Genomic DNA, 72,089 nt, shown 5'->3' on the forward strand with positions numbered 1-72,089 from the left:
CTAGAGTGCCCCACCTGTGCTTGTTTTTCTAATATCTATCTATCTATCTATCTATCTATCTATCTATCTATCTATCTATCTATCTATCTATCTAATCAATTTGACAGTATTATTCCGATACCCATTAGCCAAAATAAGTCCATTCTGACAGAGAATATACTGTAGCTCATGTAGCATACAGTACTGTTTGTCAGAGCCACATATTTAAATAAAAAAGGACAGTTTGCAAACTAATTAATACATGGACTCTAGATATTTAATCGGCTAAGCAATTTTTGTTCTGAGAGCAACTACTCAACAAAGACAAGACCGATTTGGATGGTTCAGGTGTCATTTGGTAGGTTGTGTGATGTAGATGTGCAATAAGGTCACAAAAGTTACATAAGTGGTCTGGTTGTTGAGGAATACCACATCAAAATTGTGATTTTTTTTCCCGAAGAAAAAGCTTATAGGTGGTCATTCCGAGTTGATCGCTCACTAGCTACTTTTAGCAGCCATGCAAATGCATAGTCGCCGCCCACGGGAGAGTGTATTTTCGCTTTGCAATTGTGCGAACGCCTTTGCAGCCAAGTGCAGCAAAGACATTTTGTGCAGTTTCAGAGTAGCTCTGGACTTAGAGTTTGAGAGGGATGGAAACAGAAAGAATCTGTAGTGTTGACGCACTAACTAAGAATAGAATTATGCTAAAATATAACCTTTATTAAATATACATTCATTTTTAATGTATATTTAATAAAGGTTATATTTTAGCATAATTCTATTCTTAGTTAGTGCGTCAGCACTACAGATTCTTTCTGTTTCCTTCCCTCTCAAACTCTATTATATGCATACTGTAGTTGACAGCACCCCCTGAATGTATTGAATATTACTCATTATTTGGAAAGAGGGGTCCTTTTTGAATGGATGTGTGGTAATGAACCTCACACATCCATAAAATTTCTATATTACATTGAGTGTGCAGATACCAAACCTGTGTAGCTCTGGACTTACTCAGCCCTTGCGATCACTTCAGTCTTTTTGGTGCCGGAATTGACGTCCGACACCCGCCCTGCAAACACCTGGACACACCTGCATTTTCCCAAACTCTCCCAGAAAACAGTCAGTTGACACCCATAAATGCCCTGTTTCTGTCAATCACCTTGCGTTCGGCTGTGCGAATGGAATCTTCGCTAAATCCATCACCCAGCAACGATCCTCTTTGTACCCGTACGACGCGCCTGCGCATTGTGGTGCATACGCATGCACAGTTTTGCTATTTTTTTACCTGATCGCTGCACTGCAAAAATCGTCTGCGAGTGATCAACTCAGAATGACCCCCATAGTGAGGGACTTTTTCCCTTTGGGTTATAAATTGCATTGAAGCTCTTGCCAATTTTTTCTTCACTAAATTCAGTTGATATAACGAGTTCTTTCCAAAACTTTCGGTATATGGAAAAGTTTGGGATAGAGTAAATTGGCAAGATACAGTAAACTGTCAGTATTAGATGAAAACATTGTAGAACTGTTACGAATGAGGAATCGTCTTTCCGAGGAGGCTATGATATTTGGATATTTTCTGGGCAGTAACTCTTGTACATTCTGGGTTAAGACTCGCATTTCATCTTGCCTATAATAGCCACTTTTCCCATAAGGTGTAATGTGCCTACTGGTACTGGAATGCCACCAGGACTTACACCACTGGTGGTAGTATGAGCTTAACCCTGAATGACCCAAATCAATGCTAATAGAAAGAAAGACCTGAAGAAGAGAGGAGTAATACTAAGATAAAAGACAATAGTAAGAGAAGGACTGGGACAATGCCTGCCATTGCTCAGGATGCATACAGTGCAGCACAGAGCAGCTCCCAAGTCCCATCATGTGATTTGTCATGTTCCACTGATGAGGGAACTCGGGAGTTACTCTGCTCTGCGCTGCAAGCAGCATGCAGCCTGAGCAGCGGCAGACATTGTCCCAGTTACCGGGTCAGAATATCTTGCTGTGTGGGGCCCCCCTGTATGTAGGGGCCCCAAAAATGACCACGCCTGTTGCCCCTCTCTTAATCTGGCTCTGAACTAGGGCGTTGTAGTGACTTTATTTAATAAACTTTTTAAACAGTCGATCTGGGCTTTAGTAAATCTAAAGAATGCAAATCCATCAGAAAACCACAGCATTATGCAAAACTGACGCTTAGTAAATCTACCCATGTGTCATAAATGCCCTGCACATATTGCATAATCATTACATTTGTGAGCTGCAAAATCATAGATTGTCAAAAATGTACAGTGCATAATTATACAATAACAGTAATGTCAGCGCCATCAGCTGTGCGCTGCCGAACATCTAGTCGCCACCGAAGTGCACAACACTTGAATAAAAGACACAACAAAGTGTTTTTTTATTGAAGTACTATAGGTCCAAATTTGTACATTCAGTGTTTTAAGACAAAATATATGTGACGTACATTACAGGGAAGACTACAAAATCTTGAAATTTGTTTGAAAAAAAAAAACAGCTTCTGGAGAAATCAGAAAAAAAATCTGTGTATTTTATCACATGTACAAGTCTAGACTTGTTTTCTCAAAAGGCAAGTAAAAAAAAAAAATCACTGTTTTATTTTTCTAATTTCATTTGCAGCTCAATTCTTTTCATAACAACAGACCTAAAGAATTAATATAAAGTGTTTGAATATGATTTCAAAAAATGTCTAGTTTAGACCAGCTAAAAATGCATTCTGAATTGACCCTTAAATCCTTTGGTCAGCGAAACATTTCCTAACCTTATATATTCAGTAAAAAACTTACCTGCTTGACTTCTAATGATACTGACATACAGTTCAGTATGTGTTATCTCTACTAAGCCATCTCTTCAAGCTCTGTAGCAACTCAGCTGCCTTATATACATAAAGAAGTGGCTAGTAACCCCAAGAGAAATGTACGAGAAACACAATTGTAATCAGTATTTTATATATTCATTATAAATAGTTGAACAACAGTGTGAATGTGGGAAACCTGTTGCTCCTGAGGCCTGCTGATTCTTAATTCCCAGTTCTATTTCGGTCACCAGAATATTTGGGTGAATACAGATACTGACTGACCTGAATGATTAATATACCCGCCATCCTGTGTAATCATTTACCTGTTTAATAGAGGAACCCCATCACCAAAATTGCTTTTAATACACTCGTATTTTTTTCCAGATCACCCTGTTCACACTGGGATTTTCTATTAAGGTGCTATACAGTGCTCGATAAGGCCCACTATCCACTAAACTCTTTGGACCGGATCCAAATCATATCGCACCCACTATCTCTCGTTTAAAGTGACGGGCGAAAGAGGGGCAATATTCAAATGTGCCCGGTTATCGCGCTGATCGCACTCATTACAGTCTGGTTTAGGTGCGTCAGTGCCTAAACCTGACTAAAGTAATGGGCGCGATCGTAAAGAGACCCATTTGGATGCCCAAAGGGTCTCTTTACACGCATATCAGCTACTACCTCAGGGGGTAGCGAGCTAAAATTAAGTTCTTGTGCCCGTCGGCAGTAACATTATAATCAGGAAAATCTTATCAGGCACAAACAACCTTCAAGACCAGTGTAGACAGACCATCTTAACTATGAGGAATCAGTGCATATCATAAGGTGCTTCTCACATATTATAAAAATAAAGTTAGGACCCACAAAGTTATTTTGGGACAATGAGCCTTACAAGGGGAATTGGTCTAGAGTGCACACCCTAGTGATTGTAATGAGAGGAGCTATCTGCTGAGATTTATGGTACTACATGAAAAGGAATGAGTGCAGATGCACTATGCAATCATTACTGTAAATTACAGTATATATACAGTAATAAGAGGTTGTTAGCATATAATAGGCCAATAATATGGGCTTGCCCACTGCATCGAGGTCACCTCTATCGAGCAAGTCCGTAACACTTTGATGTTCACATCGGGGTGCAGGGCACCCCCAAACCAGTCCAGCCAAGAACCCCCACAGGGCATCACCCTAGTAGAAAATAGTGAAGTGTAATAAAGTATAGGATAAGCAGAGGTAGTGTCTATTATTTTCATATAGTGTCAGTTTTTTGGGAGGTAAACATTGGGGTGTGGGGTCCCCTGAACTGTTCTGTCTGGGCCACTCCAGGGCATCACACCCTAACACTTATATTCACCATTTTTTTTATCACTACCTCTATCTTGTTTTTTATCTATGAATATTTTTTCACATACTTTATATCTATTTTTATAACACTTACTACACTCAGTATCTACCTCTGCTTATCCTATACTTTATTACTCCTCACTATTTACTACTAGTGTGATGCCTAGGGGAGTTCTTAGCTGGGCTGGTTTGGGGGTGCCCTGCACCCAGATGTGAACCCCACAGTGTTAGGGACTTGCTCGATATAGGTGACCTCGATGTGGTGTGAAACCCATATTATTGGCTAATTATATGCAAACAACCTCTTATTATATATTGTAATTTACAGTAATGATTGCATAGTGCATTTGCACCCATTCCTTCTTGGACAATGGGCCTTATTCAGTCCTGGCCACTGCTTTGTCCCACAGCGCAGTTTGCCTACAACGGCAACATACTGTAGGTCACTTTTGAGATCTGAGGGAATCCGAGATGGGGCTCAGATCTGCCAGCCTGCCCGGATCCCAATTCGAGGCAAAATGTCATCCTCTCACAGGTTTTGGATTCAGACTCCAATCCCATTAACATCAGTGGGTTGACCATCAATCACGGCTCTCAGCCAATAAGAGCTTTCCCACTGACTTCAATGGGCAGGGCAGACAGAACAGACACAAGATATTAGCCACCCCACACTGCTGGTACCCCTTCATTGCCAGCACCACTGCAATGGGGACACCACCGGCACACCACCCACACTGAGGACACAGCTGAACCCTCTGTCACAGTAAGTGCACTATTGTTGTATCCGACCTGCAATGTTCCAATGTCAGAGATTGTACATGTGAAGGATTACCTGGTAACATGTATTTGTTCATAACAAGCTGATAGCTGCATGCAGAGGTCAACAGATACCATACTACTAGATTTTAGATGATACGGCTATGTGGAGCACACTTACTATATGACACTATAGGTATTCTGCTACTTAGCAACAAACAGTATGAAAAGAAAGTACTGCCAGTGTGCTTTGTGGTGTTGTTCTGCGGGCATGCCTATAGGGTGTAAATACAAAATCTTTAGGCGCCAGATGGCCAACTAAGATATTATCCAATTTAAAAAAATCAATGTAATCATCTTTTCGAATGGTTTTACAATTTTTTTCAACCCCCATAATCGATGCGTAAAAAAATTCCTTTTTGACCCACTTTTCAACACATCCTAATTAGGGATGAGCAGGCTCGGTACCGTGAGAACCGAACTCTACCGAACATCACGTCCTAAGCCCGGAGACGAGTCCACCTCGGGGTTTCCCTCCAGACTTGGAAACCAGAATGAGGCAAATCGTCATCATCCCGCTGTTGGATTCACGCGGCTTTGGAACCCATATAAACAGCCGTGCGTCGTCGTAATTTTCACTCCAGACTTGGAAAGTGAGGGAGACAGACCTCTATCTCTCTGTGGGTGGTGGCATCGGGTTAGTGTGTGCTCTGTAGGGGTGCTGCTGCAGTCACTGTGGTGTATCTGTGCTGTGTTAGGGGTGCTGTCCTTGCTGTCCCTGCTGTCCTGGCTGTCACTGGTGTTACTGCCAGTTGCTGCAGTTGTACATGTGTGTTGCTGCCCTGGCTGTCACTGTGTTGTACAGGGGGCAGGGACACTGTGAAATATAGGGGTGTTGATTTCTTAATAACATTACACTGGCCCTTATGCTATAAAAGTTTGGGTGCAGTTAAAAATTAAAAGCACACTGTTCATGTATGCTGTTAAATATAGGGGTGCTGATGTCTTAATAACACTACACTGGTCCTGTATGCTGTTAAATATAGGGGTGCTGATGTCTTAATAACACTACACTGGTCCTGTATGTTGTATATATTCAAGAGTGTTGCTGCTGTTACAATAACATTACACTGGTCCTGTATGCTGTAAGAATACAGGGGCGCTGTGAAAATAAAGGGGCACTGTTCTGTGTGCTGTAATAATAAAGGGGTGCTGTCCTGTAAAATGGAGAACAAATGGAGATCAGGAACCACTTCCAATTCCTAGTACTAGTGCTGAAGCTGCTGCTTCCACCAGTCATGACATTGATGATGTAATTCCATCAATGTCGTTTGCTAAGGCCGATGCCCAATGTTATAATGTTATAAAAAATGTTAATTTTTGCTTCTTGGAGTATACACTCCCTGTGTATAATCCAAGAAGCAAAAATTAATAATCAGAAAAAAATATATATATCTGATGAGAAATGTAAAGTTGGCAATATGCCATTCATGACACGAAGTAGCAAAGGAAAAGCTAAGGCCTTGGCCTATGTTCATGACTGGTGGCTCAGCTTCTCAAGCTTAGCTTAGCCATCCAGCAACCTCAGTGCATCTCTTTTTTTCTTTGCATCATGTGCAGTTTGGGGCCTATTTTTTAAAACTGCCATCCTGTCTGACACTGTAGTTCAACTCCTAGATGGGCCTAGTGTTTGTGGCGCACACTTGTGTCGCTAAGCAAAGTCATCCAGCTACCTCATTGCACCTCTTTTTATTCTTTGCATGATGAGCTGTTTGGGGCCTATTTTTTAAATCTGCCATCCTGTCTGACACTGCAGTGCCACTCCTAGATGGGCCAAGTGTTTGTTTGTACCGCACACTTGTGTCACTTAGCAAAGTCATTCATCTACCTCATTGCACCTCTTTTTCTTCTTTGCATGATGAGCTGTTTGGGGACTATTTTTTAAATCTGCCATCCTGTCTGCCACTGCAGTGCCACTCCTAGATGGGCCAGGTGTTTGTGGTGCACACTTGTGTCGCTTAGCAAAGTCATCCAGCTTCCTCATTGCATCTCTTTTTCTTCTTTGCATGATGAGCTGTTTGGGGCCTGTTTTTAAAAGTGCCATCCTGTCTGACACTGCAGTGCCACTCCTAGATGGGCCTGGTGTTTGTGGCGCACACTTGTGGTGCTTAGCAAAGTCATCCATCTACCTCATTGCACCTCTTTTTCTTCTTTGCATGATGAGCTGTTTGGGGACTATTTTTTAAATCTGCCATCCTGTCTGCCACTGCAGTGCCACTCCTAGATGGGCCAGGTGTTTGTGGTGCACACTTGTGTCGCTTAGCAAAGTCATCCAGCTTCCTCATTGCATCTCTTTTTCTTCTTTGCATGATGAGCTGTTTGGGGCCTGTTTTTAAAAGTGCCATCCTGTCTGACACTGCAGTGCCACTCCTAGATGGGCCTGGTGTTTGTGGCGCACACTTGTGGTGCTTAGCAAAGTCATCTAGCTACCTCGGTGCCTAAAAACAAAGTTGGCCTAAAAACAAAGTTGTGAGATGTTCAGAACTGACTGGAAATGAGTGGAAATGAATGTTATTGAGGTTAATAATACCATAGGATCAAAATGACCACCAAATTCTGTGATTTTAGCTGTTTTTATGTTTGTTTTTTTTAAATCATCCAGATCCAAAACCAAAATCTGAAAGGATGGTTTTGGTAAAACCAATTTGGATCCAAAACACAAGCGGGGATCCAGATCCAAAACCATAACACGAAAAAGTGCCCACCGCACATTTCTAATCCTAATGTACATAGGGCTTAATTCAGAGCTCATCGCAGTAGCAAATTTGTTAGCTAATGGGCAAAACCATGGGGGTCATTCCGAGTTGTTCGCTCGCAAGATGCTTTTAGCAGCTTTGCACACGCTAAGCCGCCGCCTACTGGGAGTGAATCTTAGCTTATCAAAATTGCGAACGAAAGATTCGCAATATTGCGAAAAGACTACTCTGTGCAGTTTCTGAGTAGCTCGAGACTTACTCTGCCAGTGCGATCAGTTCAGTGCTTGTCGTTCCTGGTTTGACGTCACAAACACACCCAGCGTTCGCCCAGACACTCCTCCGTTTCACCAGCCACTCCCGCGTTTTTCCCAGAAACGGTAGCGTTTTTTCACACACTCCCATAAACGGCCAGTTTCCGCCCAGAAACACCCACTTCCTGTCAATCATATTACGATCACCAGAACGAAGAAAAAACCTCGTAATGGTGTGAGTAAAATAGCTACCTGCATAGCAAATTTACTTGGTGCAGTCGCACTGCGGACATTGCGCATGCGCATTAGCGACTAATCGCTCCGTTGCGAGAAAAAAATAACGAGCGAACAACTCGGAATGACCCCCCATGTGCACTGCAGGGAGGACAGATATCACATGTGCAGAGAGAGTTAGATTTGGGTGAGTTATTTTGTTTCTGTGCAGGGTAAATACTGGCTGCTTTATTTTTACACTGCATTTTAGAGTTCATTTTGAAACACCACGCCCAAATCTAACTCTCTCTGCACCTGTTATATCTGTCCCCTCTGCAGTGCACATGGGGGGTCATTCCGACTTGATCGATCGCAGGCTATTTTTAGCACTGCTGTGATCAGGTAGTCGCCGCCTACTGGGGAGGGGGGATTCGATGTGCAGGGCTGCAAACGCTTGTGCAGAAGCTGCACAAACAAAAGTTTGTGCAGTCTCTGCACAGCTCAGGACTTACTCAGCCGCTGCGATGAACCAGGATGGAGCTGACGTCAAGATCCCTCCCTGGAAACGGCCGGGCATGCCTGCGTTCAGACGGACACTCCCTGAAAACGGTCAGTTGACGCCTATGAAAGGCCTCTTCCTGACAATCTTCTTGCGATCGCCAGTGCGATCGCGTTCTTCATTAGATTTGTCACTCCCTGGTGATGGGCGTCGCCAGGGAGCGACGCGCCTGTGCATTGCGACCCATGCGCAGGCGCACTTCAGACCTGATTGTACCGCTACAAAAAACAGCAGCGTGTGATCAGGTCTGAATGAGGGCCATGGTTTTGCCCATTAGCTAACAAATTCGCTGCTGCGATCAGATCTGAATTAGGCCCATAGTCAATACTTCAAAACTTCTGGGATGTCTAAAGGGCCCCATACACTTATACGACATGACGGTCCGTCATGTCGTATAAGATTTTGTCCAACCTCCCGGCAGCCTCCCAGTTGGTAAGATACATAGTAACATAGTAGTAACATAGTATCTGAGGTTGAAAAAAGACAATTGTCCATCGAGTTCAACCTATTTGTGGTCTCCTATGCTATGTGACTGATGCTGCTGTCAGCCGTTGCATTTTATCCCTATTTATAGTAACTATAATGCATGACTATGCACCATACCCCTGGATATCCTTATCCATTAGGAATTTATCTAACCCATTCTTAAAGGTGTTGACAGATTCCACCATGACAACTCCCTCAGGCAGGGAATTCCAAACACGTATTGTCCTTACCGTGAAAAAGCCTTTACGCCGTATTGTGCGGAATCTCCTCTCCTCTAACCTGAGCGAGTGTCCACGAGTCCTCTGTGTTGATCTAACCAAAAACAGGTCCCGCGCAAGCTCTGTGTATTGTCCCCTTATATATTTGTAGATATTGATTATATCCCCTCTTAGTCTCCGCTTTTCCAATGTAAACATGCCTAGTCTTTCAAGCCTTTCCTTGTATTCCATCGTCTCCATGCCCTTAATTAGTTTGGTCGCCCTCCTCTGAACCTTTTCTAGCTCCAGGATATCCTTTTTGTAGTATGGTGCCCAGAATTGTACACAGTATTCAAGGTGTGGCCTCACAAGTGATTTATATAACGGGAGTATAATACTCTCTTCCCTAGCATCAATACCCCGTTTTATGCATGCTAATATCTTATTAGCCTTCTTTGCTGCAGTCCTACTTTGGGTACTACTGCTTAGTTTGCTATCTATGAGGACACCTAAGTCCTTTTCCAGTACAGAATCCCCTAATTTTACCCCATTTAGTAGGTAGGTGTAATTTTTGTTCTTGTTACCACAGTGCATTACCTTACACTTGTCTGTGTTAAAGCGCATTCTCCATTTGGTTGCCCATGCTTCTAATTTAACTAATTCGTTCTGAAGAGACTCTGCATCCTCCTCTGTATTTATAGCCTTACACAATTTGGTATCATCTGCAAAAATTGACACCATGCTCTCTAGACCTTCTGTTAGGTCGTTAATGAAAATATTGAACAATAGCGGTCCTAACACTGAGCCTTGCGGCACACCACTTAGCACTTCAGTCCAAGTTGAAAAAGATCCATTAACCACAACGCGCTGCTCCCTATTATCTAACCAGTTTTTGATCCAAGTGCATATTGTGCTTCCCAGCCCTGATTCTTGTAGGTTGTAGGTAAGTCTCATGTGTGGTACAGTATCTTACGATTTGGCAAAGTCTAAAAAGATTACATCCATGTCTTTACCCTGATCTAGGTTTGCGCTTACTGTTTCATAAAAGCCAAGTAAGTTGGTTTGACATGATCTGTCCTTCATAAACCCATGTTGATTCTTTTTAATGATCTTATTGACTTCAAGGAACTTTTGAATACTATCTCTTAGAATACCTTCCAATACTTTCCCCACTATAGATGTAAGACTAACTGGTCTATAATTACCTGGTTCAGCTTTACTTACCTTTTTGAATATAGGCACTACTTCCGCTATACGCCAGTCTTTGGGAACCATACCTGATATAACTGAATCCTTAAAGATCAAAGATAGCGGTTTTGCCAGTTCAGAGTGAAGCTCCATTAGAACCCTTGGGTGAATACCATCGGGCCCTGGTGATTTATTAATCTTTAAATGTTTTAATCGGTCACAGACTACTTCCTCGCTTAAATAAGTACCTATCAGTGGGATATTCTCATTATTGAGATTGTGTGTCAGTCCCTGAATTGGGTCCTCTCTAGTGAATACTGTTGAAAAACACTCATTTAGTGTGTCCGCTATGTCATTATCATTTTTGCTTAAGACTCCCAACTTGTCTTTTAAAGGGCCTATACTCTCCTTCTTTAATCTCTTGCTATTAATGTATTTAAATAATTTTTTGGGATTCGCTTTGCTTTCCTTTGCTACTAGTTTTTCAGTTTCTACTTTAGCCACTCTTATTTCCTTTTTGCTAATTTTGTTACATTCCTTATAGTGCTGAAATGACTCTGCTTCCCCATCAGATTTGTATTTTTTAAATGCTCGCCTTTTCTTGCCCATAAGTTCCTTAATCTTTTTGTTAAGCCACATCGGTTTCTGATTTTTATTCCTTTTTTTGCTGCTCATAGGAATAAATTTGAGTGTATTTTTAGCTAGCAGGAATTTTAGTACCTTCAATTTATCCGTAGTATTTTTTCCTAAAAACAAACCTTCCCATTCAATATCCCTGAAAAATACCCTCATCTTTTCAAAATTTGCTTTGCTAAAGTTTAGAGTCCTAGTTGAGCCAGTATAGGGCTGTTTATGGAAACTGATATTGAATGTGACCATATTGTGGTCGCTGTTTCCTATGGGTTCCCCTACTATAATACCTGAAACCAAATCCCCATTGTTTGTTAATACCAGGTCTAAGATTGCATTGTACCTAGTTGGTTCCTCAATTAGTTGGACTAAGTAGTTATCATTAAGTGTGTTTAAAAACATATTGCCCCTAGCAGTATCACATGAATCGTTTTTCCAGTTTATCTCTGGATAGTTAAAATCTCCCATCACTACTATGTCTCCTACTCCTTCTGCTCTTTCAATTTGCTTTAGTAACAATTCCTCATCAGATGCGTTGATACCAGGCGGCCTATAGCATACACCCAATACTAACTTTTTTATTCCTTTTTCACCGCATGCAATTTCTACCCATAATGTCTCGACAGTGTCTACAGTCCCCTCCTGAATATCTTCCCGTATATCAGGTTTTAAAAACGGCTTTACATAAAGACACACCCCTCCACCCTTTTTATTTAGTCTGTCTCTCCTAAACAGTGTATAGCCCTCTAGATTGACTGTCCAATCATGAGATTCATCCCACCAAGTTTCAGTAATGCCTATAATATCATACTGTTTGCTTGCTGCAAGTATTTCTAGTTCACCCTTTTTACCAGTAATGCTTCTGGCCTTTACATACATACAACTAAGATAAGTATTTTCCCTTGCGTTAGGGACATCTTTCACCTTATGTAGCAATGATGACCTGTAATCGTCATTGGTTAGTGCTTTGGTAAAATCTCTTTTAGTACCCATGTTAGTAACCTTACCGCCTGCTCTTACCCTCCCCCCAACTTCTCCCCCATTTCGTTTACTACCGCCATCCCCACTATTCTTACTGCATGACCCGTAGTTTCTAGATAAACCCTCCCCCCAGGCTCCTAGTTTAAAATCTCCTCCAACCTTCTAATCATCCTTCCCCCCAGCACCGCTGCCCCCTCCTCAGTCAGGTGCAATCCGTCACGACAAAAGAGATGGCGCCTGACTGAGAAGTCCGCCCAGTGTTCCAGGAACAAAAACCCCTCTTTCCTGCACCAATCCCTAAGCCACACATTTACCTCCCTAATCTCCCTCTGCCTCCCTGGACTAGCGCGTGGCATGGGTAACAATTCCGAGAATATTACCTTAGATGTCCTTGCCTTCAGTTTCTTTCCTAAGTCCCTATAGTCTTTCTTAAGGACATCCCACCTTCCGCTAACTTTGTCATTGGTGCCAACGTGCACCAAGACCGCCAGGTCTTTCCCAGCCCCTCCCAACAATCTATCTACCCGGTCCGCGGTGTGCCGTACCAGAGCACCCGGGAGACAACAGACTGTACGGCGATCATGGTCCCGGTAGCAGATTGCCCTATCTGCCTTCCTGATGATAGAATCCCCTACCACCACCATCTGACTAGGTACCTCACTATCTTTTATCCCAACCGCGCCAGAGGGACCGCTCCTCTGGATGCTAGAGGGAGCAGTCTCCTCCGGCACCGTCATTTCTTCACTATCATCCTCCGATTCCTCGTCCAATCGGGCAAATTTGTTCGGGTTTGATAGTTCGGAGATGTCGAGCCTCCCCCTCTTTTTCTTCCTTCTAACTGTGACCCAACTGGCTACCTGATCATCATCCTCTTCTACCAGTGACCACTCCCGCAACTCCTCCACCGTTCTGTCTAAACTACGCTCGAGATTGTGAACCTCCCTCAATCGCGTAACGGTTTGCTCTAGATCAGTTACCTGGGCTTCCAGGGCAACCGTTCGCACACACCTCGTGCAGATGTAATCACACTGGGCCGGTAGCTCCAGGTGTGCATACATCTTGCACGACATGCACTGAGTGAGGTCCCCAATCACAGCCCCTCCCATATTGTTTGTAAGGTCTAACTCCCTGTTACTCTCACAGAAAAAGAAGCAAAAATAAAAAGTAGAAGACAAGCAATCTCACTTATACAATAATTAAGCTGGCTTATACTTATCTATCTTTGTGCGGTTCTTGGTCCTTCACTTTTATGCAGCCGTAGTACTCTCTCCTGCAGCACTTATACTCCACTTAGCAGTTGCAGTTGTTCCAGCTCACTGCACCTCCTTTTCACTCGGCTTCCAGCTCCTGCTAAAATAAAAAAAATGCCCCTCACACACACACACACACACACACACACACACACACACACACACACACACACACACACACAATCACAGCCCCTCTGCTACTCCAAGTAAGAGACCCTCTCACTCACTCACAAGGTCAGCCCTTTGCAGCCTCACCAGAAGATTAATGGCACTGCAAATGTGTGTTCTTGATTGTGTATTATAAAACTCACCTTTTTCTGTATTCTAACTCACCTTTTTGCTGTTTACAACTCACACTTACAAATCCAAGCAGCACTTAAAAAATCCAAGCCCTTACACAGAGCAAGCTCCGAAGAGTCTAATCACTGTTTATATAGGCTCAGCCAGCTGCTTTAGTCATCCCCTCCTCCTCCTGATTACTCACACCTGATTTAACCCCATCTGGCTTTTCACCTCACACTTTTTTTTTTCCCCTCCAAAAAAAACCCATTACAGATATATTAAATCAAAAAAGAAACAGTATAGATACAAACAATCAGATTCAGATTAACTTTCTCTCACAATATTACTATCCCTATATGGATAGACAGAGAATAATCAGAACTCACCTTTTTGCTAGTATTAGATATATTGTATGCAGTTTTTTTTGCATACGATGCATCTTTTACTATCGTATCTATTTATTGCGGGATCCGACATATCACGAGTGCAGCACTCGTAATACGTCAGATCTAGGGGGATCCGATCCGATGCTCACGGGAACGTGCATCAGATCGGGGGGGAAATGCCCGATTTCACCCAATATATCGGGCCGAATGCACGAATTGGGCTGAAATCGGGCGCAATCGGCCTAGTGTATGGGGCCCTTTACACTTGGTTTTCTCTTTGACCATGCTTCAATAGGTATTATGTCCTTTAGGGCAACTGTAGAAGAATGATTCTTGAGCTAAACTGCTGTGGATATGGCTTCAGACCAAAACTGCTAGTGTAGGCTTGCATCCTTTAGCATGAATCTTGCTCTATCCTCTAGTGCAGGAACCGGCAACTGCGGACCGCGGTCCATCTCCGGACCGCAAAGGACAGAACAGCGGACCGGTATACTAATCTAAAATAAACTCTAATTATAAATACTGGCAGGATACTGGCAGGGTAAGGAAGATGGCAGTCACACTGTAATGACGCAGAGAGGCAAGAGCGTCCATCTTCCTTCCCCTGCAGAGCGTGCTGACGCGGCATCCCACATGAGCGGGCTGATGCGGCGTCCCTTGTGAGCGGGCTGACGCGGCGTCCCTTGTGAGCGGGCTGATGCGGCGTCACAGGACTGATGGAGGCTGAGGCGCTGAGTGGATCCCGCGCACCACACCACAGCGTGGAGGAGCCCCGACTGGATCCAGCCCCCGCACCCAGGGGACTCGCCCTCTCAAGAGGAAACCAAGCTACCAGGCGGCGGAGCCGGGAGGCACTTTTTAGTGCGTCTGCGGGTTGCGGCCTGCCCATCCCCACGTACGCGGGCTTTGCACATAAGGGTGAGCAGTCATATTTTGAAACATATTTTGTGTCCGTATTGCACAAGAAAAGAAACTGCGCTCCACTGTAGGGGTTTGGGATGCAATTAATTCTTACACCCTGGGAGTAAAGAAGTCATCGTATACATAAGATTACAATTAGATATTTGATTTTGTGTTTTTTTTGGACCTCGGTCAAAATAATTAGATAACATCCGGACTCCATTAAAAATTACTTGCCTACCCCTGCTCTAGTGTATGGTTTGCCCATTCACTAACACCATTCTGCTCAGGAGTATAGGCAATGGTCAATTGAGGCTCTAGTCCATATTTTCTTAAGAATTGTTCAACATCTCTGTTGAGATACAGTATTTTCCAACATTATCAGACCTCAGAGTTTTGAGTCCTTAACCTGTTTAATTATCTACAAATCTGTTGCAATCGTAATCATTTATGCCACTTTAGATTTCTTTCTGATGAAATACATATGTGTCATCCTTGTGAAGTTATTTACTGTATAAATGTTAAGAAGTATCTGTATCCACTAACTGACTTTGCTTCCATTGGACTACACACGTCTCTATGTACTATCTCAAGTGGTGCTGTTGGTCTGCTTGCTGACTTGGGAAATGTCTGACAACTACATTTCCCTAATATACAGGTCTTAAATATGATTTTCTCATTTGTCACTTACTGACTATAACCATCCCATTTTGTAACTTCTGAACATTGTCACATCCAATGTGACCAAATCTTCTATGGTAGTTCTATTTACTGCGGCTCACTTGTCATCATTGTATAACTGCTGTGTATCAAGGACATATAATTGCTGACACCTTTGTGCCTGTAGCTATGACCGTCCCTCTTCTATTTTGCATAATACACTTTCCATTAGAGAAGTGACCTCTGCGGTCTCTGTGTTCTAGAATACTGATGGCATTTTTCAATCAGAGGAGTCTCCCTCCAGCATCTCAGCTGTTCAATAACAGCAGCTGCCGAGGATACTATATCAGTCTTGCGGGATAGTGAAGAGAAATCCTTTGAAATGGGGACTATGTATTCCGGGGTACCGTCCCTGCTGCTGCTCATGAAATCCCTGCTCCGTGTGTGTGTGTGTGTGTGTGTGTGTGTGTGTGTGTATGTGTGTATGTATGTGTCTTGCCGGGAAGCTATTGGGGGTCCTAGCAATTTTCAGTAGTGGGGACTTCCACAAGCTCCATTGCCCTGGGCCCCCACCAGCCTTAATCCGACCCTGCCTAAACTGCTCAAGATCCAATGGCAGGCTTAGTATATTTTTTGTTTAATAGACCAAGGAAACACCAATGGACTAGTCTCCAGATAGTAGTGTTAAAATATGCTAGCAATGACGTTGGAAGATGACCATTGAGTACCATTAGAAAAAACCCTCTCTGTATAGGTGATACATGAGATGTGGTCAGGATACCAGCGGCATCCTGACAGTCACAATCCTGATGGATCCCAATGGTAAGTACTGGTGTTGTGGTTAGGGTTAGGCATTTCAGGGAGGGTTACGGTTAGGCTGCAAGAGGGGTGGGTTAGTGCTAGGATTAGGTTTAGGGTTAAAATACTCACCGGGACCCATCAGGATTTTGAATATTAGCTGTTTCCATTGTGACCATAGGGATTTCAATCGCTAGATAACGATACTATTCTGTGGCACACTGCTAGAAACTAGTATACTATGATGACCTATATGATGTAGAATACTTTTTTAGATAACACAGTCTGCCATTTTGAAATTTGGAACTTTGTAACTAAACATACAAGATATTCTCGGATATCTGAAGTCTATAAAGTATGTGTGTTATGATGAGCAATAACCTGAAAGATTATAACATACAGTATATCATACATATTATTGCACTGTGTTAAAATAAAAATATATTTAAAAACATACTTTCTTATACTGGGAGGATACACACCGTGTCTGAACTAACCCAAAGGGTAAAAGGTGACTGGTCATTCAATGTAGCCTCTATTTCCAATGATGACTGAGTAGATGTATCAAAGGTAATCCACTAGTCAAAAAGACAATTTGAAGTATAATCCAGTCTAAGCAATAGGAGCAAAGCGGCTCTCGAATGGTTGGGCGAAGGTACTATGCAAAACTATTTAAATTCCAGGTGCTTAATAATGATCACAAATACAATGACCTTGTTTTCTGGGAAATATTCACAATATAGCTGCAGGGTGTAATTATGCCTGTGTCTTCATAAAAATCCTTATATACATAAGAAACCTTTTACACATTGCGCTGATAATTAAGTGATACGCTGGTGTGGGTGAAGACACAAAAAACAAGAATATGTAGTATCAACGATTTATTTTATCACAAAATCAGTACATATAAAATAATTAGCAAATGGTCTTCAATAAAAATATGTAAAATTATATAACAATGTCCTGACGAAAATGTTTAATCAATATCATTGAAACGTTGACTACATCTGCGACTTGGTCTCGTTTATTTCCCGCTGAGGGAGCCGTGAGTGCCGCCGACAGCTTGCTTTGCTTTAAACCATATAACAATGTATACAACCTTGGCAACTTGTAATAGAGTATTTTACCAATGTATATTACCCCCCTGAAGGTGGATCAATTAGATTGTAACTGTGCACAGTAAAAAAAAATTGTTATAAAATATATAGAGAGTGTTCTGGATATATAAAGAATGTCCTGATCTTCAACCAATAAATGTATAAAAAAAATCAATAAAGATAATACCGTTCCTTAGTCAGTAGAAAATTTCCCACTATGCACTTGAGGCACGTGCCTAGGGGCAGCACATGTTTGGGCGTGGCACTTGGATGCTTGTATTGCTACTGTCAGCCTAAAAAGTACCAGTAACTGCAACATATTTCCACTATACTGTACCATATGCCATCTTGAATGGAATGTAAATGGGTAGAACATGTACATACTGCTCCTGTAAGCTGTCCTACTTAGTAAATATGTATACATAATTAAAAAGTTATAGTAAGTGTTGTTTTTAATTTATTAAATTGGCTATCATCAATTGAGGGCCTATTACCAATCAATAAAAATACTAAAATTAGGCAGGCGGGGGGGGGGGGGGCTGTCTTTACTGTTGTGCCTAGGGGAGCCCTCACCCCAAAATCCGCCCCTGTTCTTAGTACAGTGCAATGGTTTAAAGGGATGTTTCCCAGATGTATTTCCACTTGTGCGTACCTCGGGCTAAAACAAATCAGTTCCTGGGTATGGGTATCGGCTCCCTCACTCCTCCGTCTTGTGCTACGGGAATGTGGGCACTAACAGTGAAGCACGCTGGGCGGCTGGATCCCTGTGCAGTTCCCCTTGCTTCTCATGCTGTATGGTAGTGGAATGAGCCGGCTAGGTAATACCGGATGCCTCTGTTTAACCAGGAATAGAGTACCACTCACACTTCCAATTAGGATATATTGCTCTGCATTGGGTCCGGCTTCAAAGTGCAACTGGGCAGGTGTCCTCTGAAGGTTGCCTCTAAGTGTATTTCAAAGGTACTATGCAGCCAGTAAAATCTCTAATATCCCCTCACACTTTAGAAGTGCTCAGAGAAATTTGAGATTTAATAGTACTCAGCCACTACATGTGCGGCGAGTCTTCACTGATAATTAACACTGACACTAAACTAGTTGGTCAGTCACTAGATAGGTGAACAGTGTACAAACAGTGATGGGCCGACAACCTGCAATAAAAGTACAGCAAGTGATACTGCAAATCCTGTGCATGAGTCATCTCACTTCCACTCCTTTGTGATACTATATAAATAGAACACACAGTCAATATTAGTAATTACATTAGAGTTAAGGTGTGTACACACGGTGATATTTTTTCTTTTGATTTTGACTATATAGTCAAAATCGCAAGAAAAGTTAGTGCAGATCGCAAGGTGAAAGTCACCTTGTGATCCCAATGCAATACCGATGCGCGGTCCCGCGAGGTCGGTATCACAAGCCTAGATAGACTGTGCAGGCAAGTAAATTTTGACTAGCTAGTTTAAAAGTATAGTCAAAATTGACACTTAGACAAAATCGGACATAGTATCGCAAGCGTAGTCATCTAGGCTTGCGATACCGACCACAGTCCCTATCGCATAATGAGAATCGGGCAGAGCCCGAATCTCACCATGTGTACACACCTTTAGTCTTTTATTTTTGACCTCCTCAAATATTACAGAGAAGATTTCCAAGAATATGCGCAGTGAAACCAATAATATCGGGCTGTAATAGTCTAACAAGCAATTTATCAGCACTAGTAGACTTTTATCTCCAACCTCTAGTCATAACTACAAGAGCTTATTTGAAAGACACAAGTGATGTTCTAAGAAAAATTTCCTTCTATGAATGGGAGGAAGGTGATTTGTTGTGTAGTGCAGATGTAAGCACACTCTACACTATCATTGAGATGGAAACCGGTTTGAAAGCAGTATCCTTTTTTCTAGAAAAAAGTGGTTTAAGTGATAAACTGCAGTCTTTAATTTTGAGCAGTATCACATTCATTTTAAAAAATAATTATTTTTACTTTGATGGTTCTTTTTACATCCAGCGGATTGGCACTGCTATGGGCACCAGGTTCGCACCCAGTTATGCAAATCTGTTTATGGCATACTGGGAGGAGCACCAAATATGGAATGATGGTGCTCTGGTGGCGAACCTGGTGTCCTATCAGCGTTTTATCGATGGTATTTTGTTTATTTGGCGTGGGGACGAGATCTCCTTCCAAAATTTTTGCACCATTTTAAACTCTAATGAGATATCATTAAAGTTATCTTTCACTCATAGTCTAAATGAAGTATCCTTTTTAGATTTGAACATTTATATAAAACAAGGAAAGTTGAACACAAAGACCTAAAGAAAGCCAACAGACTCAAATGGGTATATAGAAAGAACCAGCCACCATCATACAAATTGGTTAGATGGAATACCCTTTGGCCAATTATGTCGGGTAAAAAGGAATTGCTCAGAACCCATTGTCTGTGAACAACAGTTAGAAGACCTGAATAATAGATTTTTAGCGAGAGGTTACAAGCCTGATATTCTAGAGAAAGCCAGAAATAGGGTCGATACTATTGAAAGAAAGGACCTACTCAAACAACGGACCACGTTACCTAATGGGGATAATAGATTCGAATATGCCTTCATTAGTCAATATAATCTTTGTCACAAAGATATCGAAAAGGTTTTTAAAAAGAACTGGAATTTTTTAAAACAGGACTCCGTAATAGGGACTGTAATTCCTGAGCGTCCAGTTTTTATTTACCGAAAAGCACCTGCACTTAAAGATAAATTAGTATCAAGTACCTTAGATGGAGAACCCAGACAAAGCATAAGAACAAAAGGGTTCCACAGATGCGGCTTATGTCTTTTATGTAAAACGGTCAAATCTGACAAAAGCAATTTTAAACAGTTTGAGGCGAACAATAAGATTTACCCTATTAAAGAGTTTATCACATGCAATTCCAGGAATGTAGTGTACGTACTGGAGTGTGCATGTGGTTTGATGTATGTGGGTAAGACCTCGAGAAGTTTAAAGGTCCGACTTGCGGAGCATGTATATAATATTCGCAAGGGCCTTGAGACCCATACAGTATCGGCTCATTTTAAAAAGGCACATAATTGTAAAGAATGCTATATTAAAAACTTTTGTGGCTTACAACTAATTTTACCCAAGTGGAGAACAAGAGATGTAGACAAACGTTTATCACAATCCGAAATTAAATGGATTTACGAATTAAAGACCCTTGTCCCTAAGGGACTTAATGGGGACTTTGAATTAAAATGCTTTTTAACCTAATTAAGTCCCAATCAATTTTATTTCTTGTGAGAATATTCTCTTTTATGTCTCTTCTCTTGTTCACTTTCTATGCATGCTGCACTTTATGGGGATAATAAATCACTTGCTTCATTATATATTTTTTAATATGTTGTTTATTCTGTTTTTTTATTTTTATGGTTATTTGGACTCTTATGGATTTTAACTATGTGAGTGAACTACTATCCATTGGAATTTTAAATGCTGTTCCACAAATATTATGGAGGAAACTGATGCCGGATCTGACAGCCGTATTGAACATACTTTGGAACGCATGAATTTCCGGTTTCCGGTTGTGTGGAACGCATTTTGGAATGCATGAACTTCCGGTTTCCGGCTTCCGGTCAACGAACGCATACGTGGATGGTTGGACACGCCGGTTAGCGGCGATTGCTTTCACCTGTGTCTGTTATGTGTGGGGGTATATAGATGGGCCCTGTAAACTAGTCCTTTACGCTTCTGAGGAAGGACCTATACGGTCCGAAACGCGTTAAGCGGGACTATTGACATACAGACTCCAGGTACAGACGGACATCAGGATTTACCATCTGAGGGATTGGAATTCCGGACTCCATTTCCCTTCTTCCACCACCGCTCCATCGGGGAAGGTGACAGGAACCCTGTTTGTCCGTATGCTGTCTACTTGGAGTTCTATATATGCTTTTATATCTTTTGTGTTTGTAAGTGCAACTAGTATTAAATTTTGTTACTTTTAATCAAGAACTACTGCACCATTATTTCTACCCCTCTTTACTTGGGTACACTGCAAAGTGTCCAGGGATTAGAGGTTTTGTTCTTGTAGTTTGATGTGGAAAGACCGTCTGTAAGAAGATCCAATCAGCTGAGAGCACTCTTGACCTTCTATATGCTGTGAATTCTCTTACGTTTGTAAGTGCACATTTGGAATTTTGAATTTAATGGTGTTCTTAAAGAAATACTACACTATATTCGTTTATTTGTGTTTCTTCTACGCTTATGCAATCTGTGTGGCAAGAAACACCTGTTTTCTAGATTCAATATTTGGATGCTGGTTTAAGATCAAAGTCGAGGCATTCAAGTCATAAGAAAAATAAGGGTGATTTTTGTTTCAATTATTATCCTTTTGTCAATGATTACATGGTACCTCTAAGTGCGCTAATTGTTCTTTGTGCTTCTAATCTATACTCCTCAAATATTATAAAATAAGTTATTCCAGATATGGGAAATTCCAATATCTGGCCAAAATTCCAAAATAATGAACTTGCTAAGCATTTAGCATATAGTTTTTTATTACTATTATTATTATTATTATTATTATTTTTTTTTATTAGCACATATGTCATTTATTTATCTACACTTTAAAAATAATGTTTAATCATTCACAACTGTCCCTGCCCTAGTGAAGTTTATAGTCTAAAGTGGTGGTTCTCAAATCCAAACCTCAAGTAGCCCCAACAGGTCATATTTTTAAGATTACTGTCTGTAGACGCTGGTGGAATAATTACTGATCGAGCAAAATAGCTTATCTCACCTGTACATGATCAATGACATCACAAAGAATGACCTGTTGGGGGTAGAAATGAATGGTTTGGAACACCTAAAATTGGAATGCAGCCAAACCTCTGGGATCCAAGTCATTCTGAGCCATGGGTCAGGTTTTCCCGCCAGACACAGATTCCAAATCAAGGCCAAACGTCATCCTTCCAGTGTTAGATTCTCATGAGTTTTTGATACTGTATAAGGACCCTATGGCGGTGACTTGGCACCATTTCATTCTGTTCTCAGGCACACTGCTGTTTGCTGCACTTTACTCTGCTGGATAAATTGGCTCTGCTTTGTCCACACTCATAACCAGTGGTTATACTGTGTATAGTGTTTACTAGGTACACTGCTGTGTGCTGTGCTGTACTCTGCTGGTTAAATTTGCTCTGCTTTGTCCATCTAAAGTGGCTGCACATTCACAAGCAGTACTACAGTGTGTATTGTCACTTGTCAGTTTGAAAAAAAATAAAAAAAAATAAAAAAGCAAAAAAAAGTTATTTTTTTTATGTTTGCACAACCTGTGTGCGCTATACCCCTGTGTACTTATTATTTATATACATAATCCCTATCCTCCCTGTTTAACTCACTTCTCTCTCCTCTTCTCTCTTTCTCTCTCTCTCACATGCCCTGAACTAGCCACATCCCTATACAATGCATCTCTTACTTCTGCCCTTGACTCTATTGCTCCGCCAACCACTATTCACCCTCACGGATCAACATCTCAACCGTGGCACACCAAATGCACCAGATATCTTCAAAAATGCTCATGCACTGCCGAGCGAAAGTGGAGGAAATCACACTCTAAAGAAGACTTCCTCCATTTCAAATTTATGCTCTCATCCTTCAGTACTGCCCTTTCCCTTGCTAAACAATCATACTTCAAAATCCTCATCTCTACCCAGTCTTCCAACCCCCGGTGCCACTGTTAACTCCCTCCTTTGCCCACCACCACCTCCTCTCCCTTCCTCATTGTCTGCTCTTGACTTTGCCACTTATTTCACATCCAAGATTGACTCCATATGTCAGGACATCACATCCCACCAGACCAGCAACCAACCAACCACCACCCATCCCTTACCACCCCTCCCCTTCCCTCTTACCAACTCTGACATCTTTCTCCCATGTATCTGGCAATAAATCATGGCCCTCATCCGTTCCTTCCCCCAAACAAACCTCCCCACTTGACCCTAACCCCTCCCACCTCCTCCGCTGCCTCTCTCCTTCTGCCTATTCCCATCTTGCCCACCTTCTCAATCTCTCCCTCTCATCAGGCACTGTCCCCTCTGCCTTCAAGCATGCTCTTGTCTCCCCTATTCTTAAAAAACCTACCCTTGAGCCAAACACTCTCTCCTACTATCGACCCATCTCTCTCCTCCCTTTTGCCTCCAAACTTCTTGAGCATATTTTTTGATAATCGCCACACTGCCTTTCTTTCCTCTCACTCACTGCTTGACCCATTCCAGTCTGGTTTCCATTCTCTCCACTCCGCTGAATCTGCCCTCGCAAAAGTTTGCAATGACCTCCATGCAGCCAAATCTAAGGGTCACTACTCTCTGCTTATTCTTCTTGACCTCTCTGCTGCTTTTGACACTGTGGACCACCCTCTCCTTTTGCAAATCCTTCACTTTCTTGGTCTGCATGATACTGCCCTCTCCTGGCTGTCCTCCTACCTCTCTGATCGTCCCTTCTCTATCTCCTCTCATGATGCTACCCCTCCCCACTTCCACTAACTGTTGGTGTCTCCCAAAGCTCTGTTCTTAGTCCTCTCATTTTCTCTCTCTATACGTCCTCTTTAGGTGAACTCTAGTTCTTTTAACTTCCAATACCACCTCTATGCTGTTGACACTCAAATCTACCTCTTCTCCCCTGATCTCTCCATGGCTCTCGTCACTCGTACCTCCAACTGTCTTTCTGCTATCTCTTCCTGGATGTCAAAGCGCTTTCTTAAACTCAATATGTCTAAGACTGAGCAGATCATCTTCCCACCCTCCCGCACAACCTCACCTCCCACAATCTCATTATCCATTGATGGCATGACTATCTCCTCTAGCCCCCAAGTACGCTGTCTTGGTGTAATCCTTGACTCTTCCCTCTCCTTCAAACCACACATTCAGCACCTCTCACAAACCTGTCATTTTCATCTCAAAAACATTTCCAGGATCAGACCTTTTCTCACCCAGGATGCCACTAAGATCATTATTCACTCACTGCTTATTTCCAGACTGGACTACTGTAATCTCCTAACTGGCCTCCTTGACAATTACCTCTCTCCACTCCAATCTATCTTCAATGATGCTGCCCGGATCATCTTCCTCACCAAATGCACTATGTCCACCTCCCCTCTCCTACAAGCCCTTCACTGGCTTCCCGTCCCTTTCAGAATCCAATTCAAACTTCTCACACTCACTTACAAAACACTCACCCACTCCTCTCCAATTTACATCTCTGACCTTATCTCCCTTTACTCTCCCACCCGTCCTCTTCACTCTGCTAATGCACTCCAACTCTCCTGTCTTCTGATTAATTCCTCCCACTCCTATCTTCAAGATTTTTCACATCCTACTCCCTTTCTTTGGAATTCTTTACCTCTCCTCCTCAGACTCTCCACCTCTCTACAAAACGTCAAACAGGCTCTTAAAACCCACTTCTTTACCAAACCCAGCCAAATCTCATCCTAACCCTCTGTTCAATGCTCTCTATGTACCCCATCTGTGTCACCCCTGTCTGTCTACCCATCCCTTTAGAATGTAAGCTCTCACGAGTAGAGCCCTCTACCCTCATGTGCTTATCCTTTTCTTACTTTAATAATCCTCAACTGCCCAAATCCTGCAGTTTTTTGGCCACCTTGGAACTTATCTCTATGTTGTTTACTGGTGTAGTTATGCTTAGTTACCCTGTACTTGTCCTATATTGTCTTCAACTGTAAGTCACTGTTTTCCTGTTTTCATTATATGCATATGTACTCTGTAATTGGGCACTGCAGAACCCTAGTGGTGCCATATAAAGGATAATAATAATAATAATAATAATAATAATAATAATAATAATATTATAAAAGCACTTTGTATTGCAACACTGTGAATTGATCTGCAAATTAAAATATATATTGTACTATTGTTTGTACTGTTCTGGCCCACTGTACCCCTGTACACTTATTATTCATGTACATACTATAATAAAAGACATTTGAATTGCTGCAGTGTGAGTTGAGCTACAGATTTAAAACTACACTGCTCAAAAAAACAATAACACATCCTAGATCTGAATGAATGAAATATTCTTATTAAATACTTTGTTCTTTACATAGTTGAATGTTCTGACAACAAAATCACACAAAAATTATCAATGGAAATCAAATTTATTAACCCATGGAGGTCTGGATTTGGAGTCACACTCAAAATTAAATTGGAAAAACACACTACAGGCTGATCCAACTTTGATGTAATGTCCTTAAAACAAGTCAAAATGAGGCTCAGTAGTGTGTGTGGACTCCACGTGCCTGTATGACCTCCCTACAATGCCTGGGCATGCTCCTGATGAGGTGGCAGATGGTCTCCTGAGGGATCTCCTCCCAGACCTGGATTAAAGCATCCGCCAACTCCTGGACAGTCTGTGGTGCAATGTGGCGTTGGTGGATGGAGCGAGACATGATGTCCCAGATGTGCTTAATTGGATTCAGGTCTGGGGAAAGGGCGGGCCAGTCCATAGCATCAATGCCTTCATCTTGCAGGAACTGCTGACACACTCCAGCAACATGAGGTCTAGCATTGTCTTGCATTAGGAGGAACCCAGGGCCAACCGCACCAGCATATGGTCTCACAAGGGGTCTGAGGATCTCATCTCGGTACCTAATGGCATTCAGGCTACCCCTGACAAGCACATGGAGGGCTGTGCGGCCCCCAAAAGAAATGCCACCCAACACCATTACTGACCCACTGCCAAACCGGTCATGCTGGAGGATGTTGCAGGCAGCAGAACGTTCTCCTTGGCGTCTCCAGACTCTGTCACATCTGTCACATGTTCTCAGTGAGAAGCTGCTTTCATCTGTGAAGAGCACAGGGCGCCAGTGGCAAATTTGCCAATCTTGGTATTCTCTGGCAAATGCCAAACGTTCTGCACAGTGGGGGTAATTCTGAGTTGATCGCAGCAGAAATTCTGTTAGCAACTTGGCAAAACCATATGCACTGCATGGGAGGCAGATATAACAAGTGTAGAGAGAGTTAGATTTGGGTGTGGTGTGTTCAATCTGCAATCTAATTTGCAGTGTAAAAATAAAGCAGCCAGTATTACCCTGCACAGAAATAAAATAACCCACCCAAATCTAACTCTCTCTGCACATGTTATATCTGCCTCCCTTGCAGTGCACATGGTTTTTCCCAGTTGCTAACAGAATTCCTGCTGCGATCAACTTGGAATTACCCCCAGTGTTAGGCTGTAAGCACAACCCCCACCTGTGGACGTCGGGCCCTCATACCACCCTCATGGAGTCTGTTTCTGATCATTTGAGTAGACACATGCACATTTGTGGCTTGCTGGAGGTCATTTTGCAGGGCTTTGGCAGTGCTTCTCCTGTTCCTCCTTGCACAAAGGCGGAGGCAGCGGTCCTGCTGCTGGGTTGTTGCCCACCTATGGCCTCCTCCGCGTCTCCTGATGTACTGGCCTGTCTCCTGGTAGCGCCTCCATGCTCTGGACACTACGCTGACAGACACAGCAAACCTTCTTGCCACAGCTCGCATTGATGTGCCATCCTGGATGAGCTGCACTACCTGAGCCACTTGTGTGGGTTGTAGACTCTGTCTCATGCTACCACTAGAGTGAAAGCACCAACAGCTTTCAAAAGTGACCAAAACATCAGCCAGAAAGCATAGGAGCTGAGAAGTGGTCTGTGGTCACCACCTGCAGAACAACTCCTTTATTGGGGGTGTCTTGCTAATTGCCTATAATTCCCACCTGTTGTCTATTACATTTGCACAACAGCATGTGAAACTGATTGTCAGTCAGTGTTGCTTCCTAAGTGGACAGTTTGATTTCACAGAAGTGTGATTGACTTGGAGTTACATTGTGTTGTTTAAGTGTTCCCTTTATTTTTTTGAGCAGTGTATATTGTTTTATTGTTTGTACTGTTCTGTTTCACGGTACTCCTGTGTGTTTATGATTCACGTGCATAATATAATAAAAACTTTTGAATTGCCACAGTGATCTGTGAGTTAAAAAATGTATAATAATCACTTTAGAGAAGAGAAACAAAATACCATTGCTGCAGCTGCTGTCACCAGTCATGATGACAATACCAGTGCTTCAGTTTCATCACCAACAGTGCAGGTCTTAGTGATATCCAGGCTTCAGCACAGATGGTTAAATCAAAATAACTGAGCTTCTAATTAAGTCACCTGTGCTGAATCCTGGATATCACTAAAACTTGCACTGTTGGTGTGCCTTGAGGACCGTGGTTGGGAATGCCTGCTCTAGAGCATAGAGGATTTAAGTAAGGGCATCTAAATAAAAAAAAAAACAATATACAATGTTAAGGAAAAAAACACTTGTAATAAAGGGGAAGTTTGGTGCAGGAAAATATAAAATTGCCAACATACCATTTACAGATGTAGCCACCTTTATCTTGAGTGGCTGAGGCGTTTGTCCCGTTCGAGCATACGCAGCGTACTGGGGCGTAGCGAGGCGCGCCTAGTCACAGAGAGGCTATCTAATCGCACGGAGACAGACATTTGACGTTTGGCGTTACCTGTACGTGTAATACCTGCGATCATCCACCAGATGTCGCTTTTTACAATCACCACTGCGCATGCGTGTGGGCTCCCGTAAAATATAATACTGAAATACTGTACAGTACTGTATAGTAAGGACTACTTTACTAGTGCAACCTAAAACCAGTAGTGTACACTGACGCAAATGGACGTGTTAGAAGTTCATTATTGCCTAATGATATTAGGAATATTGTACAGTATGTTAGCATCCTAATCCCGTAGCCATTTGTCTTAATCAAAACTAATGGATTTATTCATCTGTCTGCGGCGAAGTGGTGAAGTGTTCCGCTTCCTACAGTATACTCAGAGTCCCGTGTTCGATTCCTAAAGTACAGTACGAACGCATGTTAGTTTTTTCCAGACACTTTATAATTTTTTTTAATCACATAAACCAGGGCAAAGCTGCAGCAGATGTACTGTTAAGGTTCTATGCACCATACGGTACACATACAATTCTGTAGCAGGGCAGACTCAATTGAAATGGCTACTGCCTGTGACTCCATGGAGGCTCTCAGCTATGGAGCGAGTGATGACATAGATTTTGCGGACAACGGGGCAGTGCTGAAGGTGCGTCACAATCCCCTCGCTAAAATACATAGGGGTGAGGTCTATGCACATTATGGTACACCGGACTTGATCGCATAGCACACTGTCAAAATGTCCGTCGCCCCTGAACCCCCACTACGTGGCAGCCAGCGCTCGGAGATGGAGTGAGAGATAGTAGTGGAGTGAGAGATACAGTAGCAGTAGTTTTGAAGGCTATGGGGCAATGCTGAAGAAGAGTCACAATCCCCTCGCCAAAGCGATAGGGATAAGCGAGGTCTATCATTGTGGTACACCGGACTTGATCGCATAGCACACTGTCAAAATGGCCGTCGCCCCTGAACCCCCACTACGAGGCAGCCAGCGCTCGAAGATGGAGTGAGAGATAGTAGTGGAGTGAGAGATACAGTAGCAGTAGTTTTGAAGGCTATGGGGCAATGCTGAAGAAGCGTCACAATCCCCTCGCCAAAGCGATAGGGATAAGCGAGGTCTATCTTTATGGTACACCGGACTTGATCGCATACAGTAGCACACTGTCAAAATGGCCGTCGCCCCTGAACCCCCACAGTCGGAATTCGACCGCAATTGCATATACCATGTGACATAAGCTTGTGTACAGTATCTGTCATGAGGTGTTTTTTTCACTGACACTATTATTTTTTTCTATTGTAATATACAGAGGCGGCAAACTAGCCAAACAGGAATAATTAGCTTCTGCTGAATAAAATGAGATGCTACAGTACATGCCTATATTCTGTGTGTGACTGCGGCTCTATGAAATGAAATCTGAAAATGTAAATATGAAATGCATTACTAATGTGCAGCATTATGTGTATAAGGTGTGCTACAATATTTTCTGGCGTAACATAAGGAAAGGGCACTACTGCATGGTCTAATGCAGTGGTTCTCAAACTCAGTCCTCAGGACCCCACACAGTGCATGTTTTGCAGGTAAGTTCACAGGTGTACTGTATTAATTACTCACTGACACATTTTAAAAGGTCCATACATTAGGTGGAGCTAATTATTTCACTTGTGATTCTGTGAGACCTGCAAAACATGCACTGTGTGGGGTCCTGAGGACTGAGTTTGAGAACCTGTGGTCTAATGTAAATAAAGATCAATGTGGTGGGGTGTAATGTGAATAAGGGGCAATACTGTTAGGAGTAATGTGGTACTATCATATGATGTACTGTAACAAGAATAAGAGACACTACTGCATGATATAATGTGAATAAAGTTGCAGTACTGTGGTGTGTCATTTCATCTGGGGGTATTATTGTGTTCCAATGCCCCTTCCCAGCAAGAACTTGCACTGTTTTGGGCTGGCACTAAATGTGCACATTGTTCCTACAGTATTTAAATTATAGGGGGTAGGAGCGCCAAAATGGGTGATGGTGCTGGGAAAGTGGTGCAGGGTTATAGGCGGAACTAGCATCTGTGCAAGAGGGCATCAGCCGAAATGTAGCCTAGGTTGGTTAGGGACGGCTCTGGTAATACTGTACAGTACAGTACTTTGCATTCAATAGAGATACTGTTTGCACACAGGTTTTACATGAATCATTGGCAATGCTGCAGGAGTGTCTCATTAGGCAATCTAAAATATACCACGACTATGGGTGGGGATACAGTAGGTAAGTTCTGTCACCATAAGCTGTCTGCTGTGTATAGCAGATTTTCATCTGGGATGGATTTGTGTTTTTGTAATAAAAAAAACAAAAACATTTTACTGTACATTTAGTGGATACAGTATTTCTCCCCCATCTCCCCATAACGGCACATCATACTGTACAGTTACCCCATGTACTGTACTGTACCGTACCATACTGTATAAGGTAATATTTATTGGAAAAAAATCAATATTAATGTAAAAAAAAGTATTTATTACAACATACGATTGCATGTACTGTACTGATTAAAATGTACAGTACTCTTATTCAGGACTTATAAAACAGAAAATAACTGTTCATACACATCAATAACATTACTACTGTATAATATTCAACATTAGTTTATGCAATAATCAGACAAAGGGAATTTTATAAACATTTTTAATAATGCACCAATTAAAAATTTTAAACATAAAATATAGTACAGAACTACATATTTGTGGCTTGACCATTTCTTTCGACTATAACAGGTAATACTTTATACAGGTGATTTATATAATTATTACAATGCTCAGGTGTGAGTACTTCTAGCCAAAATTTCTTAATCCCATCCAACAGCTGCTGTTTTGTTGTTGGCTTCGCAACACTCCTAATGTACCTCTTCAATTGAGCCCACACTAATTCAATTGGATTCATGTCTGGTGATCTATAAAAAAAAAAAAAAAAAAAGTATAGAAAAAAAGTTAGTCAATTAATGACATTAAATAGAGAAAATTAAACATACGGTATTGTACTGTTTATTAAACCAAAAAATATATTTACAGTACTAGAGTGCTACTCAAAATTTTACTTGTACACTGTTGAAAGAATACTCACTCTGGTGGTGTGCGTTCCCAATTCATACCTTTCTCTTCCATAAATTTGGCAGAGGCGGAGTGTTTAGGATCATTGTCTTGGAATATCCTATGGTGAGTTGGGTAATATTTATTCACAAATGGCACCATACATCCCTCTACTATTGTTTCTTGGAAAAATTTCTTATCCATGATCCCTACAGAAATAAAAAAATGTTGTTCATTAATAAGCAACTCATTTTATTGTGCAGTTACATGTACTCTACAGTACAGCATGTATTTTTACAGAACACAGGCACAGAATAAAGTATAGTACTGTACCTTCGAAAAATAATAGGGGACCAGCTCCTAATCGTGTTATGCCTCCCCATACATGGACTTTCAATGGATGCTTTGGGCGTGGTTTTTTAATGAGATATGGTTATGTTTCCGGAATGACATTCTGGAGAACCGCTCAAGGGCAACAGACGATTCATCTGTGAAAATGACATCATGAAATGTTTCGCCACTCTCAATCCATCGCCGTGCCTGTTCCACTCTCTTTTCTTTATTCAAATCTCTTATCATGGGAGATATCCTGTGAAGAGCCAAAAATAATGAAATCAGATACAGTAATGAAATTCCTGATTTACAGATTACTGTATATACAGTAGACTGTATGTGCAGTATACTGTATTATATACCTACTGTATACATTAAACTGTACATACATTACAGTATATACAGAGTAATATATATATATATATATATATATATATACACATACATACATACATACACACACAAACACAGTATACAGTATGTAATCATCACAATAAGCCGGCAATGCTTCATCGCTGTCTCTGAGTGCCTGTACAGTAGGCATCTCTTTTTGGATATATATATATATATATATATATATACACATACATACACACACATACTGTATATAGTATAAAGTACACACTCTGTATAATGATTTATGGCATTGTTATATCACTTATCAAGGGATTATTAACAGTGAATATGTGTGCATCTACTGTATGGTTTATACTGCTTTCAGTTTACCTTGTTGCGCCAAAGGTCCATCCCATTTTCCGTCGCATCCTTCTGACGCTGGTGGTTGATATGTCCAGGTCATACTTGGAATGGAGAATTCGTTTTATTTGCAGAGCAGTACGCTCATCATCCTCACGAGTTAGTTCCTCCACAATTTGTTGCACTCTCCTACAGTACAATACAGTATGAAAAATATGAATTAATGAACAGCACAATCACAGTTAGATTACGTTTTATTTTTTAAAAAAAATTGTCTATTGTATACAGCAAGTCATTTAAACATTACAGTAGTGTACAGTACGTACCATGTGCATTTTGTAGGAAATACAAATCTGGGCGTTGTTCTCTCGAAAGCATGTGTTAGGGTCTCCTGCCCTGTGCTGCCACGTCGTCATGGCAACCGGGTGACAAGTGCTAGCGGAGTGACCTGAGCGCAGCTGATACTCCGGTTCGGGTCTTTTGCTGTGCAGTGGTTATAGGCTCTGTGCATGGCAGGGGATCCGGTGCTGGTTTTTGTGCTCACAGTCTGTGAGGTCTGAGTGGGGCGTGGACAGCACCTTCTTTATAAGGCCTCTTCTCAGGGTAAGCAGATGCTGCTGAATCTTTGTTGGTTAGTCAGTTTCTGAAAGTTAGCCAGTACTGTGTAGCTTTGTATTTGTTTGTTGCTTACTGCAAATAGGCCTGGGGATTTGGTATTACACTCTGCCAATCCAGACCTAGCAGTAAGACTGGAGTCAGTCGTTTAGCTTGCTGGGGTTCTGTTACTACTCTGTGAACTTAGCAAGTTTGCGGCTGTATTCTAAGACTTGCCTGTCTAATCCTGTCTCACTGTGCTAGGTGTCAGGGGTCAGTTTAGTGGCAGTAAGCTGAACCTGTGCACTGCAAGTGAGAATTAGGATTGTGGAGACTCTCCTTGTGTCTATCATTCCATCTCTGACCAAGGAGTTTACTGCCACACCCGTTTGTAACCCTTTAGGGTTTTGCTGTTGCCCTTAGCAACATCATTTCGGGTTCTCTACGTATTAAAACACAACATCTTGCTTTTCCCATCTGAGCAGTTCTAATACAAGGGAGATACCCAGTTCCTTAGCCTCTGGGCTTCTCTGTTCACTTTGTGTGTATTTTGTTACCCTATCACCTTCTGTGTACGTTATGTCATATTCCCCAGTCTGTCTGTAAGTCCATTTGTTTTGCATAACAGTTCAAACACCAGTACATTCCTGCAGGCACTGGAGTGCATAACAGTCCTGACACCAGTACTTTCCTGCAGGCACTGGTGTGCATAACATATTCAGCAGCCCAATACTCCTGTTGAAATTTTGTGGGAATATGGAGCATACCCCTCAAAATACGTTGCAACAGGTGGTCGATCAGGTGCAGGTTCTGACTCGACAATTTAATGATTTGTCCATTAAAATGCACACCTCCCAGGCTGCTGGCGGAGCTCCCGCAGCAGCAGCACCTGCAGGGGTTAAGGAGCCGAAAGTAAATCTCCCGGATCGTTTTTCTGGAGATCGCTCGCAGTTCTTTTGTTTCAAGGAGAGCTGCAAGCTATACTTCCGGCTTAGGCCTCAGTCTTCTGGGTCGGAGATTCAGCGGGTGGGCATAGTGATTTCCTTGCTACAAGGAGACCCACAGGTCTGGGCATATGGGTTGCAGCCTGACTGTCCGTCGCTTAAAAGTGTTGATGCTTTTTTTACGGCACTGGGCATGTTGTATGATGACCCTGACAAGACGGCCTCAGCCGAGGCTCAGATTTCGATCCTTAAGCAAGGGCGAAGGCCAGTTGAGGTTTACTGTACGGAGTTTCGGAGGTTGGCCCATGATACCCAGTGGAATGACCCAGCCCTGAGACACCAGTACCGAAGAGGTCTTTCTAACCAGATAAAGGACCAACTGGTACAATATCCCTTGCCTGATAGCTTGGATCAGCTCATGCAGTTATCCATCCGGGTGGATAGACGGCTGAGAGAGCGTAGGCTTGAAAGGGAGACTGAGATTTCCTTCCTTCCCAAGGGAACCTCAGACTCTGAGGAATTTTCCGAGGAGCCTATGCAGATTGGGGCTACCCGCCTCTCCTCGCGTGAGAAGACGCGGAGGAGACAGCAGGGGTTGTGTTTGTACTGTGGGAATAAAGGTCATGTGGTAGTATCATGCCCAGAAAAGCCGGAAAACTTCAGGGCCTGAGGGTGATGGGAAATATCCTGTCAGGCCAGAAGTCAGAATTTCCCAAGAAGACTTTTATCATTCCGGTGACCTTGAAGATCCTCGGTCAAACTGTCAAGACTGAGGCCTTTGTGGACAGTGGGGCCGACGGGGTTTTTATGGACCGCCAATTTGCCCTGAAACACTCTGTTCCCTTAGTACCCTTGGCATCGGAAATTGAGATTTGTGGGTTAAACGGGGAACCATTATCCCAAGGTAAAATTACCTCTTGCACTAGCCAGATTTCTTTGTTTATTGGAGCCACACACTCTCAAAAATTGTCCTTTTATGTGACTGTCTGTACTTTTGCCCCATTGGTGTTGGGGTAACCCTGGTTAAGGGCCCACAATCCTCAATTTGACTGGGTCTCTGGGGAGATTCTTAGTTGGGGTACTGATTGTTTCAGGAGTTGCTTGAGCCTTCCAGTCAGGCTCTCGCAGCTAAGTTTGCCAGGATTGCCAGGGTGTTATGCAGATTTTGCGGACGTGTTCTCCAAAAAAGTTGCAGAGGTACTACCTCCCCATCGCCCCTATGACTGTGCCATTGATTTGTTGCCAAATGCTAAGCTTCCCAAGAGCAGGTTGTACTCCCTGTCACGTCCTGAGACTCAGGCTATGGCAGAGTACATTCAGGAGAACTTGGCTAAGGGATTTATCAGACCTTCACAGTCTCCAGTTGGGTCGGGGTTCTTCTTCGTGGGTAAAAAGGACGGTTCGTTGCGACCCTGCATCGACTTCAGGGAATTGAACCGTATCACGATTAAAAACTCATACCCACTGCCTCTCATTTCGGTCTTGTTTGACCAGCTTCGTACTGCCACCATTTTTTCTAAGATTGACCTACGCGGTGCGTACAATCTAATCCGAATAAGAGAGGGGGATGAATGGAAGACTGCCTTTAATACCCACTCAGGGCATTATGAATATTTGGTGATGCCTTTTGGGCTCTGTAATGCCCCGGCAGTCTTCCAGGATTTCATGAATGATGTGCTCAGGGAATATTTGGATAGATTCTTAGTTGTATACTTAGATGACATCCTAATCTTCTCCCATTCCCTGGAGGAACATCGGAAGCATGTACGCTTAGTCCTCCAGAAACTCAGAGACCACCGGCTTGGGGCGAAGCTGGAGAAGTGCGAATTTGAAGTTCAGCAAATCGCATTTCTAGGATATATTATCTCCCCAGAAGGTTTCCAAATGGAGGGTTCCAAGGTACAGGCAGTCCTGGATTGGGTGCAGCCCACTAGTTTGAAGGCGCTTCAGCGTTTCCGGGGCTTTGCGAATTTTTATAGACGATTTATCGCTGGATTTTCGTCTATAGTGGCGCCCTTGGTGGCACTCACTAAGAAAGGGGCGGATGTTGCTCACTGGTCTTGTGAGGCTAAAGCGGCTTTTGCCCGTCTCAAAAGGGCATTTGTTTCGGCCAAGGTGCTGCGACACCCAGATCCAGAGCGTCCTTTTGTGGTGGAGGTGGATGCCTCTGAGATGGGTATTGGGGCAGTGCTTTCTCAGATGGGAGTGTCTGATAATCGCCTTCATCCCTGTGCTTACTTTTCCCGTAAATTTTCGCCTGCCGAGATGAATTATGACGTGGGTAACCGGGAATTGTTGGCTATTAAGGATGCACTCGAGGAGTAGAGACACTGGCTTGAGGGGGCTAAGTTTGTGGTCTCAATTCTCACTGACCATAAGAATCTGGCATATTTAGAGTCAGCGAAGCGTCTCAATGCCAGGCAGGCACGATGGGCTTTGTTTTTTGCTCGCTTTAATTTTTTGATAACATATCGCCCTGGGTCAAAAAACATCAAGGCTGATGCGCTCTCGCAGAGTTTTGCTCCAATCCAGGAGACCACCGAGGAGCCGTTGCCCATTGTTTCCCCATCATGTATTAAAGTGGGCATTACCCAGGACCTCTTATCATTAGTCCTTAGAGCACAGGAGCAGGCTCCTCCAGACCTTCCGGTAGGTCTTTTGTTTGTGCCTCCTAGGTTAAGACAGCGAGTGTTCCTGGAATTCCATGCCAAGAAGTCTGCAGGTCACCCGGGTATTGCCAGAACTCGGGAGTTGCTATCTAGGGCGGTGTGGTGGCCCTCGGTGGCTAAGGATGTGGATCAGTGGGTTCGGGCATATGACATCTGTGCCCGAAATAAGACTCCTAGAGGGGTTCCTGTTGGCCCATTACATCCACTCTCTATCCCATCTAAGCCATGGACCCACATTTCAATGGATTTTGTGGTGGACTTGCCCAAATCCTCGGGGATGACAGCCATCTGGGTTGTCGTTGACAGGTTTTCGAAGATGGCGCACTTCGTTCCACTGGTTGGGCTGCCATCGGCCAGACGCCTGTCTGAATTATTTATGCTGCATGTTGTGCGTCTCCACGGGTTGCCACTTGATGTGGTCTCTGACCGCGGATCCCAGTTTGTGGCCAAATTCTGGAGGGCATTTTGTTCCGATCTCCAGATTTCTGTCAGCTTGTCGTCGGGCTACCATCCGCAGTCTAATGGGCAGACTGAAAGGGTGAACCAGTCCTTGGAGCAGTTCCTCAGGTGTTATGTCTCCAAGTGTCAGACTGACTGGGTTGCTCATCTGTCCATGGCGGAGTTTGCCTATAACAACGCGGCTCACTCTGCTACAGGGATCTCTCCCTTCCTTTGTGTGTATGGGCATCATCCTAAGGCCAATTCTTTTGACCCCCTGGACTCCACGCCTGGTGGTTCCTCTGTGGTTTCGGTCCTTAGAGGTATTTGGCGGAAAGTGAAGAAAGCCCTTGTGTCTGTGCCATTAGTGACCAAAAGGGTTTTTGATAAGCGGAGAAGACCCTGCAGCTTCAAATTAGGAGACTTCGTCTGGTTGTCTACCAAGAATTTGAAGTTGAGACAGCCATCTCATAAGTTAGGCCCCTGGTTCATCGGCCCTTATAAGATCACCAGGGTTATCAATCCGGTGGCATTTCAGTTAGATCTGCCCCGTTCTTTGGGTATCAATAAAACATTTCATTGTTCCCTTTTAAAACGGGCGATTAGTAATCCTTCTTCCAGTGGAAAACCTTCCCCTCTTCTGATACGTGGCCAGAGGGAGTTTGTTGTTGAAAGGATTCTTGACTCCAAGGTGGTTCGGGGTCGGCTGTCATTTTTGGTGCACTGGAAGGGGTATGGCCCGGAGGAGCGGTCGTGGGTGCGCAGTTGTGATCTTCATGCCCCCAGACTGATACGCTCTTTCTTCTCGCAGTTCCCCGATAAACCCGGTGGTAGGGGTTCTTTGACCCCTCGTCAGAGGGGGGGTACTGTTAGGGTCTCCTGCCCTGTGCTGCCACGTCGTCATGGCAACCGGGTGACAAGTGCTAGCGGAGTGACCTGAGCGCAGCTGATACTCCGGTTCGGGTCTTTTGCTGTGCAGTGGTTATAGGCTCTGTGCATGGCAGGGGATCCGGTGCTGGTTTTTGTGCTCACAGTCTGTGAGGTCTGAGTGGGGCGTGGACAGCACCTGCTTTATAAGGCCTCTTCTCAGGGTAAGCAGATGCTGCTGAATCTTTGTTGGTTGGTCAGTTTCTGAAAGTTAGCCAGTACTGTGTAGCTTTGTATTTGTTTGTTGCTTACTGCAAATAGGCCTGGGGATTTGGTATTACACTCTGCCAATCCAGACCTAGCAGTAAGACTGGAGTCAGTCGTTTAGCTTGCTGGGGTTCTGTTACTACTCTGTGAACTTAGCAAGTTTGCGGCTGTATTCTAAGACTTGCCTGTCTAATCCTGTCTCACTGTGCTAGGTGTCAGGGGTCAGTTTAGTGGCAGTAAGCTGAACCTGTGCACTGCAAGTGAGAATTAGGATTGTGGAGACTCTCCTTGTGTCTATCATTCCATCTCTGACCAAGGAGTTTACTGCCACACCCGTTTGTAACCCTTTAGGGTTTTGCTGTTGCCCTTAGCAACAGCATTTCGGGTTCTCTACGTATTAAAACACAACATCTTGCTTTTCCCATCTGAGCAGTTCTAATACAAGGGAGATACCCAGTTCCTTAGCCTCTGGGCTTCTCTGTTCACTTTGTGTGTATTTTGTTACCCTATCACCTTCTGTGTACGTTATGTCATATTCCCCAGTCTGTCTGTAAGTCCATTTGTTTTGCATAACAGTTCAAACACCAGTACATTCCTGCAGGCACTGGAGTGCATAACAGTCCTGACACCAGTACTTTCCTGCAGGCACTGGTGTGCATAACAGCATGATAGCGCACCGTTTCTAAAGTGACTATAATGCCACTTTCCTTGAGCCATGCATGGATCTCTTTGATGGTTTTATTTTCTTTTTTCATGTTGGCGATTATCTTGCTCATCGTTTTGTTGATAGTTACTGGCATGTTGTCCAACTGTAATTCCTGTATGGAGAAAAAACATTTGTGAATACTGTAGTCTTTACACATCTGAAAATTTGTAAGAGTATTATGATAAAAGTTAATACTGTACATGTTTACTATATACTACCTGATGTTCAAATTTTAGTACTGTATACTGTACAGTACTGAAAATACCACAACCTGATGGGATTTCTGCAATCAGGATACCGCTGTCGGTCACTTTACTGCTGGAATCCTGACCACTGGTCACGCGAACCCAAGCCATTGGTACTGTTAATAAATCAATAAATAATAAATGTACAATACAGTACAGTAGAGTACTGTACAGTAGATTACAATTCTTACCAGGCTGGCCTGAGGGCTCCCCCATTTCCTCCTCCTCCTCTGCCTCAGTATCAATAACGAGGCGGTCTGTGTGTACAAGATAACAAGTATTGTAAAATAAAAAAATGACAGTAATACTGTAGGAAGCTAGTGTGTCTGTAACAAAAATAATGATTACCACTTCCGGAGCTCTGCTGGTCAGATGGGGTGGGTGGGGCATGTGCTGCTGTGGAAAAATCACATTAACATAAGCTGCTGTACAGTACAATGAAATACAGTACAGTAAATAATGGATAAAAATAAATCATAAAATATCATAAGATACAGTATGCCGGCACTCAGTATTACAGACGATGGCATCCCGAATGCAAAAATACAGAATTGGAAAATCCCCACAGGGGGTTGTTAAGTATATCCCCCCCCCCCCCTAACCAAAAACCTACGCTTAAGCAGCCTAACCTCCCACTTGGTGCTTAACCCTAAGTCCCCCCTGGTGTTGCCTAAACCTAACCACCCAGGGGAAATTTTGTGTGTGGTACTGTACATAAAATGGTGTCAGTGGCATACTGTAACTGGTGGTACTGTGAGAGAAAAAAAAAGATTTTACTCACCGGTAAATCTATTTCTCGTAGTCCGTAGTGGATGCTGGGAACTCCGTAAGGACCATGGGGAACAGACGGGCTCCGCAGGAGACTGGGCACTCTATAAGAAAGATTTGGTACTATCTGGTGTGCACTGGCTCCTCCCTCTATGCCCCTCCTCCAGACCTCAGTTAGGATACTGTGCCCGGAAGAGCTGACACAATAAGGAAGGATTTTTTGAATCCCGGGTAAGACTCATACCAGCCACACCAATCACACCGTATAACTCGTGATACTATACCCAGTTAACAGTATGAAATATAACTGAGCCTCTCAACAGATGGCTCAATAATAACCCTTTAGTTAGGCAATAACTATATACAAGTATTGCAGACACTCCGCACTTGGGACGGGCGCCCAGCATCCACTACGGACTACGAGAAATAGATTTACCGGTGAGTAAAATCTTATTTTCTCTAACGTCCTAGTGGATGCTGGGGACTCCGTAAGGACCATGGGGATTATACCAAAGCTCCCAAACGGGCGCGAGAGTGCGGATGACTCTGCAGCACCGAATGAGAGAACTCAAGGTCCTCCTCAGCCAGGGTATCAAATTTGTAGAATTTTGCAAACGTGTTTGCCCCTGACCAAGTAGCAGCTCGGCAAAGTTGTAAAGCCGAGACCCCTCGGGCAGCCGCCCAAGATGAGCCCACCTTCCGTGTGGAATGGGCTTTTACAGATTTAGGCTGCGGTAAGCCTACCGCAGAATGCGCCAGCTGAATAGTGCTACAAATCCAGCGCGCAATAGACTGCTTAGAAGCAGGAGCACCTATCTTGTTGGGTGCGTACAGGACAAAAAGCGAGTCAGTCTTTCTGACTCCAGCCGTCCTGGAAACATAAATTTTCAGGGCCCTGACTACATCCAGTAACTTGGAATCCTCCAAGTCCCCAGTAGCCGCAGGCACCACAATAGGTTGGTTCAAGTGAAAAGCAGATACCACCTTAGGGAGAAACTGGGGACGAGTCCTCAATTCTGCCTTATCCATATGAAAAATCAGATAATGGCTTTTACAAGACAAAGCCGCCAATTCTGACACACGCCTGGCCGAAGCCAAGGCCAATAACATGACCACTTTCCACATGAGATATTTCAGATCCACAGTTTTAAGTGGTTCAAACCAATGTGATTTTAGGAAATTCAACACCACATTGAGATCCCAAGGTGCCACGGGAGGCACAAAAGGGGGCTGAATATGAAGCACTCCCTTTACAAAAGTCTGAACTTCAGGCAGTGAAGCCAGTTCTTTCTGGAAGAAAATCGACAGGGCCGAAATCTGGACTTTAATGGAACCCAAATTTAGGCCCGTAGTCACTCCCGACAGTAGGAAGTGTAGAAAGCGACCCAGCTGAAATTCCTCTGTTGGGGCCTTCTGAGCCTCACACCACGCAACATATCTTCGCCAAATACGGTGATAATGGTTCGCGGTTACTTCTTTCCTGGCTTTTATTAGCGTAGGAATGACTTCCTCCGGAATGCCCTTTTCCTTTAGGATCCGGAATTCAACCGCCATGCCGTCAAACGCAGCCGCGGTAAGTCTTGGAACAGACAGGGCCCCTGCTGCAGCAGATCCTGTCTGAGCGGTAGAGGCCATGGGTCCTCTGATATCATTTCCTGAAGTTCCGGGTACCAAGCCCTTCTTGGCCAATCCGGAACCACGAGTATCGTTCTTACTCCTCGCCTTCTTATTATTCTCAGTACCTTTGGTATGAGAGGCAGAGGAGGGAACACATAAACCGACTGGTACACCCACGGTGTCACTAGAGCGTCCACAGCTATCGCCTGAGGGTCCCTTGACCTGGCGCAATATCTCTTTAGCTTTTTGTTGAGGCGGGATGCCATCATGTCCACCTGTGGCCTTTCCCAACGGTTTACCAACAGTAGGAAGACTTCTGGATGAAGTCCCCACTCTCCCGGGTGTAGGTCGTGTCTGCTGAGGAAGTCTGCTTCCCAGTTGTCTACTCCCGGAATGAACACTGCTGACAGTGCTAGTACGTGATTTTCCGCCCATCGGAGAATCCTTGTGGCTTCTGCCATTGCCATCCTGCTTCTTGTGCCGCCCTGTCGGTTCACATGGGCGACTGCCGTGATGTTGTCTGACTGGATCAGTACCGGCTGGTTTTGAAGCAGGGGTCTTGCCTGACTTAGGACATTGTAAATGGCCCTTAGTTCCAGAATATTTATATGTAGGGAAGTCTCCTGACTTGACCATAGTCCTTGGAAGTTTCTTCCCTGTGTGACTGCTCCCCAGCCTCGAAGGCTGGCATCCGTGGTCACCAGGACCTTCTGTGTCCAAAATCATCCCCAGGAACAGTAAGCGAGTGGAAGGAACCAGCTGTGACTTTGGAATGTTCAGAATCCAGCCATGCTGTTGTAGCACCTCCTGAGATAGTGCTACTCCGACCAGTAACTGCTCCCTGGACCTCGCCTTTATAAGGAGATCGTCCAAGTATGGGATAATTAAAACTCCCTTTTTTCGAAGGAGTATCATCATTTCTGCCATTACCTTGGTAAACACCCTCGGTGCCGTGGACAGTCCAAACGGTAGTGTCTGGAATTGGTAATGGCAATCCTGTACCACAAATCTGAGGTACTCCTGGTGAGGAAGGTAAATAGGGACATGCAGGTAAGCATCCTTGATGTCCAGGGATACCATGTAATCCCCCTCGTCCAGGCTTGCAATAACCGCCCTGAGCGATTCCATCTTGAACTTGAATTTTGTTATGTAAGTGTTCAAGGATTTCAAATTTAAAATGGGTCTCACTGAACCGTCTGGTTTCGGTACCACAAACAGTGTGGAATAGTAGCCCCGGCCTTGTTGAAGTAGGGGTACCTTGACTATCACCTGCTGGGAATACAGCTTGTGAATGGCCTCTAGCACAGCCTCCCTGCCCGATGGAGTCGTCGGTAAGGCTGATTTGAGGAAACGGCGGGGGGGCGGCGCCTCGAATTCCAGCTTGTACCCCTGAGATACTACTTGAAGGATCCAGGGATCCACCCGTGAGCGAGCCCACTGATCGCTGACATTTTTGAGGCGGCCCCCCACCGTACCTGGCTCCGCCTGTGGAGCCTTACCGTCATGCGGCTGATTTGGAAGAAGCGGGGGAGGACTTTTGGTCCTGGGAACCGGCTGTGTGTTGCAGCTTTTTCCCCCTTCCTCTGCCTCTAGACAGAAAGGACCCGCCTTTTCCGCGCCTGTTTTTCTGGGGTCGAAAGGACTGTACTTGGTAATACGGTGCTTTCTTAGGCTGTGAGGGGACATGGGGCAAAAATGCAGACTTCCCAGCCGTTGCTGTGGAAACAAGGTCTGAGAGACCGTCCCCGAATAACTCCTCACCCTTATAAGGCAAAACTTCCATGTGCCTTTTAGAATCTGCATCTCCTGTCCACTGCCGAGTCCATAAGCCTCTCCTAGCAGAGATGGACAAAGCACTTATTCTAGATGCCAGCCGGCAGATCTCCCTCTGTGCATCTCTCATGTATAAGACCGAGTCTTTTATATGCTCTATGGTTAGCAATATAGTGTCTCTGTCTAGGGTGTCAATATTTTCCGACAGGGAATCTGACCAAGCAGCAGCAGCACTGCACATCCAGGCTGAGGCAATAGCTGGTCTCAGTATAACACCAGTGTGTGTGTAAATAGATTTTAGGATAGCCTCCTGCTTTCTATCAGCAGGTTCCTTTAGGGCGGCCGTATCCGGAGACGGTAGTGCCACCTTTTTAGACAAACGTGTGAGCGCTTTATCCACCCTAGGGGGAGTTTCCCAACGTGACCTATCCTCTGACGAGAAAGGGAACGCCATTAGTAATTTTTTTGAAATCACCAATTTTTTATCGGGGAAAGCCCACGCTTCTTCACACACCTCATTCAATTCCTCAGATGGGGGAAAAACTATAGGTAGTTTTTTCTCCCCAAACACAATACCCTTCTTTGAGGTACCCGGGTTTATATCAGTAAGGTGTAATACCTCTTTCATTGCCTCAATCATGCCACGAGCTGAGAAGCCGGCTGTCCCGCATTTGGCATGTCGTCAAATTTTTTATGTAAGGAGTCGACACTTGCACGTAATTCCTTCCATAAATCCATCCACTCAGGTGTCTGCCCCGCAGGGGGTGACATCACATTAATAGGCATCTGCTCCGCCTCCACATAAGTCTCCTCATCAAACATGTCGACACAGCCGTACCGACACACCGCACACACACAGGGAATGCTCTTACAAGGAGACAGGACCCCACAAAAGCCCTTTGGGGAGACAGAGAGAAAGTATGCCAACACACACCAGAGCGCTATAATAATACAGGGACTAACTGAATTATGGCCCTTTATAGCTGCTTATTATATTAAACTGCGCCCAAATTTAGTGCCCCCCTCTCTTTTTTACCCTTTCCGTAGTGTAGACTGCAGGGGAGAGTCAGGGAGCTTCCTTCCAGCGGAACTGTGAGGGAATAAAGGCGCCAGTGTGCTGAGGGAGAAGGCTCCGCCCCTTTTTCGGCGGCCTTTCTCCCGCTTTTTTCTGTAATTCTGGCAGGGGTAATTACCACATATATAGCCTCTGGGACTATATATTGTGGTTATTTTTGCCAGCCAAGGTGATATTATTGCTGCTCAGGGCGCCCCCCCCCCAGCGCCCTGCACCCTCAGTGACCGGAGTGTGAAGTGTGTATGAGGAGCAATGGCGCACAGCTGCAGTGCTGTGCGCTACCTTGGTGAAGACTAATGTCTTCTGCCGCCAATTTTCCGGACCATCTTCATGCTTCTGGCTCTGTAAGGGGGACGGCGGCGCGGCTCCGGGAACGAACACCAAGGACGAGTCCTGCGGTCGATCCCTCTGGAGCTAATGGTGTCCAGTAGCCTAAGAAGCCCAAGCTAGCTGCAAACAGGTAGGTTCGCTTCTTCTCCCCTTAGTTCCACGATGCAGTGAGCCTGTTGCCAGCAGGTCTCACTGTAAAATAAAAAACCTAATTTTAAACTTTCTTTCTAGCAGCTCAGGAGAGCTCCTAGTGTGCAACCAGCTCGGGCCGGGCACAGAAATCTAACTGAGGTCTGGAGGAGGGGCATAGAGGGAGGAGCCAGTGCACACCAGATAGTACCAAATCTTTCTTATAGAGTGCCCAGTCTCCTGCGGAGCCCGTCTGTTCCCCATGGTCCTTACGGAGTCCCCAGCATCCACTAGGACGTTAGAGAAAATAACAGTGCTGTAAGTGAAGCTGTCAATTTGTAACATGTACTATTCAGTATCCAGGACACATGTACAGTAGTGTAACGATGACAGTCGCACCAGAATTCTCGTTACACAATACCATTGGGAAGCAAAGCACTAATCAGAGAGTACTGTAGTGTGCTTACCGGCTGCAGTGGTGCCTGGCAGCGCTGGTGGTGGTGGTGGTGGTGGTGGTGGTACTGTGAGAAAAAAAATAACAGTGCTGTAAGTGAAGCTGTCAATTTGTAACATGTACTATTCAGTATCCAGGACACATGTACAGTAGTGTAACGATGACAGTCGCACCAGAATTCTCGTTACACAATACCATTGGGAAGCAAAGCACTAATCAGAGAGTACTGTAGTGTGCTTACCGGCTGCAGTGGTGTCTGGCAGCGCAGGTGGTGGTGGTGGTGGTGGTGGTGGTGGTGGTGGTACTGTGAGAAAAAAAATAACAGTGCTGTTAGTGAAGCTGTCAAACGTAAATTAACAAACAACTATCACTGTAATTTACCATCCTCATCCCGTAGCGAAGCACGGGTATTCAGATATCTACAATGTTATTTATACTGTGTGTTTAATATTTACATTTAGTTTTGTAAACAGACATTCTTAACATCACAGGCAACCAGATCTCACAGGAAGTGTCCCACCCTCCCTCCCATCTGGATTGCAGTGAGTTATCTGTGCTGGTTAGGACAGGGGGGTGGAACTGTATAAATAACTACAGTATGTACACTACTGTATTTGACAATACTTACCAGCTTGGCGGCGCCTGGCCCGCCTCCTGTGCCGTCGTGCTCCCAGCCCTGTAAAAGTATATGTACAGTATAATGGCAGCATACTGTACAGCCAATGAAGTTCAAAATTGACAGCATCTTTATGACATCACTATCAATGGAATTGTTCATTCTAGTACCCTGCACCTAATCACTCAGGCGGGCATAGTGTACTGTACTGTATTCAAAACTTAAGGGGCACATTTCTAAATGTGACATACAGTACACTTACAGTATCGCTACAGTACAGTAGGTCCAGGGTATTAGACAGAACACTACCTTTATAGACATTGTAACACACATTAGCATTGCCCTTATAAACATTATGACACACATCAGCATGCAGCCCTCCCACCCTTAACCATCTCAGTACTGTTCATTACAGTATAAATTTATTTCATGACAGATGATGCAGCACTCACCTGAATTCATCTTATTCACGTCATGTCACAGTAGTGCAGTTTATTCATGTCACAGTACTGTCCTTGATTCACGTTGTGTCACACAGTAGAGCACCTTATTCACGTTACTGTACTGTACGTCACAGTAGTGCAGTAGTATATCCACATTACGTCACAAAGTAGAGATCTGCCACAGTCATGAACCTTATAACACATTATGCAAGAGTAATGCACGTCAGAACACATTAGGCCACTGTAACATCCCTTTGAATAATTTCTGCCACAGTAACGTCCCTTAGAACACTGTACTATCTGAAACACAAATCTCCCTTATAACCGATAAATATTGACTGGAATTTTGGGAATAAAACACGGGACTGTCAGCGTGGGAGGCACTGCACAATACGACAAACTGCACATTACACTGCACAATACGCTGCAGGTACACTGCACGACACTGCATACTGTATGCACTGCACTGCGTAATACAACAAACTGCACATTACACTGCATGATACACTGCACTTTTCCCTGAAAAATATGATACTGTACAATGTACACTGCACAAAACACTGCAATTACCATATGTGTATACAGTACACTGCACGATGTGATTCACTATGCATTACACTCACTGCACAATACCATATACTGAATGTACACTGCATGACACGCTGCAATTACACAGCACGATACACTGTGATATACTGCATATACTGTACACTGCATGACACACTGCACAATCGTAGACCACATGGATTGTAAAGAACTATATATACACACAAGTTAAAAAAATAATAATGGTTTTTGTAAAACTCATGTCGATCTTTTTCCATGTCAATTTAACGGCCATGTCAACCTAAAATATAACTGTTGTCAACCAATTTCAAAAGCCACACCATCTAGGTCGACACCAGATCTAGGTCGACATGGTGTCGACCTAGATGGTGTCACCTTTGACATGGATAGTAAATGTAAGAAAATTTTAAAAAGGGTAAAAAAAATACAAATTGACCTTTTGACCCTGGTTAATGTTTGGGCCTTGTTTAACCATTTGTTTACCACAGATACAGTGCTGTATAGACCGGATACCTGCTGCTACAGCAGCCACCTGCTATAATGTACTGTACCTGTAACTACAATAACTTAAAGTACAGTAATCTACAGTGATGTACTGTACTTACAATCCCTTATGGCCTGAAGGCGCCTTGGAGTCCGGCGGACGAGGTCGCTCCACCTCCTCTGCAGCGACCTCACGGATCTCCTCCGGTTATATTTCCGGAGGATATCCCTGCTGGCCCTCCTGTAGGCCCGCACTTTCTCCTCGTTGCTGGCGAGACTTGTGTCCCGCCAGCGCACGAGGAGACGCAGCTCACCGAGCGCATAAGGACGGTCTCTTGCATCAGCCATGACTCCGTCCTTATGCGCACTGTGCGTCTCAGACGTCGTGCATCTCAGACTTCGTGCATTCCACGCATTCAGCGACGCCCGCTGAGGATTCCCAATTTCATGTGTGAAAGTACAGCAAGCAGCGCCCTGCCCCCTCCCTATTGGTGTTGGTTTATGCCTTAGGGGACACGGACGCTCGCATTTGTAAAGCACAGTATTTCCCATCGTCTCCCCCTACCCCCCTCGCCCTTACCCCCTGGGAGCCTACAATACTGTTTTGCTCACTCAGAATACACTCAATTCTACTCATTGCCGCTGGGTAGTGGCATTTAGCGTAAAGAATCGCTCCTGCAGATCTACTCTGATTTATGTGAAACTTGTGTGCATCCTTCCATTGGATGCACAGTATTAGAGACAAAAAAAAATATATTAAAGTGAATGTCACGGGAACACATAAACAAAAAAAAAAGGCTGGCACTTCCTTCCCATTGGTGATGGTTTATGCCGTAGGGGACTCGGACGCTCATATAATTGCATTTCAAAGCCACAGTATTTCCCATCGTCTCCCCCTACCCCGATCGCCCTTCCCCCCTGGGAGCCTGCACAGATCATGCAGTGGACAGGGAGGGAATTCAGGTCCTGTGCAATACACGAACGCTGAAAATCTACAGTACTGTTTTGCTCAACTCATTGCCGCTGTGTAGTTGCATTTAGCGTAAAGAATCGCTCCTGCAGATGTACTCCGATTTATATGTAACTTGTGTGCACCCTTCCATTGACTGTCTTACAATGAAAATAACATAATACAGTATATTATTACAATAAACAAAAAAAAAACATCCGGTCTCGAACCCTGGACCCCCAGCGTGGGAGGTGGGAGCCTTCATCGCTAGCCCACGACGCCCGCTGAGGATTCCCAATTTCATGTGTGAAAGTACAGCAAGCAGCGCCCTGCCCCCTCCCCATTGGTGTTGGTTTATGCCTTAGGGGACACAGACGCTCGCATTTGTAAAGCACAGTCTTTCCCATCGTCTCCCCCTACCCCCATCGCCTTTCCCCCCTGGGAGCCTACAATACTGTTTTGCTCACTCAGAATACACTCAATTCTACTCATTGCCGCTGGGTAGTGGCATTTAGCAGAAAGAATCGCTCCTGCAGATCTACTCTGATTTATGTGAAACTTGTGTGCATCCTTCCATTGGATGCACAGTATTAGAGACAAAAAAAATATATTAAAGTGAATGTCACGGGAACACATAAACAAAAAAAAAGGCTGGCACTTCCTTCCCATTGGTGATGGTTTATGCCGTAGGGGACTCGGACGCTCATATAATTGCATTTCAAAGCCACAGTATTTCCCATCGTCTCCCCCTACCCCCATCGCCCTTCCCCCCTGGGAGCCTGCACAGATCATGCAGTGGACAGGGAGGGAATTCAGGTCCCTGTGCAATACACGAACGCTGAAAATCTACAGTACTGTTTTGCTCAACTCATTGCCGCTGTGTAGTTGCATTTAGCGTAAAGAATCGCTCCTGCAGATGTACTCTGATTTATATGTAACTTGTGTGCACCCTTCCATTGACTGTCTTACAATGAAAATAACATAATACAGTATATTATTACAATAAACAAAACAAAAACATCCGGTCTCGAACCCTGGACCCCCAGCATGGGAGGTGGGAGCCTTCATCGCTAGCCCATGACGCCCGCTGAGGATTCCCAATTTCATGTGTGAAAGTACAGCAAGCAGCGCCCTGCCCCCTCCCCATTGGTGTTGGTTTATGCCTTAGGGGACACGGACGCTCGCATTTGTAAAGCACAGTCTTTCCCATCGTCTCCCCCTACCCCCATCGCCTTTCCCCCCTGGGAGCCTACAATACTGTTTTGCTCACTCAGAATACACTCAATTCTACTCATTGCCGCTGGGTAGTGGCATTTAGCGTAAAGAATCGCTCCTGCAGATCTACTCTGATTTATGTGAAACTTGTGTGCATCCTTCCATTGGATGCACAGTATTAGAGACAAAAAAAATATATTAAAGTGAATGTCACGGGAACACATAAACAAAAAAAAAGGCTGGCACTTCCTTCCCATTGGTGATGGTTTATGCCGTAGGGGACTCGGACGCTCATATAATTGCATTTCAAAGCCACAGTATTTCCCATCGTCTCCCCCTACCCCCATCGCCCTTCCCCCCTGGGAGCCTGCACAGATCATGCAGTGGACAGGGAGGGAATTCAGGTCCCTGTGCAATACACGAACGCTGAAAATCTACAGTACTGTTTTGCTCAACTCATTGCCACTGTGTAGTTGCATTTAGCGTAAAGAATCGCTCCTGCAGATGTACTCTGATTTATATGTAACTTGTGTGCACCCTTCCATTGACTGTCTTACAATGAAAATAACATAATACAGTATATTATTACAATAAACAAAAAAAAATACATCCGGTCTCGAACCCTGGACCCCCAGCGTGGAAGGTGGGAGCCTTCATCGCTAGCCCACGACGCCCGCTGAGGATTCCCAATTTCATGTGTGAAAGTACAGCAAGCAGCGCCCTGCCCCCTCCCCATTGGTGTTGGTTTATGCCTTAGGGGACACGGACGCTCGCATTTGTAAAGCACAGTCTTTCCCATCGTCTCCCACTAGCCCATACCCAGACGCTCATTTACTGTACATGTATTTTAAAAGCACAGTGTTTATACATTGTATTGTGTGTTTATACTTTGTATTGTACATTCTTCCTTTTACACAATTACTGTTGTTGCGTCTCCATACAGTACAGTAGGTCACCATCTTTTTCCACCGCCTCCCGTTACGCCTACAGTATTGACATTACAGTCGTCACTGACCAATTGCAAGAGCTGTAGATCAATCCGCCGCTATACTGTACGATCGAAAGTACTGGATTAGTGGAGCATTAGCCACCCAGTGGTGGAGATGTGTAATGCATGCTGAGTATCTAGACCGCCTCAACGCGTCTGCCTGCGATTAAACTCAGCTATCGCCCTAGCGTGTCTAGACGGCCGTCTAGCTGGAGAATCGGTCAAGATGAAGGTGGCTACATCTGTACCACATGCAGTGGCAGTGAGGCATCTTCTTCTGCCTTTCATGATCATGCAAGACCTTTTCACTCAAGTCTAGAAGAGGTGTAAAAAAATTAAAATCACTAAGGCAGTAGAACAACCTGCGTTCAGAAAAAGAAATGTCACAAATCCCTGAGGATAGTCTAAGTATGTCCACGAGGGGTGGTCTTTAGTTTGCTGGTGGGCGGGCTCCCGATGACCAGCATACCAGTGCTGGAATCCCAATGGCAGGCATACCGACAGCTTTTCTCCCTCTTGGGGGTCCACGACCCCCCGTAGGGAGAATAGATAGTGCAGCATGGCGAGCGAAGTGAGTCCACAAGGGGCTCATTTGCGCTCACCCAGCTGTTGGTATGCCGGTGGTCAGGATTCCAGCACCGGTATGCTGGCTGCCGGGAGCCCAACTGCCGGCATAACATACTACAGCCATCCACAAGTGTTGTGTGGGAGCTTACATTTTCTGATACTGTAATAGCAGAGAAGTTGCCTTCCACCATTTCTGCTCCCTCTGCTAATGTGGGGATGAGCAGAAGAAAAATAGCTGATGGCAGAAATTGAGGATGCCACTGAGGAAGTGCAAAAGGATGAAAGGAATATTTGTGTTGCTGATGCTGGTGCTAATGAACAAGTTGACAATATTGTCTGTGTAAGTAGGGCACCAATGGAAGCAGCTCTTGATCATGACAAGAAGATTGTCATGCCTGGGCATATACCTAAAAATTCAACTATTATGTGTGGAATTATTTTTACACAAATCCTGACAATTGTCGAGGCATCTGTAGTGTTTTTAAAACCACAGTAAAGAGAGGTATGGATTTTAACCATCTAGGAACTTCTTCCCTGTTACATAATTTGCAGCAAACTCATGAAAAGTTTTTGACAACATCAGAAATTGGTGCTAAAAATAAAAAGCAGTACAACATCAGCTAGCCCCCTTCTCTCAACAAGATCCCAGCAACTGCAATCTCCACCACCAACACCTTCATCCTCCATATCATCAGAAATGATCAAAGTTAATCCCGCATACATTTTGTTAAGGCTAGATGACTCCTCCCCTATCCAGAATTCCACAGAAGAATCCTTCATTGCTAAGCATGCTGCCACTGGGGAGGAATCTTCATACTAGAAGTAGAGATGTGTGGCTGGCACTTTTCGTGTTTTGGTTTTGGTTCTAATTCCACTTTCATGTTTTGGTTTTGGCTTGGTTTTTGCCAAAACCACCCTTTCGAGTTTTGGTTTTGGATCTGGATGAATTTTGAAAAAACTATAAAAACATCTAAAATCACAGAATTTGGGGGTAATTTTGCTCCTACGGTATTATTAACCTCAATAACATTCATTTCCAGTCTATTCTGAACACCTCATACCTCACAATATTATTTTTAGGCCTAAAAGTTGCACCGAGGTGGCTGTATGACCAAGCTAAGCGACACAAGTGTGCGGAACAAACACCTGGCCCATCTAGGAGTGGCACTGCAGTTGCAGACAAGATGGCACTATTCAAAAACTAGTCCCCAAACAGCACATGATGCAAAGAAGAAAAAGAGTTGCAATTAGGTAGCTGGATGGCCAAGCTAAGTGACACAAGTGTGCGGTACATACACCTGGCCCATCTAGGAGTGGCACTGCAGTGACAGACAGGATGACACTTTTCAAAAACAAGGCCTCAAAAAACACCTAATGAAAAGATGTCGAAGAGGTGCAATGAGGTAGCTGTATGACTAAGCCAAGTGACACAAACAATTCCCACTGGAATTATACGTCCAAATCACTGTAATTAAATGGCAAAATCACTGTAATTATACGTCCAAATCACTGGAATAATACATCGAAATCACTGGAATTAAATGGCAAAATCACTGGAATTAAATGGCAAAATCACATGAATTATACGTCCAAATCACTGGAATTAAATGGCAGTACCACTGAACATATACAGAAGTGTCAGACAGGATGGCACTTTAAAAAAAATAGTCCTCGGGGGCGTTGCTTGGCCAGCTAACTGTGCAGACATTTGGAGTGTGAGCTCCTGCTCCAACGGCAGCCTACAGTGCCTTAATTTGCCCACCGGATCGACCTGAGCCCCAGTCAGCTGTGCCCCATCACCTGGCTTAGTGCTGCGGAGCCGGAGGACGGCCCCTCCGTCCTTGCAGGTTGCGGCCTATACATCACCCCTGTGCCGGGACCTAGATTTAAGCGCTCCCCCATCTGGACTCTGCTGTCTCCTACAGCGCCTTGTTCCAGCTGCGGCTACCCAGCCCCCGAGCCTCCCGCATACCTACACGCTGAGTGGTGCCGCTGGGACTCTGCTCCGGCCACCGACGCTCTGCTCGTACCACACCAGAGGATCTGCGGCCGCCATCTTGCCTGTGGAGTGCGGCTATTGCTTCCGGCATCGGGACCCTTCAGCGGCTGTGATCGCTGGTCCTGCGGCTGGCTGGCGCAGGCTGCATCGGGGTGGTGAGTGTGGTGGAGGAGACGCCTTGGTTCGGGTGTTCCCCCTCCGTTTTTTTCCCCTTTCCATAGTCTCTGGCCCTGGGCTACCTCTGTGACCAGGCTGCTGACCCTTCCCTGGAGGCAGTGCTGGTCCTCTCCACGGCATATATATATTGGGGCTGAGCACACTAAGCCCCTGAGTTATAACGGGCACTTTGGACTGTTTTACTGGGCACTGCAGTGGTGAAGAGGTAGCCCCCTTGTGTATGCTAAAAATATGACTGTCAGCGCGGGGTACGCAGTGATCCCTGTACTACACTGAGCCTCTGTGCTGTACTCCCCATATCTCCGCAGCAACTGCCCTGCTCCTGGTACACCTCTCCTGGCACTCTTGCCTCCCCCTGGTGGTAGCCAAGAAGTATCGTGGGGCAGCCCCAGCAGTACCAGTACCACACGCCATTTCGGTCCAATATCTCCTGGAGCCTTGTGGCGTCCGTGTCCTACCAGCTCACCCTGTTACGGTCCATCTTTGCTGACTGTTCCTCTGGGGCGCTCACCTGCTAGTAGATCTATGTTGTTTAACATTATCACTGTGAGTTCGCTCTAAGTACTCCATTTCTGCTGCACTGTTTTTCACCTAATAATGCTGCCCTGATCACCCAATATCCCATCCCAGAGCTTTCTTCTCTGTTAGTGGGTAATCTGATATTACTCTTTTGCTACCTATAACTACTACGTACAGAAAAGATCTTGCTATATTATGAGCCGTATCGCACCGATTATATTATTATTATATATTATTATTATTATTATTATATAGCTAATACCCACTTTTTTCTAAAAAGTAATGTAGCATGATTGCTCTGGGTGGGAGATGGCACACCGCCAAGCCTCATCACCCCCAATTTTAGGGATTATTGTATTTGTAGTTGTATATTTGTATTTGTTACTCGGGTTTATCCCCCGACTTTTGAATCCCACACTTGAGCTCTTCCCTTTTCGTAGGAGCTCACTTGTTGTAGTTGACAGCCTTATTTTTGGCTGTATCAACTACTCCCCCCCCTGTCTTTGCTTTCTAGTTGTGTTTATATATTTTTTTAAAGTCTAGCTTTTTTTTTTTTCTCTCTGTCCCTTGACCATGCCGTTCACATGTCTTACCATTAACACTAAGGGCCTTAACACTCCACAGAAGCGATCTCACTTGTTCCATTCATTAAAACGCCTCCGGGGCGAATGTATTTTTCTCCAGGAAACCCACCTCAAATCAGGGAGTCATCCCTCATTAGCCTCCAAACACTACCCGAATGTATATTATTCTAACAATGCCTCTAAGCGGAATGGAGTGGCCATACTGCTCCAATCCACGTTTCCCTTTGTGCTTTCTGACTCCAGAAGTGATCCCTAGGGTCGATTTCTTAGCCTTAGGGGAAAATTAGGACATGAGGAGGTGACCTTAGCCAACATCTATGCCCCTAACTCAGGCCATTCCCAGTTTTTCAATAAGTTTTTTCATATCCTCTCGGAATTTAGAAGTGGTAAAACACTTTTAAGTGGGGATTTTAATACAGTCCAACTTCCATCGTTAGACAAATCTGGTACCCATGATGACAAGACCACCATCCCGGGCTCTGCGGCCCTACGTAAACACATGGCCGAGGCTGGGCTATTTGACATCTGGAGATCCCTCAATCCCTCAGTAAGGGACTATACCTTTTATTCTAACCCCCATGACACCTACTCCCGTATTGATCTTTTTCTGGGATGTGCTTCCCTTTCTCAAATTGCACTTCATTCCTCCATTTCTCCTAATTCATGGTCTGATCATTCTATTCTCGAAGCTTCCTTCGGGCTCTTGGAGTCCACTTCGGGTAGGCCCTCCTGGAGACTGAATAAGACACTCCTGATGCTTCCTCAGTTTCAGGATATGGTTAAAAACTGCCTGCAGGAATACTTCCGTCTTAATACGTCTGAAGATGTCCCTATCCCCACGGTTTGGGAGGCGCATAATTCTGTGATTAGGGGACATATGATTCAATTCACCTCTCGCCGAAAGAAGTCTCAAGAAGCCTTGATTATATCTCTTACCTCGTCCATCGCTTCTTTGGATCGAGAGCACAAAAGGACGATGTCCAGAAAGACATGGTCTCAGCTCTCTCAAAAACGGGCAGAGTTACAAATGCTTCTAGCTGAACGTGTTGAGAGGAGTCTCAGGTGGGCCAATCAAATGTTTTACGATAAGAGTAATAAAGCACATACCTTGCTATCCCATAGACTTAGAGCTAAACGGGCATCACAGATCATTTCTGCGATCAAAAGTCCCTCCGGTTCATTGCTTTATAACCCTAAAGATATTAATGGTGCGTTTACTCATTATTACAAAGCTTTATATAATCTGTCTGCCCCGTCTGACACTGAATCCCATGTTCAGGGTATTCAACAATATTTGGACTCTTGTACGCTTTCCAGTATCTCTGAATCTACGGCCCGGACCACGGACGCAGATATCACAGAAGAAGAACTTCCCTCGGCCCTTAAGTCACAGAAACCATCTAAGGCCCCTGACCCCGACGGTCTTACTATGTCCTACTATAAATCGTTTGTGCAACTACTTTCTCCCCAGTTGATCCGCTTGTTCAATTCCATTCTACATGGTGCCTCCTTCCATCCTGACTCGACTGTCTCTAGAATTATTGTTATTCCCAAACGTGGGAAGGACCCCTCTCTTTGCGCTAGCTAACGTCCCAGTTCCCTGATCAACACAGATCTTAAACTATTTGCCAAGATTTTGGCCACTATGTTGAATGTAGTTCTATCTTCTTTAATACACCCTGACCAGGTAGGTTTCATCCCTCAGCGCCAAGCCTCAGATAATACTAGACGTACTATAGATTTGATTCACCACTCCACTACTCATAGGATTCCATCGGTGGTCTTGGCCCTGGACGCAGAAAAGTCATTTGACCGCCTTTTATGGCCTTTTATGTTTAAAACTCTAGCCTCAGTTTGTATATCAGGAAATTTTAAGCAGTCTATTAAGTCTCTCTACTTGCACCCTTCTTCTACGGTAATGACAAATGGATTTCATTCGCCACACTTCGCTCTGGGAAATGGGACGAGACAGGGGTGCCCCCTATCCCCTCTTATTTTTGCAATTTGCATAGAGCCATTGGCAGTTAGAATTAGAGCTAACCCTGATATTGGGGGCATCAAGGTAGGAGATGACCAATGCAAGTTGTCTCTTTTTGCCGACGATATTCTCCTTACTTTGACTAATCACTTAATATCGCTACCCAACCTCCAATCAGAACTACAAATGTACGGCTCCCTCTCTGGATACAAAATTAATAGCTCTAAGTCTGAAGCCATGGCTCTCTGTGTTCCCTCACAACAACTCTCTATGCTCATTACCTCTTTTCCTTTTATCTGGTGTCCTTTGTACATTTTCGGTATCGCCTGCCTAGTGAAGTGGAACCTAGATGGGATTTGGTACCGGGGACACAATACCTCCATCAATTGTCTAAATCCCATTGCACTAATGGCAGATACCGGACGCACATCTAACACCAACATAAGTGTCAAGGCCTCAGTTATCCGCTTTGCAACAGGATGACTGCTGTCATATTTCATCTTCCTCACAAAGTACTGTTGGACAGTCAATTGCTTACTGGAAGTAGTAAAAGTGGTCTTCCGACTTCCCCTCTTGGATGATGATCGACTCCCAGCAGCAACGACAGCAGTGGCAGCAACAGCAGGCATACCACTCAAAGATCCTCCGGAGGAATCCAGGTTAGGAGAGGACTCCTCAGTCTTGACAGTGACATGGCCTGCAGGACTATGGACGATCCTGACTGAGGAGGAAGTTGACGTTGAGGGAGTTGGTGGTGTGGCTTGCAGGAGCTTGGTTACAGCTCTTACCCAAAGTTTCACAAAGTGACACTGACTTATGATGAATGCGCTGCAGGTGACATATAAGGGAGGATTTTCCTAGGTGGTTAACATCCTTACCCCTACTTGTTACAGATTGACAGAGGCAACAGATGGCTTGACACCTGTTGTCCGGATTTGTGGAGAAATAATTCCACAACGAAGAGGTGGCTTTTTTGGTAGTTTGCCCAGGCATCACAATGGGCTTCTTCATCCCACGGACAACAGGTGTCTTCCCCAGTGCCTGACTTAAACAAACCACATCACCATCAGAATCCTCATCATCAACTTCCTCCTCAGCGCCAGCAACACTCATATCCTCATCCTGGTGTACTTCAACAGTGACATCTTCAATTTCAATATCAGGAACTGGACTGTGGGTGCACCTTCCAGCACTTGCAGGGGGTGTGCAAATGGTGGAAGGAGCCACCTCTTCCCGTCCAGCGTTTCGAAGGTCAGGCATTGCAACCTCCGACACACTTGGACTCTCCTTGGGGATTTGTGATACCATCTCAGAACGCACAGTTCTTTTCTGTGCTTTTTCCAGCTTAACTTTTCTAGTGGGAGGATGAGGGCTTCCATCGTCATGTGAAGCTGAACCACTAGTCATGAACATAGGCCAGGGCCTCAGCCATTTCTTGCCACTCCGTGTCGTAAATGGCATATTGGCAAGTTTACGTTTCTCCTCAGACCATTTAACATTCTTTTTTTTTGTGTCTTTTACTAAACTTTGGCTTTTTGGACTTTACATGCCCTCTACTATCACATTGGGCATCGGCCTTGGCAGACAATGTTGATGGCATTTCAATGTCTATGTCATGGCTAATGGCAGCAGCTTCAGAACTAGGAGGAAGTGGTTCTTGATCTTTCCCTATTTTATCCTCCAAATGTTTGTTCTCCATTATTTTCCTGGAGTTATATAACACAATATGCGGCACAGGAGTATACCTAACAGGGCAAACCCTGTAAAAATTATTTGGATTAAATATTAATAACCCCTTTATTTGGAGTAAATAATATACAGCACAGGACAGCACCACTGAACTTATATGGCAGCACCACTGGACTGGATTTATATGGAATTATATGGATTTATATGGAATTATACAGCAGGATAACAGGAATTATACAGCAGTATCACAGGAATTATATGGCAATATCACTGAAATTTTACCGCAATATCACAGGAATTATATGCCAGTATTCTAAAAATTATACGGCAATATCACAGGAATTATATGCCAGTATTCCGAGAATTATACGGCAATATCACATGAAATATTCGCCAGTATTCCAAGAATTATACGGCAATGTCACAGGAATTATATGCCAGTATTCAGAGAATTAAACAGAAATGTCGCAGGAATTATACGCCAGTATTTAGAGAATTATACGGCAATGTCACAGGAATTATGCACCAGTACACCGAGAATTATATGGCAAAATCACAGGAATTATACGGCAATATCATAGGATTTATATGCCAGTATTCTGAGAATTATACGGCAATATCACAGGAATTATACGCCAATATCACGGGAATTATATGGCAATATCACTGTAATTATACTGCAATTTCACAGGAATTATACTCCAATATCCCGAGAATTATACGGCAATATCACTGTAATTATACGCCAGTATCATTGGAATTATACGGCAATATCACGGGAATTATACAGCAATATCACTAGTATGATACGCCAGTAACACTGGGTATATGGCAGCAGAGGACACCAACACTGTGACTGGTCACTGGACTGATGCTGCACAAGAGAGACACTACCCCTGGTCTGATGCAAGACATAACATCAAAACTGCAAGGGACTTATACAGCAGCACTGGGGACATATAGCAGCAGAGGACAGCACCACTTGGACTGGTCACTGGACTGATGCTGCACAAGAGAGACATTGCCCCTGGTCTGATGCAAGACAACACCACAAAACTGCATGGGACTTATACAGCAGCCAGCAGCACTGGGGACATATAGCAGCAGAGGAAACCAACACTGTGACTGGCTGGACTGATGCAGCATAAGACACTGACTACACTGGACTGAGCAGCACAAGACAGCACTAGAATCACCACCCCACTTTCCCGCCCTCACACAGACACTGAGGACGGAGACACGTCCTCTCACTACACTCTCCGAGACTGGAGTGAAAATGGGTGTGATGCGTAGCTCTTTATATGGAATCCAAATCCCGCGAGAATCCGACAGCAGGATGATGACATTTTACCTCGTTCTGGTTTCCAAATCAGGCGGGAAAACCAAAGCCTGACTCAGAACCAGGCACGAATGGTAAAGTCCGGTAGGGTTTGGTTCTCAGAGAACTGAACCCGCTCATCCCTAATATATACCCCTTTTTCATAGAATTTAATTATTCCTTTCTCAATATCAGGAATAGTAGCTCTTCCATCAAAATATAGTAACTGTAGCAACATAGATTTAACTTCTTGTAGTAAGGGAGGAGAGGAAACAGTCCAGTTACATAGTATGGTCTTTTTGGCTACCGTTACAATTATAGTTATCAAAGGCTGAAGTTTCTTTTTTCGACCTTGTAAATCCCAGTTATCAAAATTTGCGCAAAGCATCACCAAAGGGTCTTTTATCAGAGAAATCTTACATATCTTATTAATAAACATTATTATATTATCCCAGAACTTCCTAATCTTCCCACATATAATGATAAAAGGATGTTTGTGAACCTTTACATTTTAAACAATTACCCGTTATTCCCGGGATAATGTATTTTATCTGGCTCTGAGAAATATATGAATGGAAAATACTTTGAAAACTGTGCGCACTAAATTTGGAGTGCAACTAAACAATACACATTAATATGCATCCACAAACATATTAGAAGCAATGTTTACAAAAAGAAAATGCTGTGTACAGATAATAGCGCTCTCCAATCACCACATAACAACCATTACACCTTTAAGTGATACACTTCAATTTGAAAAAAACCCTGAAGATGATTATCGCCAAAGATATGATTGAGTCCACTTATGCAATTAACTGTCCTCCTTATTGTATCCAGGACAAATGTATAACCTGAAAAATAAGTATCTCCTAGTACTTATAGCAGGTGACAATGTGGAGAAACTTAGAAAACACAGATATAGTGTAGCAGTCCTTAAAATTTAAACACAATTTATTTTCAAGGTTGCACTTACAAACATTAAAGTTAAAACAGCATATCAAAAAGAACTCTGTGGAGCATATCACCAATCCCAGATGGTAGTCTCTCAAGGGGAAAATCCTCAGGCACCAGATGTAAGCGGTGAACAGGGTGCCAAACTCTGGCTGCACGGCTCCCCGTCAGACAGGATAGTCCCCAGGAAAGGATGGATAAGTCCAAGAGTCATCATACACATACGAGCCACGCTCTACACGTTTTGGACCGTTGGTCCTTCGTCAGAAGCGTGATTAGACTGGCTCGGGCATGCACTTTTTAAACCCTAAACAATGGTTACACAGCTGGGTTCCATTGCCGCTAATCGGCATCCTCCCGGTGAAGTACTTCCGCTCTCGAACGAGCGACAGGAAGCAGTTCCATGAGTGACATCATGAAAGAGTTTATTCTGGACAGTATAAAATTCATTATATTGAATAATTACTTTTTTTTGATGGTGCGTTCTATCTACAACACATTGGCACTGCCATGGGCACCAGGTTCTCCCCCAGTTATGCAAATTTGTTCATGGCATACTGGGAAGACCAGCAGATTTGGCCTGGTGGCAAGCTGGTGGTGAGCCTGGTGTCCTGGCAGCACTATATAGACGATGTGTTATTTGTCTAGCAAGGTGATAGCAAATCCCTTAAGATTTTCTGTGATGAGTTAAACATCAATGATATATCGATGAAATTGGTGTTTAACACCAGAGAGTCAGAGGTTTCCTTTTTGGATCTGAGTGTCTACATTGCTAACGGGCAAGTTAACACTAGAACCTACAGGAAGATGACAGATTCAAATGGTTTTATAGACAGAGCTAGCGAGCATCATGCAAACTGGCTGGATGGTATTCCTTTCAGCCAGTTTGCAAGAATATAAAGGAATTGTATAGATGCACAGATTTGTGATCAGCAATTGGATGAGATTTCAGACCGGTTTGTGAAAAAAGGTTATCCTCCTAATTTATTGGAAAAAGCAAGAAAAAATATATCCACTATAGAGAGGGATACCCTATTAAGAGTTAAAAATAAACCTGAGTCACCTGACGATAAATTTAAGTGGGCTTTCATTAGTCAATTTAACCAGTCTTTTAAGGGTATAGAATGGGTTTTTAGATCCAACTGGAATATTCTTAAACAAGATTCAGTCTTAAGACCAGTGCTACCTGAAAAGCCCATTTTTGTGTATAGGAAAGCTCCTTCTTTAAAAAACCAACTGATTAAGAGCAGTTTGGAGAATGAGTCAAGACAGAGCATAAGACCAAAGGGCTTTCACCGGTGCGGTGATTGCTTGATGTGCAAAAACATTAAGTCAACATCACGTAAAATGACTGAATTTACGGTGAATGGCCAGTCCTATCCGATAAGGAAATTTATCACATACCACTCCAGAAATGTTGTTTACATTCTGGAGTGTGTATGTGGTCTGTTCTACGTTAGGAGAACTTGCAGATGTACAAAGGTTAGATGGGCAGAACACATCTACAACATACGCATCTTAGCTGTGAAGTACTTTATCTCACTCCTACATGATTCTCATCCCTGCAACTTCTATGCTTATTTTATGAATTGTGATAGGTAACCTGTGTCTTTGTTTATAGTTATTCCTAACCACTACTATAGTAGGAATTCACTGTGTACTAGTGGAGGATGTCCTGCTCTATTGTTATTCACACCTGTAGCTGACCTTTTGTTGTGGGTGGGGTCTCAGTGGGTGGGTGTTGTTAGCAATCTAGACTGTATCTTTATTTAATCAGTACATACTTGGCTGTAAACCTCTGGCTGTGTAGCATCTTAGCTGTGAAGTATGTTAGTGTTAAGTATGGCGATATGACCTTGGAGATAATCGGAGATGAACAGGAGAAGAACAGAAGGACAGCAGACTATCTTCCACACCTGCAATCAACAGCCTACAGAGAGTAACCTAATCCAGTACCACCAACGCCTGCAATCCACACAGCCTGGACACTGACCTCCCTGTCTGCTTAAGTAACAGCCATACTGCTCTCACACATTGCTTTCTGCTCCTCATTTATACTCTCTTCAACCACTGTGTAACATTCTCAGTGTTTCCATTCCCTCCATTATTTACAGAAAAACTGGTCTCCACTGTCTCTGCTTTGACTACATCCCCCTTCTCATTGTTATTTATTTATTACAGCCACTCCATTCAATACTATTCCTCTGAACAACACTACTGAACAGGAATTATGGCTCCTCGATCCTGTCCCATACCAATCCTCACTGCTAGATCACCCGCCACCCAAATTTCCAGACTACCCACACGCATTCAGAACCCAGGCAACCTGATCCCCATTTCCCCCGTCCCCTCCCTTCCCTTCTCCTGTGCACTCTGGAATGCTAGATCAATCTGCAACAAGTTGCCAACTATCCACGACCTCTTCATCTCCCACTCTTTTAACCTTCTCGCCATCACTGAAACCTGGCTCTCCTCCTCTGACACCACCTCCCCTGCTGCCCTCTCCTACGGAGGCCTCTCCTTCACCCACACGGTCAGACCTGATGGCCGCCAGGGTGGAGGTGTGGGCATCCTTCTCTCTCCTAACTGCACCTTTCGTGTCATCCCACCTGAGCCCTCCCTCACCTTCTCCACCTTTGAGGTCCACACAATCCGCCTCTTCTACCCCATTCACCTCCATGTGGCAGTGATCTACTGCCCCCTGGCCGCTGTACGCCTTTCCTTGACAACTTTGCTGCCTGGCTTTCCCAATTTCTCTCCTCCAACCTCCCCTCTATCATCCTCGGTGACTTTAACATCCCTATCGACATCACTAATGCAGCTTCCTCTAACCTTCTTGCTCTTTCCACCTCCTTTGGACTTTCTCAATGGTACTCCACCCCTACTCACAATCTCGGCCACTCCCTCGACCTTGTCTTCACCCACCGATGTGATCTCTCTGATTTCTCTAACTCTTCCTTCCCTCTCTCTGACCACCATCTGCTTTCTTTCACCCTCTCATCTTCCCCTCTCTGCTCCACACCCAGACCCACCATCACCAGACGCAATCTCGGGTCCCTCAACCCCGCTATCATGTCCTCCCTCGAGACCTTCCTCTCTCCTCTTTCCACTTTGACTTGTCCCAACCAGGCAGCCTCCTTCTATAACTCTTCCCTTACTGCTGCTCTTGACTCGGTGGCCCCCCTCTCATCTGTCCCCATCCGCCGCTCCAAACCCCAACCCTGGCACACCAAACTCACACGATTCCTACAAAAATGTTCACGGTCTGCAGAACGCTCCTGGAGGAGATCCCACTCTCTGGCGGACTTTCTCCATTTCAAGTTTATCCTCTCTTCCTATAGCTCTGCTCTTTCTCTCGCCAAGCAATCCTTTTTCCAAACACTCATCTCTTCTCAGTCCTCCAGTCCACGCCGACTCTTTGAAACTTTCAACACTCTCCTTCGCCCCCCTCCTCCTCCCCTCCCCTCTTCCCTCACTCCCACTGACTTTGCCTCCTTCTTCATCTCCAAAATTGAGGATATTCAAAATTCCATCTCCTCCTGTCGCCCCTCTGCTGCCCCCCTGCTTCCACCATCCCTCCCGTCCATCTATCCCACCCTGTCCTGCTTCCGTCCCACCTCAGACAAGGAAGTCCACTCCCTCATCTTATCCTCTCCCCCCACAACCTGCCACTTGGACCCCCTCCCCTCCCGTCTTCTCCGCTCCCTCCCCCCCACTGCCTGCTCCCACCTTGCTCACCTCTTTAACCTATCGCTCTCTACTGGCATCTTTCCCTCACCATTCAAACATGCTCTGGTGTCCCCTATTCTCAAAAAAGCCAACCTCGACCCTTCATCACTCACTAGCTACCGCCCCATCTCTCTTCTCCCTTTCGCCTCCAAACTACTTGAACGACTGGTCTACAGCCATCTCACAAGCTACCTCTCTGACCACTCCATCCTTGATCCACTACAATCTGGCTTTCGCCCACTCCACTCCACCGAGACTGCCCTGGTGAAAGTCACCAGTGACCTGCTTTCGGCCAAATCCAAGGGCCACTTCTCTTTGTTCATCCTTCTGGACCTCTCTGCTGCCTTTGACACCGTGGATCACCCTCTCCTCCTCCGCACACTCCAAAATGTTGGCCTCTCTAGCACCGTCCTTGACTGGTTTACCTCATACCTCACTAACCGCTCCTTCTCTGTGTCTGCCTCCGGAACCACCTCACACCCTTCCATCCTTCCTGTTGGTGTCCCTCAGGGTTCTGTCCTAGGCCCCCTTCTGTTCTCCCTCTACACCTCTTCCCTGGGTGCGCTCATTAACTCCTTTGGCCTTCAATACCACCTCTATGCTGATGACACACAACTCTACCTCTCCTCTCCTGATCTGTCCCCCTCTGTCCTCTCTCAGGTCTCCAGCTGCCTCTCTGCCATCTCCTCCTGGATGTCTGAGCGCTCTCTGAAGCTCAACATCGATAAAACTGAACTTATTATCTTTCCCCCAGCCAGAGCAACACCCCCTACAAATATCTCTATCACTGTTGACAACACTATCATCTCCCCCATTCCCCAACTCCGCTGCCTGGGCGTCACTCTTGACTCCTCCCTCTCCTTTGCACCCTACATCCAAGCTCTGGCGCAATCTTGTTAGTTCCAGCTACGCAACATTGCTCGCATCAGGCCATTTCTCTCCCAGAGTGCAACTAAACTTATCATCCACTCACTGGTCATCTCACGACTCGACTACTGCAATGTGCTCCTCACTGGCCTCACTTGCTCCCACATCGCTCCCCTCCAATCTGTCCTCAACTCTGCAGCTAGGCTCATCTTCCTCTCCCGCCGCTCCACTTCTGCCACTCCCCTTCAACAAAATCTACACTGGCTCCCATTCCCCTACAGAATCCTCTTCAAACTCCTCACCCTCACATACAAGGCCATCTCTAATTCCACTGCTCCCTACATCTCCAACCTCCTCTCCCTTCATACTCCCTCCCGCCCACTACGGTCGGCTGATGACCGTCGCCTCTCCTCTGCCTTTGTCACTGCTTCCCATGCACGAGTTCAGGATTTTGCCCGTGCTGCACCCCTTCAGTGGAATGCGCTCCCCCGCTCCATTAGACTCTCCCCGACCTTGCAAAGCTTCAAACGGGCATTGAAAACCCACCTATTTATCAAAGCGTACCCCTCCAATGCATAACCTAGTCCTTAGGCTGCTCCTCCATCCCCCTGCCCCATGCCTTGGACATCTCTGCTTTGCTCGCATACCACCATCAGGCTTCTACCTGCTTGCTTGCACCTCATGTCATCGGTCTGTTGCCCCTCCCCACTAGATTGTTAGCTCTTCAGAGCAGGGCCCTCTTTCCTCTTGTCTAAGCCCTCTTCTTTACACATTTCACTCAGCGACCATCTTTACCTGCTTTTTCTCCTGCTGGTAAAGGCTCATCTCTACCTATGGCCGCCAGCCCCAAGTAGTACAATGATTACTCCTTCGCTACTTACATCTAAGCTGTATTATGTTTTGAGAATTGTGTTGCTCTTTGTTACCTGCACTCCATTTTTGTTATTTATTTACTGTTATGCTAAGTTTTGTCTCTCTGTACTGTCCTTTGTACGGCGCTGCGAAACACTTGTGGCGCCCTATAAATAAAATGTAATAATAATAATAATAATAATAATACGCAAAGGCCTGGAAACCCATACAGTTCCTTTACATTTAAAAAAAACCACACAATTCAAAATAATGTTTTTTCAAATCCTTCTGTGGGATTCAAATAATTCTCCCTAGATGTAGAACTAGAGATATGGAGAAAAGGCTAGCACAAGCTGAAATGAGGTGGATTCACCGTTTGGGAACCCTTGTTCCCAGGGGTCTAAATGGTGAATTCGAACTGAAGTGTTTTTTACCGTAAATATGACTCTTCTCTGCTTTCCCACTTGTTTCTGCAAAAAAACTTTTAGATATTTTTAATTTTTTAAAAATGTATGTTATTTACAATTGTTTTTTTATTTTGTGTTTCATATGCTGTCTCTTACGATAAGCTTGGGACTGAGATCCTGGTTTTATGAACATTCCAATATCTCTATGGACATTCTACTATTGCCTATATAAAGGACCGGCTAAGTATGGTTTCCTGTGGAACGCACAAGGAACGAAAACAAAATGGAAACAAGAGAACTTCTGGTGTGTGGAACGCATGTGAACCGCGGACAGGACTTCCGCTTCCTGTCGCTCGTTCAAGAGCGGAAGTACATAACCGGGAGGACGACGATTAGCGGCAATGGAACCCAGCTGTGTAACCAATGATTAGGGTTTAAAAAGTGCATGCCCGAGCCAGTCTAATCATGCTTCTGACGAAGAACCAAGGGTCCGAAACGTGTAGAGCGTGGCTCGTATGTGTTTGAGTACTCTTGGACTTAACCATCCTTTCCTGGGGACTAATATGTCTGACGGGCAGCCGTGCATCCGGAGTTTGGCACCCTGTTCACCGCTTACATCTGGTGCCTGAGGATTTTCCCCTTGAGAGACTACCATCTGGGATTGGTGATATGCTCCACAGAGTTCTTTTTGATATGCTGTTTTAACTTTAATGTTTGTAAGTGCAACCTTGAAAATAAATTGTGTTTCAATTTTAAGGACTGCTACACTATATCTGTGTTTTCTAAGTATCCCCACATTGTCCCCTGCTATAGGGACTAGGAGATACTTATTATTCAGGTTATACATTTGTCCTGGATACAATAAGGAGGACAGTTAATTGCATAAGTGGACTCAATCATATCTTTGGCGATAATCATCTTCAGGGTGGCCAGAAAATATTCCTTCCTGTTAACGGTGAATCATTTTTCAAATTGAAGTGTATCACTTAAAGGTGTAATGGTTATTATGTGGTGATTGGAGAGCGCTATTATCTGTACACAGCTTTTTCTTTCTGAGAAATATATGCCCTATGTAGTGTTTGTAAATGCAGAGGGGTCACTTATGCCTTGTACACCCGGTGCGGCGCCATCAGAAAAGGGGATGGGGTTTCACGGGAGGTGCATGCTGCGTCCCGCGGAGTGCTGTCTCTGCAGTGTCGGCTCCTGCTCAGTGACAGGAGCCAAGTGCTGCACATAATGTAACAGGGCAACACTCGGCTCATGTCACTGAGCAGGAGCTAGCATTTTGGTGTCACCCTTCGACGGGTAACACCAGGTTGCGGGCTGTACCCCTGAAACCCGCATTGTGATACCACTGCGTAAATATACTTCTTGTAACAAGGTTGAATGTAATATTTTTAATGTATTTTCTGTATATTTAAGAAGAATAGTAGATGATGTAATTTGAGGTATATCTTCTGTCCATTTTCGTACACATTTAGACCACAATTTTTCAGACGTAGAAAGCAACAAATCTGTGTATAAATAATAAGAATTTACTTACCGATAATTCTATTTCTCGTAGTCCGTAGTGGATGCTGGGAACTCCGTAAGGACCATGGGGGAATAGCGGCTCCGCAGGAGACTGGGCACAAAAGTAAAAGCTTTAGGACTACCTGGTGTGCACTGGCTCCTCCCCCTATGACCCTCCTCCAAGCCTCAGTTAGGATACTGTGCCCGGACGAGCGTACACAATAAGGAAGGATTTTGAATCCCGGGTAAGACTCATACCAGCCACACCAATCACACCGTACAACCTGTGATCTGAACCCAGTTAACAGCATGATAACAGAGGAGCCTCTGAAAAGATGGCTCACAACAATAATAACCCGATTTTTGTAACAATAACTATGTACAAGTATTGCAGACAATCCGCACTTGGGATGGGCGCCCAGCATCCACTACGGACTACGAGAAATAGAATTATCGGTAAGTAAATTCTTATTTTCTCTGACGTCCTAGTGGATGCTGGGAACTCCGTAAGGACCATGGGGATTATACCAAAGCTCTCAAACGGGCGGGAGAGTGCGGATGACTCTGCAGCACCGAATGAGAGAACTCCAGGTCCTCCTCAGCCAGGGTATCAAATTTGTAGAATTTAGCAAACGTGTTTGCCCCTGACCAAGTAGCTGCTCTGCAAAGTTGTAAAGCCAAGACCCCTCGGGCAGCCGCCCAAGATGAGCCCACCTTCCTTGTGGAATGGGCTTTTACAGATTTTGGCTGTGGCAGGCCTGCCACAGAATGTGCAAGCTGAATTGTACTACAAATCCAACGAGCAATAGTCTTTTCAGGGCCCTGACTACGTCCAGTAACTTGGAGTCCTCCAAGTCCCTAGTAGCCGCAGGTACCACAATAGGCTGGTTCAAGTGAAACGCTGAAACCACCTTAGGGAGAAATTGAGGACGAGTCCTCAATTCTGCCCTGTCCGCATGAAAAATTAGGTAAGGGCTTTTATAGGATAAAGCCGCCAATTCTGAGACACGCCTGGCTGAAGCCAGGGCGAACAGCATTACCACTTTCCATGTGAGATATTTTAAGTCCACAGTGGAGAGTGGTTCAAACCAATGTGATTTTAGGAACCCCAAAACTACATTGAGATCCCAAGGTGCCACTGGAGGCACAAAAGGAGGCTGTATTTGCAGTACCCCCTTGACAAACGTCTGAACTTCAGGAACTGAAGCCAGTTCTTTTTGGAAGAAAATCGACCGGGCCGAAATTTGAACCTTAATGGACCCTAATTTTAGGCCCATAGACAGTCCTGTTTGCAGGAAATGCAGGAAACGACCCAGTTGAAATTCCTCTGTAGGGGCTTTCCTGGCCTCGCACCATGCAACATATTTACGCCAAATACGGTGATAATGTTGTACGGTTACATCCTTCCTGGCTTTGATCAGGGTAGGGATGACTTCATCCGGAATGCCTTTTTCCTTCAGGATCCGGCGTTCAACCGCCATGCCGTCAAACGCAGCTGCGGTAAGTCTTGGAACAGACAGGGTCCCTGCTGGAGCAGGTCCTTTCTTAGAGGTAGAGGCCACGGGTCCTCTGTGAGCATCTCTTGAAGTTCCGGGTACCAAGTCCTTCTTGGCCAATCCGGAGCCACGAGTATAGTCCTTACTCCTCTCCTCCTTATGATTCTCAGTACCTTGGGTATGAGAGGCAGAGGAGGGAACACATACACTGACTGGTACACCCACGGTGTTACCAGAGCGTCCACAGCTATTGCCTGAGGGTCCCTTGACCTGGCGCAATACCTGTCTAGTTTTTTGTTGAGGCGGGACGCCATCATGTCCACCTTTGGTTTTTCCCAACGGTTCACAATCATGTGGAAGACTTCTGGGTGAAGTCCCCACTCCCCCGGGTGGAGGTCGTGTCTGCTGAGGAAGTATGCTTCCCAGTTGTCCACTCCCGGAATGAACACTGCTGACAGTGCTATCACATGATTTTCCGCCCAGCGAAGAATCCTTGCAACTTCTGTCATTGCCCTCTTGCTTCTTGTGCCGCCCTGTCTGTTTACGTGGGCGACTGCCGTGATGTTGTCCGACTGGATCAGCACCGGCTGACCTTGAAGCAGAGGTTTTGCTAGGCTTAGAGCATTGTAGATGGCCCTTAGCTCCAGGATATTTATGTGAAGTGATGTCTCCAGGCTTGACCACAAACCCTGGAAATTTCTTCCCTGTGTGACTGCTCCCCAGCCTCTCAGGCTGGCATCCGTGGTCACCAGGACCCAGTCCTGAATGCCGAATCTGCGGCCCTCTAGAAGATGAGCACTCTGCAACCACCACAGGAGAGACACCCTTGTCCTTGGTGACAAGATTATCCGCTGATGCATCTGAAGATGCGACCCGGACCATTTGTCTAGCAGATCCCACTGGAAGGTTCTTGCGTGGAATCTGCCGAATGGGATTGCTTCTGTCAAAGTCAGAAAAATGTCTCTATGCACGTTGCCATATTTGCACCGCACACTGGTCCGTGCTGCGCATGCGTACGCTCTCCCGTGAAGGCGCATACCCGCAATAGCGTGCACTCGCAGGCGCGGTATGCGTATTTACGGTAGAGTTTATGTAGTCGTAGCGTGCGACTCATTCGTTACATATTTTCACAATTAATGTAGTTTATAGATCATGATCCCTTTGATAGTTTCTGAAAGTTTGGTTAATATAGAAGGTCCCTGAGCTAAGGAATCCCTCTTTGTATCGTACGAAGGGTCTAACAGGAATCATACAGCAGTGTTTGGTACCCATCGGAAGAGTATTTAATTAGCAATATTCCGGTGTTGGTTTGGAGCGTATTAATCGCTCGTGCGAATAGTTATGGACATAAGAAGTTTATGTCCATTTCTACTATTTACTCATACTCAGGTATGCGGCGGGAAACCTAGTTCCCCACCCACCTGAGCTGTTTGAAATCGTCACAGCCCACCTGTATGAATCAACCTATGACCTTTTGTTGTGATACAGGGTCGAATTCCTTCATCCAATGGACAATGGGATTGTAGGGACTATGAGATTGCATTGTGTGTGGGGCATAAATAGGCAAGCCGACCACATCCAGCTCTCACTCTTCAACGGTTCTCATTGCTGAAAATCGGGTGCTGGATGTCCAGGCGCATGCGATCGTTTACCCTTGTGCGTAAGTTTCTCTCCGTAATCATTGTCTTTCTGTGAGCCAATTTCTCTCATCTCTCTCTCTCTCTCTCTCTCTCGTTCCCTTCTCTTTCTCTCGTATCTCCCCTAGACTAGTATTGTATTGTATTAGATAGTATTGTATTTTGGTTAGGAAGTCTTTGTTATATTGTAGTGTATCATTTGTACTGTTATCCCCTTTTTACAAGTATACTAGATATAATACAGTTAATAGGCTTTGGACCCTAAACCAGTATCTGTGTATTTCCTATAGTGTTAAGTGTTCACTTGAGCGTCGGTGACGCTCAAGCAGCTTTGTAGTTAGTCAGGTTACACAAGGTTGCACTTACACCCTGTATTCACATTAAGGTATTCCGTGTATTTCATTGGTATAAGGTTTAGACATAAAGGTATAGCGTTGTGAGCGTCTGCGCCGCTGGTGATCTCCTCGTGGTCTCGAGCGTCCGCTACGCCATAGCGAATCATTACTCTAGTCATAGCCAATAACGTGTCCTGTGATCGCTGGGCCGTGAGCGAACGTGACGCTTGAGCGTCTCGCCTACGGCTGAGCGATCGTTACGCAACTAGCGTACCATTACGGTACTTCTTAAGTAAACAGCGTACAGTGTTCTTAGCTTCATAAAGGGTTGTTTATACGACAAGGGAATTTAGCATTGTCAATTGGGGACTCGTCCTATCCTTCTCATATCTGCACTAGGTAGATCAGCAGACATTATCCCCCCAGCAAAGGGTGGGAGGTTGTCTCGCAGTGCTGACGGGATAAGCGTCTGCTTCGCTTAGATAAAGAGTGCTGAAGGAATCCGGGAACCGGAAGTAAGAACAAAACGCTTGTGTCTTTTAAAACTGTTTTATTTCTCTTCTGTCTTGCGTATACACGCACACATACATTTATCTGCATTTCTTTTTCAAATTTCGTATATCACTATTCCTGTTTGCCAAGTTTTATAGTTGATAGAAAGTGCAAAAAGAGATTTGCTGTTATTTCATAGTAGAGGTAATAGTTAAAGTATAGACCAACACACGGCTTGTCTGGGAGATAAGACAGTCAGTGTGGTGTGCGGTAGATGATCAGGGATCATCTACATTGATAAAGGTAGAAATTGTGTTACGGTGGATCTTTGTTTTGCGTACACGTGTCCCTAACAAAAGACTTGCGTACGCAATCCAAACGGCAGACGCACGCAGCGTACATTACGCAACGTAGCGTCTGGTTACGCAACGTAGCTCAAGTCACGAAAAGTTGAATTAGCGCAAAGCGATAATTAGCGCAAAGGCGATAAGTAACGCACAGCGGTAAATAACGCAAATCTATTTTTGAAAAAATCTGAAATTTAGTTTAACAGATCCTGCTCCTAATTAGTAACACTGTTGGACTGAAGACAATTTCTGCGCAGAAATAGATATAGAAACAAAGTGTACATGTGTTGAGTGAGTGTGTTTTTATTACATAAGTTTATATAACTTAAGAGGTTGAACCAAAAGGAAAGTCGGGTACTCGTCAAGGGACACACGTGTAAGTGACATATAC

The sequence above is a fragment of the Pseudophryne corroboree genome, chromosome 3 (genome assembly GCF_028390025.1).
Source record: "Pseudophryne corroboree isolate aPseCor3 chromosome 3, aPseCor3.hap2, whole genome shotgun sequence".
NCBI classification, from domain to species: domain Eukaryota; kingdom Metazoa; phylum Chordata; class Amphibia; order Anura; family Myobatrachidae; genus Pseudophryne; species Pseudophryne corroboree.